Source organism: Aegilops tauschii, chromosome 5 (genome assembly GCF_002575655.3).
Source record: "Aegilops tauschii subsp. strangulata cultivar AL8/78 chromosome 5, Aet v6.0, whole genome shotgun sequence".
Lineage (NCBI taxonomy): Eukaryota > Viridiplantae > Streptophyta > Magnoliopsida > Poales > Poaceae > Aegilops > Aegilops tauschii.
In genome coordinates this window covers 18,163,549-18,235,637 of record NC_053039.3, presented here as the reverse complement: position 1 = coordinate 18,235,637, position 72,089 = coordinate 18,163,549, and the positions used below count along the sequence as shown (strand labels likewise).

Here is a 72,089-nt window from a genome sequence, read left to right as displayed (position 1 = left end):
GACATACCAAGTACCCATCACAAACTCATCTCCCTCGCATTACATTATTTGCCATTTGCCTCTCGTTTTCCTCTCCCCCACTTCACCCTTGCCGTTTTATTCGCCCTCTCTTTTCCGTTCGCCTCTTTTTCACTGGCTTCTTATTTGCTCGTGTGTTAGATTGCTTGTTTGTCACGATAGCTCAAGATAATACTAAATTGTGTGACTTCACCAATACCAACAACAATGATTTTCTTAGCACACCGATTGCTCCTCTTACCGATACTGAATCTTGTGAAATTAATGCTGCTTTGTTGAATCTTGTTATGAAAGATCAATTAGCCGGCCTTCCTAGTGAAGATGCCACTACCCATCTAAATAGCTTCGTTGATTTGTGTGATATGCAAAAGAAGAAAGATGTGGACAATGATATTGTTAAATTGAAGCTATTTCCTTTTTCGCTTAGAGAGCGTGCTAAAGTTTGGTTTTCGTCTTTGCCTAAAAATAGTATTGATTCATGGAATAAGTGCAAAGATGCTTTTATCTCTAAGTATTTTCCTCCCTCTAAAATCATCTCTCTTAGAAACGATATCATGAATTTTAAGCAACTTGATCATGAACATGTTGCACAAGCTTGGGAGAGGATGAAATTAATGATACCTAATTGCCCTACTCATGGTTTGAATTCGTGGATGACTATACAAAATTTTTATGCCGGATTGAATTTTGCTTCTAGAAATCTTTTAGATTCGGCCGCGGGAGGCACTTTTATGAAAATCATTTTAGGAGAAGCTACTAAACTCCTAGATAATATTATGGTTAATTATTCCCAATGGCACACCGAAAGATCTACTAATGAAAAAGTGCATGCGAAAGAAGAAATTAATGTTTTGAGTGGAAAGATGGATGAACTTATGAAATTATTTGCTACTAAGAGTGTTTCTTCTGATCCTAATGATATGCCTTTGTCTACTTTGATTGAGAATAATAATGAATCTATGGATGTGAATTTTGTTGGCAGGAATAATTTTGGTAACAACGCGTATAGAGGAAACTTTAATCCTAGGTCGTATCCTAGTAATTCCTCTAATAATTATGGTAATTCCTACAACAACCCTTATGGAAATTTTAATAAGATGCCCTCTGAATTTGAGACTAGTGTTAAGGAGTTTATGAATTCGCAAAAGAATTTCAATGCTTTGCTTGAAGAAAAATTGCTTAAGGTTGATGAATTGGCTAGGAACGTTGATAGAATTTCTCTTGATGTTGATTCTTTGAAACTTAGATCTATTCCACCTAAGCATGATATCAATGAGTCTCTCAAAGCCATGAGAATTTCCATTGATGAGTGTAAAGAAAGAACCGCTAGGATGCGTGCTAAGAAAGATTGCTTTCTGAAAGCGTGTTCTTCTAATTTTTATGAGAATAAAGATGAAGATCTAAAATTTATAGATGTGTCCCCTATTAAATCTTTGTTTTTCAATATGAATCTTGATAATGATGGGATTGATTATGAGCCACCTTTACCTAGAAGACGTTCCAAAAATTCGGAGTTTTTAGATCTTGGTGCTTAAATTGATAAAAATGAGATTGAAGGAGTTAAAACTTTAGATATCAATGAACGCACTATTTTGGATTTCAAGGAATTAAATTATGACAATTGCTCTTTGATAGATTGTATTTCCTTGTTGCAATCCGTGCTAAATTCTCCGCATGCTTATAGTCAACATAAAGCTTTTACCAAACATATCGTTGATGCTTTGATGCAATCTTATGAAGAAAAACTTGAGTTGGAAGTTTCTATCCCTAGAAAACTTTATGATGAGTGGGAACCTACTATTAAAATTAAAATTAAAGATCCTGAATGCTATGCTTTGTATTATTTGGGTGCTAGTGTTTCCACGATTCCAAAAACTTTGTGCGATTTGTTAGGTTTCCGCGAATTTGATGATTGCTCTTTAAACTTGCACCTTGGGGATTCCACTATTAAGAAACCTATGGGAAGAATTAATGATGTTCTTATTGTTGCAAATAGGAACTATGTGCCCGTAGATTTTATTGTTCTTGATATAGATTGCAATCCTTCATGTCCTATTATTCTTGGTAGACCTTTCCTTAGAACGATTGGTGCAATTATTGATATGAAGGAAGTGAATATTAGATTCCAATTTCCGTTAAGGAAAGGCATGGAACACTTCCCTAGAAAGAAAATAATATTACCTTATGAATCTATTATGAGAGCCACTTATGGATTGTCTACTAAAGATGGCAATACCTACATCTATCCTTGCTTTTATGCCTAGCTAGGGGCGTTAAACGATATCGCTTGTTGGAAGGCAACCCAATTTTATTTTTAGTTTTTTTGCTTTTTGCTTCTGTTTAGGAATAAATATTTCATCTAGCCTCTGGTTGGATGTGTTTTTATGTTTTAATTAGTGTTTGTGCCAAGTTAAACCTATAGGATCTTCTTGGATGATAGTTATTCGATCTTGCTGAAAATTCCAGAAACTTTCTGTTCACGAAAACAATTGTTAAAAATCACCAGAACGTGATAAAATACTGATTCCAATTGGTGCTAATCAATAAACAAATTGTGTAGGTCTTCCTATTTTCGTAGATTTTTTTGAGTTCAAGAAGTTTGCGTAAGTTACAGATTACTACAGACTGTTCTGTTTTTGACATATTCCGTTTTTCGTGTGTTGTTTGCTTATTTTGATGAATCTATGGCTAATAAAATAGTTTATAAACCATAGAGAAGTTGTAATACAGTAGGTTCAAAAACAATATAAATAAATAATGAGTTCATTACAGTACCTTGAAGTGGTGTTCTGTTTTCTTTCGCTAACGGAGCTCACGAGATTTTCTGTTAAGTTTTGTGTTGTGAAGTTTTCAAGTTTTGGGTAAAAGATTTGATGGATTATGGAACAAGGAGCGGCAAGAGCTTAAGCTTGGGGATGCCCATGGCACCCCAAGATAATCTAAGGACACCAAAAAGCCAAAGCTTGGGGATGCCCCGAAAGGCATCCCCTTTTTCGTCTACTTCCATCGGTAACTTTACTTGGAGCTATATTTTTATTCACCACATGATATGTGTTTTGCTTGGAGCGTCTTGTATTATTTGAGTATTTATTTGTTATTTTGCCACAATCATACTTGCTGTACACAACTTTTGAGAGAGACACACATGATTCGGAATTTATTAGAATACTCTATGTGCTTCACTTATATCTTTTGAGCTATATAGTTTTTGCTCTAGTGCTTCACTTATATCTTTTAGAGCACGGTGGTGGATTTGTTTTATAGAAACTATTGTTCTCTCATGCTTCACTTATATTATTTTGAGAGTCCTACAAAACAGCATGGTAATTTGCTTAAATTGAGAAATTAGTCCTAAAGTAATAGGCATCCAAGATTAGTAAAAATTATCTTATGAGTGTATTGAATACTATGAGAAGTTTGATGCTTGATAATTGTTTTGAGATATAAAAATGGTGATATCAGAGTCATGCTAGTTGAGCAGTTGTGGATTTGAGGAATACTTGTTTTAAAGTTTGTGATTCCCGTAGCATGCACGTATGGTGAACCGTTATGTGATGAAGTCAGAGCATGATTTATTTATTGATTGTCTTCCTTATGTGTGGCGGTCGGGTATGAGCGATGGTCTTTTCCTACCAATCTATCCCCCTAGTGGCATGCGCATAATACTTTGATTTGATAACTTGTAGATTTTTGGAACAAATATATGAGTTCTTTATGACTAATGTTGTGTCCATGGATTATACGCACACTCTTCCTTCCACCATTGCTAGCCTCTCTAATACCGCGCACTTTTCGCCGGTATCATACACCCACCACATACCTTCCTCAAAACAGCCACCATACCTACCTATCTTGGCATTTACATAGCCATTCCGAGATATATTGCCATGGAACTTACCACCGTTCGGTTTACTATGACACGCTCCATCATTGTCATATTGCTTCGCACGATCATGTAGTTGACATCGTATTTGCGGCAAAGCCACCGTTCATAATTCTTTCATACATGTCACTCTTGATTCATTGCATATCCCGATACACCGCCGGAGGCATTCACATAGAGTCATATTTTGTTCTATGTATTGAGTTGTAATTGTTGAGTTGTAAGTAAATAAAAGTGTGATGATCATCATTTTTAGAGCATTGTCCCAAGTGAGGAAAGGATGATGGAGACTATGATTCCCCCACAAGTCGGGATGAGACTCCGGACGAAAAAGAAAAAAAGGAAAAAAAAGGCCATAAAAAAAGAGAAAAGGCCCAAATAAAAAAATTGAGACAAAAGAGAGAAGGGACAATGTTACTATCCTTTTACCACACTTGTGCTTCAAAATAGCACCATGATCTTCATGATAGAGAGTCTCCTATGTTGTCACTTTCATATACTAGTGGGAATTCTTCATTATAGAACTTGGCTTGTATATTCCAATGATGGGCTTCCTCAAAATGCCCTAGGTCTTCGTGAGCAAGCGAGTTGGATGCACACCCACTTAGTTTCTTTTGTTGAGCTTTCATATACTTATAGCTCTAGTGCATCTGTTGCATGGCAATCCCTACTCACTCAAATTGATATCTATTAATGGGCATCTCCATAGCCCGTTGATACGCCTAGTTGATGTGAGACTATCTTCTCCTTTTTTTTGTCTTCTCCACAACCACCATTCTATTCCATATACTGCTATATCCATGGCTCACGCTCATGTATTGCGTGAAGATTGAAAAGGTTTGACAACACCAAAAGTATGAAACAATTGCTTGGCTTGTCATCGGGGTTGTGCATGATTTAAATACTTTGTGTGGTGAAGATAGAGCATAGCCAGGCTATATGATTTTGTAGGGATAACTTTCTTTGGCCATGTTATTTTGAGAAGACATAATTGCTTAGTTAGTATGCTTCAAGTATTATTATTTTTATGTCAATATTAAACTTTTGTGTTGAATCTTTCAGATCTGAATATTCATACCACAATTAAGAGAATTACATTGAAAATTATGCTAAGTAGCATTCCACATCAAAAATTCTGTTTTTATCATTTACCTACTCAGGGACGAGCAGGAATTAAGCTTGGGGATGCTTGATACGTCTCCAACGTATCTATAATTTTTGATTGTTCCATGCTATATTATATTCTGTTTTGGATGTTAATGGGCTTTATTATACAATTTTATATTATTTTTGGGACTAACCTATTAACCGGAGGCCCAGCCCAAATTGCTGGGTTTTTTTGCCTATTTCAGGGTTTCGCAGGAAAGGGATATCAAACGGAGTCCAAACAGAATGAAACCTTCAGGAACGTGATTTTCGGAACAAACGTGATCCAGAGGACTTGGAGTCCACGTCAAGAAATCAACCAGGAGAGCACGAGGCAGGGGGCGCGCCTACCCCCTGGGCGCGCCCTCCACCCTCGTGGGGCCCACGTTGCTCCACCGATGTACTTCTTCCTCCTATATATACCTACGTACCCCCAAACTATCAGATATGGAGCCAAAAACCTAATTCCACCGCCGCAACCTTCTGTACCCGTGAGATCCCATCTTGGGGCCTTTTTCGGCGCTCCGCCGGAGGGGGCATTGATCACGGAGGGCTTCTACATCAACACCATAGCTTCTCCGATGATGTGTGAGTAGTTTACCTCAGACCTTCGGGTCCATAGTTATTAGCTAGATGGCTTATTCTCTCTCTTTGGATCTCAATACAAAGTTCTCCACGGTTCTCGTGGAGATCTATTCGATGTAATCTTCTTTTGCGGTGTGTTTGTTGGGACCGATGAATTGTGGGTTTATGATCAAGTTTATCTATGAACAACATTTGAATCTCCTCTGAATTCTTTTATGTATGATTGGTTATCTTTGCAAGTCTCTTCGAATTATCAGTTTGGCTTGGCCTACTAGATTGATCTTTCTTGCAATGGGAGAAGTGCTTAGCTTTGGGTTCAATCTTGCGGTGTCCTTTCCCAGTGACAGCAGGGGCAGCAAGGCACGTATTGTATTGTTGCCATCGAGGATAACAAGATGGAGTTTATATCATATTGCATGAGTTTAACCCTCTACATCATGTCATCTTGCTTAAAGCGTTACTCTGTTCTTATGAACTTAATACTCTAGATGCATGCTGGATAGCGGTCGATGTGTGGAGTAATAGTAGTAGATGCAGGCAGGAGTCGGTCTACTTGTCACGGACGTGATGCCTATATACATGATCATACCTAGATATTCTCATAACTATGCTCAATTCTATCAATTGCTCAACAGTAATTTGTTCACCCACCGAAATACTTATGCTCTTGAGAGAAGCCACTAGTGAAACCTATGGCCCCGGTTTGTCATTGTCTAGTAACATAACCTCCAGAACAGGATTACCGTACCACTCTAGTGCGGATCTTACTCTGGTTTACCTACGAGGTTTGGTAGTAACTTGATCTGAAGTTACATGATCATCATCATTAACTTCCTCACTAATTGGTGTAGGAGTCACAGGAACAGATTTCTGTGATGAACTACTTTCCAATAAGGGAGCAGGTACAGTTACCTCATCAAGTTCTACTTTCCTCCCACTCACTTCTTTCGAGAGAAACTCCTTCTTTAGAAAGGATCCATACTAAGCAACGAATGTCTTGCCTTCGGATCTGTGATAGAAGGTGTACCCAACTGTCTCCTTTGGGTATCCTATGAAGACACATTTCTCCGATTTGGGTTTGAGCTTATCAAGATGACACTTTTTCACATAAGCATCGCAACCCCAAACTTTAAGAAACGACAACTTTGGTTTCTTGCCAAACCACAGTTCATAAGATGTCATCTCAACGGATTTAGATGGTAGCCTATTTAACGTGAATGCAGCTGTCTCTAATGCATAACCCCAAAACAATAGTGGTAGATCGGTAAGAGACATCATATATCGCACCATATCTAATAAAGTACGGTTACGATGTTTGGACACACCATTACACTGTGGTGTTCCAGGTGGCGTGAGTAGCGAAACTATTTCACATTGTTTTAACTGAAGGCCAAACTCGTAACTCAAATACTCTTCTCCACGATCAGATCGTAGAAACTTTATTTTCTTGTTACGATGATTTTCCGCTTCACTCTGAAATTATATGAACTTTTCAAATGTTTCAGACTTCTGTTTCATTAAGCAGATATACCCATATCTGCTCAAATCATCTGTGAAGGTCAGAAAATAATGATACCTGCTACGAGCCTCAATATTCATCGGACCACATACATCTGTATGTATGATATCCAACAAATCTGTTGCTCTCTCCATAGTTCCGAAGAACGGCGTTTCAATCATCTTGCCCATGAGGCACGGTTCGCAAGCATCAAGTGATTCATAATCAAGTGATTCCAAAATCCCATCAGTATGGAGTTTCTTCATGCGCTTTACACCAATATGACCTAAACGGCAGTGCCACAAATAAGTTGCACTATCATTATTAACTTTGCATCTTTTGGCTTCAATATTATGAATATGTGTATCACTACGATCGAGATCCAACAAACCATTTTCGTTGGTGTGTATGACCATAGAAGGTTTTATTCATGTAAACAGAACAACAATTGTTCTCTAACTTAAATGAATAACCGTATTGCAATAAACATGATCAAATCATATTCATGCTCAACGCAAACACCAAATAACACTTATTTAGTTTCAACACTAATCCCGAAAGTACAGGGAGTGTGCGATGATGATCATATCAATCTTGGAACTACTTCCAACACACATCGTCACCTCGCCTTTTACTAGTCTCTGTTTATTCTGCAACTCCCGTTTTCGAGTTACTACTCTTTTGCAACTGAACCAGTATCAATTACCGAGGGGTTGCTATAAACACTAGTAAAGTACACATCAATAATCTGTATATCAAATATACCTTTGTTCACTTTTACTAGTCTCTGTTTATTCTGCAACTCCCGTTTCGAGTTACTACTCTTAGCAACTGAACCAGTATCAATTACCGAGGGGTTGCTATAAACACTAGTAAAGTACACATCAATAATCTGTATATCAAATATACCTTTGTTCACTTTGCCATCCTTCTTATCCACCAAATAGTTGGGGTAGTTCCGCTTCCAGTGACCAGTCCCTTTGCAGTAGAAGCACTTAGTCTCAGGCTTAGGACCAGACTTAGGCTTCTTCACTTGAGCAGCAACTTGCTTGCCGTTCTTTTTGAAGTTCCCCTTCTTCCCTTTGCCCTTTTCTTGAAACTAGTGGTCTCGTCAACCATCAACACTTGAAGTGGTCTCGTCAACCATCAACACTTGATGTTTTTCTTGATTTCTACCTTCATCGATTTCAGCATCACGAAGAGCTCGGGAATTACTTTCGTCATCCCTTGCATACTATAGTTCATCACGAAGTTCTACTAACTTGGTGATGGTGACTAGAGAATTCTGTCAATCACTATTTTATCTGGAATATTAACTCCCACTTGATTCAAGCGATTGTAGTACCCAGACAATCTGAGCACATGCTCACTAGTTGAGCGATTCTCCTCCATCTTTTAGCTATAGAACTTGTTGGAGACTTCATATCTCTCAACTCGGGTATTTGCTTGAAATATTAACTTCAACTCCTGGAACATCTCATATGGTCCATGACGTTCAAAACGTCTTTGAAGTCCCGATTCTAAGCTGTTAAGCATGGTGCACTAAACTATTAAGTAGTCATCATATTGAGCTAGCCAAACGTTCATAACATCTGCATCTGCTCCTGCAATAGGTCTGTCACCTAGCGGTGCATCAAGGACATAATTTTTCTGTGCAGCAATGAGGATAATCCTCAGATCACGGATCCAATCCGCATCTTTGCTACTAACATCTTTCAACATAATTTTTCTCTAGGAACATATCAAAATAAAACAGGGAAGCAACAACGCGAGCTATTGATCTACAACATAATTTGCAAAATACTATCAGGACTAAGTTCATGATAAATTTAAGTTCAATTAATCATATTACTTAAGAACTCCCACTTAGATAGACATCCCTCTAATCCTCTAAGTGATCACGTGATCCATATCAACTAAACCATGTCCGATCATCACGTGAGATGGAGTAGTTTCAATGGTGAACATCACTATGTTGATCATATCTACTATATGATTCACGCTCGACCTTTCGGTCTCCGTGTTCCGAGGCCATATCTGTTATATGCTAGGCTCGTCAAGTTTAACCTGAGTATTCCGCATGTGCAACTGTTTTGCACCCATTGTATTTGAACGTAGAGCCTATCACACCCGATCATCACGTGGTGTCTCAGCACGAAGAACTTTCGCAACGGTGCATACTCAGGGAGAACACTTATACTTTGATAATTTAGTGAAGGATCATCTTATAATGCTACCGTCAAACAAAGCAAGATAAGATGCATAAAGGTTTAACATCACATGCAATCAATATAACTGATATGATATGGCCATCATCATCTTGTGCTTGTGATCTCCATCTCCGAAGCACCGTGCTTGTGATCTCCATCTCCGAAGCACCGTCATGATCACCATCGTCACCGGCGCGACACCTTGATCTCCATCGTAGCATCGTTGTCGTCTTGCCAACTTATTGCTTTTACGACTATCGCTACCGCTTAGTGATAAAGTAAAACTATTACATGGCGATTGCATCTCATACAATAAAGCGACAACCATATGGCTCCTGCCAGTTGCCGATAACTCGGTTACAAAACATGATCATCTCATACAACACATTATATCACATCATGTCTTGACCATATCACATCACAACATGCCCTGCAAAAACAAGTTAGACGTCCTCTACTTTGTTGTTGCATGTTTTACGTGGCTGCTACGGGCTTAGCAAGAACCGTTCTTACCTACGCATCAAAACCACAATGATAGTTTGTCAAGTTGGTGTTGTTTTAACCTTCGCAAGGACCGGGCGTAGCCACACTCGGTTCAACTAAAGTGAGAGAGACAGACACCCGCCGGTCACCTTTAAGCAACGAGTGCTCGCAACGGTGAAACCAGTCTCGCGTAAGCGTACGCGTAATGTCGGTCCGGGCCGCTTCATCTCACAATACCGCTGAACCAAAGTATGACATGCTGGTAAGCAGTATGACTTATATCGCCCACAACTCACTTGTGTTCTACTCGTGCATAGCATCAACGCATAAAACCTGGCTCTGATACCACGGGGAACGTAGTAATTTCAAAAAAATTCCTACGCACACGCAAGATCATGGTGATGCATAGCAACGAGAGGGGAGAGTGTTGTCCACGTACCCTCGTAGACCGACAGCGGAAGCGTTATCACAACGCGGTTGATGTAGTCGTACGTCTTCACGATCCGACCGATCAAGTACCGAACGCACGGCACCTCCGAGTTCTACACACGTTCAGCTCGATGACGTCCCTCGAACTCCGATCCAGCCGAGTGTTGAGGGAGAGTTTCGTCAGCACGACGGCGTGGTGACGATGATGATGTTCCACCGATGCAGGGCTTCGCCTAAGCTCCGCAACGGTATTATCGAGGTGTAATTTGGTGGAGGGGGGCACCGCACACGGCTAAGAGATCTCAAGGATCAATTGTTGTGTCTCTGGGGTGCCCCCCTGCCCCCGTATATAAAGGAGCAAGGGAGGAGGAGGCCGGCCCTAGGAGGGGGCGCACCAAGTGTGGAGTCCTACTAGGACTCCCTAGTCCTAGTAGGATTCCACCTCCCATATGGAATAGGAAAAGAGGAAGGGAAAAGAGAAGGAAGGAAGGGGGCGCCCGCTTCCCTAGTCCAATTCGGACCAGAACAAGGGGAGGGGTGCGGCCACCCTTGAGGCCCTTTTCCTTCTTTCCCGTATGGCCCAATAAGGCCCAATACGTATTCCCGTAACTCTCCGGTACTCCGAAAAATACCCGAATCACTCGGAACCTTTCCGAAGTCCGAATATAGTCGTCCAATATATCGATCTTTACGTCTCGACCATTTCGAAACTCCTCGTCATGTCCCCGATCTCATCCGGGACTCCGAACTCCTTCGGTACATCAACATACATAAACTCATAATAAAACTGTCATCGTAACTTTAAGCGTGCGGACCCTACGGGTTCGAGAACTATGTAGACATGACCGAGACACGTCTCCGGTCAATAACCAATAGCGGGACCTGGATGCCCATATTGGCTCCCACATATTCTACGAAGATCTTTATCGGTCAGACCGCATAACAACATACGTTGTTCCCTTTGTCATCGGTATGTTACTTGCCCGAGATTTGATCGTCGGTATCTCGATACCTAGTTCAATCTCGTTACCGGCAAGTCTCTTTACTCGTTCTGTAACACATCATCCCGCAACTAACTCATTAGTCACAATGCTTGCAAGGCTTATAGTGATGTGCATTACCGAGTGGGCCCAGAGATACCTCTCCGACAATTGGAGTGACAAATCCTAATCTCGAAATACGCCAACCCAACAAGTACCTTTGGAGACACCTGTAGAGCACCTTTATAATCACCCATTTACGTTGTGACGTTTGGTAGCACACAAAGTGTTCCGCCGGTAAACGGGAGTTGCATAATCTCATAGTCATAGGAACATGTATAAGTCATGAAGAAAGCAATAGCAACATACTAAACGATCGAGTGCTAAGCTAACGGAATGGGTCAAGTCAATCACGTCATTCTCTTAATGAGGTGATCTCGTTAATCAAATGACAACTTATGTCTATGGCTAGGAAACATAACCATCTTTGATTAACGAGCTAGTCAAGTAGAGGCATACTAGTGACACTCTGTTTGTCTATATATTCACACATGTATTATGTTTCCGGTTAATACAATTCTAGCATGAATAATAAACATTTATCATGATATAAGGAAATATATAATACTTTATTATTGCCTCTAGGGCATATTTCCTTCAGTCTCCCACTTGCACTAGACTCAATAATCTAGTTCACATCTCCATGTGATTTAACATCAATAATTCACATCACCATGTGATTTAACATCTATAATTCACATCACCATGTGATTAACACCCATAGTTCACATTTTTCATGTGACCAACACCCAAAGGGTTTACTAGAGTCAATAATCTAGTTCACATCGCTATGTGATTAACACCCAAAGAGTACTAAGGTGTGATCATGTTTTGCTTGTGAGATAATTTTAGTCAACGGGTCTGTCACATTTAGATCCGTAAGTATTTTGCAAATTTCTATGTCTACAATGCTCTGCACGGAGCTAGTCTAGCTAATTGCTCCCACTTTCAATATGTATCTAGACCGAGACTTAGAGTCATCTAGATTTAGTGTCAAAACTTGCATCGACGTAACCCTTTACGACGAATCTTTTGTCACTTCCATAATCGAGAAACATATCCTTATTCCACTAAGGATAATTTTGACCGCTGTCCAGTGATCTACTCCTAGATCACTATTGTACTCCCTTGCCAAAATCAGTGTAGGGTATACAATAGATCTGGTACACAGCATGGCATACTTTATAGAACCTATGGCCAAGGCATAGGGAATGACTTTCATTCTTTTTCTATCTTCTGGCGTGGTCGGGCTTTGAGTCTTACTCAATTTCACACCTTGTAACAAAGGTAAGAAACTCTTTCTTTGACTGTTCTATTTTGAACTACTTCAAAATCTTGTTAAGGTATGTGCTCATTGAAAACTTTATCAAGCGTCTTGATCTATCTCTATAGATCTTGATGCTCAATATGTAAGTAGCTTCACCGAAGTTTTTCTTTGAAAAACTCCTTTCAAACACTCCTTTATGCTTTGCAGAATAATTCTACATTATTTCCGATCAACAATATGTCATTCACATATACTTATCAGAAATGTTGTAGTGCTCCCACTCACTTTCTTGTAAATACAGGCTTCACCGCAAGTCTGTATAACACTATATCCTTTGATCAACTTATCAAAGTGTATATTCCAACTCCGAGATGCTTGCACCAGTCCATAGATGGATCGCTGGAGCTTGCATATTTTGTTAGCACCTTTAGGATTGACAAAACCTTCTGGTTGCATCATATACAACTCTTTTTTAATAAATCCTTTAAGGAATGCAGTTTTGTTTATCCATTTGCCATATTTCATAAAATGCGGCAATTGCTAACAAGATTCGGACAGACTTAAGTATAGATACGAGTGAGAAACTTTCATCGTAGTCAACACTTTGAACTTGTCGAAAACCTTTTTGCGACAATTCTAGCTTTGTAGATAGTAACACTACTATCAGCGTCCGTCTTCCTCTTGAAGATCCATTTATTCTCAATTGCTTGCCGATCATCGGGCAAGTCAACCAAAGTCCACACTTTGTTCTCATACATGGATCTCATCTCAGATTTCATGGCCTCAAGCCATTTTGCGGAATCTGGGCTCACCATCGCTTCTTCATAGTTCGTAGGTTTGTCATGGTCTAGTAACATAACCTCCAGAACAGGATTACCGTACCACTCTGGTGCGGATCTTACTCTGGTTTACCTACGAGGTTTGGTAGTAACTTGATCTGAAGTTACATGATCATCATCATTAACTTCCTCACTAATTGGTGTAGGAGTCACAGGAACAGATTTCTGTGATGAACTACTTTCCAATAAGGGAGCAGGTACAGTTACCTCATCAAGTTCTACTTTCCTCCCACTCACTTCTTTGGAGAGAAACTCCTTCTCTAGAAAGGATCCATACTAAGCAACGAATGTCTTGCCTTCGGATCTGTGATAGAAGGTGTACCCAACTGTCTCCTTTGGGTATCCTATGAAGACACATTTCTCCGATTTGGGTTTGAGCTTATCAAGATGAAACTTTTTCACATAAGCATCGCAACCCCAAACTTTAAGAAACGACAACTTTGGTTTCTTGCCAAACCACAGTTCATAAGATGTCGTCTCAACGGATTTAGATGGTAGCCTATTTAACGTGAATGCAGCTGTCTCTAATGCATAACCCCAAAACAATAGTGGTAGATCGGTAAGAGACATCATATATCGCACCATATCTAATAAAGTACGGTTACGATGTTTGGACACACCATTACACTGTGGTGTTCCAGGTGGCGTGAGTAGCGAAACTATTTCACATTGTTTTAACTGAAGGCCAAACTCGTAACTCGAATACTCTTCTCCACGATCAGATCGTAGAAACTTTATTTTCTTGTTATGATGATTTTCCGCTTCACTCTGAAATTATATGAACTTTTCAAATGTTTCAGACTTCTGTTTCATTAAGCAGATATACCCATATCTGCTCAAATCATCTGTGAAGGTCAGAAAATAATGATACCTGCTACGAGCCTCAATATTCATCGGACCACATACATCTGTATGTATGATATCCAACAAATCTGTTGCTCTCTCCATAGATCCGGAGAACGGCGTTTCAGTCATCTTGCCCATGAGGCACGGTTCGGAGCATCAAGTGATTCATAATCAAGTGATTCCAAAATCCCATCAGTATGGAGTTTCTTCATGCGCTTTACACCAATATGACCTAAACGGCAGTGCCACAAATAAGTTGCACTATCATTATTAACTTTGCATCTTTTGGCTTCAATATTATGAATATGTGTATCACTACGATCGAGATCCAACAAACCATTTTCGTTGGTGTGTATGACCATAGAAGGTTTTATTCATGTAAACAGAACAACAATTGTTCTCTAACTTAAATGAATAACCGTATTGCAATAAACATGATCAAATCATATTCATGCTCAACGCAAACACCAAATAACACTTACTTAGTTTCAACACTAATCCCGAAAGTACAGGGAGTGTGCGATGATGATCATATCAATCTTGGAACTACTTCCAACACACATCGTCACCTCGCCTTTTACTAGTCTCTGTTTATTCTGCAACTCTCGTTTTCGAGTTACTACTCTTTAGCAACTGAACCAGTATCAATTACCGAGGGGTTGCTATAAACACTAGTAAAGTACACATCAATAATCTGTATATCAAATATACCTTTGTTCACTTTTACTAGTCTCTGTTTATTCTGCAACTCCCGTTTCGAGTTTCTACTCTTAGTAACTGAACCAGTATCAATTACCGAGGGGTTGCTGTAAACACTAGTAAAGTACACATCAATAATCTGTATATCAAATATACCTTTGTTCACTTTGCCATCCTTCTTATCCACCAAATAGTTGGGGTAGTTCCGCTTCCAGTGACCAGGCCCTTTGCAGTAGAAGCACTTAGTCTCAGGCTTAGGACCAGACTTAGGCTTCTTCACTTGAGCAGCAACTTGCTTGCCATTCTTTTTGAAGTTCCCCTTCTTCCCTTTGCCCTTTTCTTGAAACTAGTGGTCTCGTCAACCATCAACACTTGAAGTGGTCTCGTCAACCATCAACACTTGATGTTTTTCTTGATTTCTACCTTCGTCGATTTCAGCATCACGAAGAGCTCGGGAATTACTTTCGTCATCCCTTGCATACTATAGTTCATCACGAAGTTCTACTAACTTGGTGATGGTGACTAGAGAATTCTGTCAATCACTATTTTATCTGGAAGATTAACTCCCACTTGATTCAAGCGATTGTAGTACCCAGACAATCTGAGCACATGCTCACTAGTTGAGCGATTCTCCTCCATCTCTTAGCTATAGAACTTGTTGGAGACTTCATATCTCTCAACTCGGGTATTTGCTTGAAATATTAACTTCAACTCCTGGAACATCTCATATGGTCCATGACGTTCAAAACGTCTTTGAAGTCCCGATTCTAAGCCGTTAAGCATGGTGCACTAAACTATTAAGTAGTCATCATATTGAGCTAGCCAAACGTTCATAACGTCTGCATCTGCTCCTGCAATAGGTCTGTCACCTAGCGGTGCATCAAGGACATAATTTTTCTGTGCAGCAATGAGGATAATCCTCAGATCACGGATCCAATCCGCATCTTTGCTACTAACATCTTTCAACATAATTTTTCTCTAGGAACATATCAAAATAAAACAGGGAAGCAACAACGCAAGCTATTGATCTACAACATAATTTGCAAAATACTATCAGGACTAAGTTCATGATAAATTTAAGTTCAATTAATCATATTACTTAAGAACTCCCACTTAGATAGACATCCCTCTAATCCTCTAAGTGATCACGTGATCCATATCAACTAAACCATGTCCGATCATCACGTGAGATGGAGTAGTTTCAATGGTGAACATCACTATGTTGATCATATCTACTATATGATTCACGCTCGACCTTTCGGTCTCCTTGTTCCGAGGCCATATCTGTTATATGCTAGGCTCGTCAAGTTTAACCTGAGTATTCCGCGTGTGCAACTGTTTTGCACCCGTTGTATTTGAACGTAGAGCCTATCACACCCGATCATCACGTGGTGTCTCAGCACGAAGAACTTTCGCAACGGTGCATACTCAGGGAGAACACTTATACTTTGATAATTTAGTGAAGGATCATCTTATAATGCTACCGTCAAACAAAGCAAGATAAGATGCATAAAGGATTAACATCACATGCAATCAATATAAGTGATATGATATGGCCATCATCATCTTGTGCTTGTGATCTCCATCTCCGAAGCACCGTGCTTGTGATCTCCATCTCCGAAGCACCGTCATGATCACCATCGTCACCGGCGCGACACCTTGATCTCCATCGTAGCATCGTTATCGTCTTGCCAACTTATTGTTTTTACGACTATCGCTACCGCTTAGTGATAAAGTAAAACTATTACATGGCGACTGCATCTCATACAATAAAGCGACAACCATATGGCTCCTGCCAGTTGCCGATAACTCGGTTACAAAACATGATCATCTCATACAACACATTATATCACATCATGTCTTGACCATATCACATCACAACATGCCCTGCAAAAACAAGTTAGACGTCCTCTACTTTGTTGTTGCATGTTTTACGTGGCTGCTACGGGCTTAGCAAGAACCGTTCTTACCTACGCATCAAAACCACAACGATAGTTTGTCAAGTTGGTGCTGTTTTAACCTTCGCAAGGACCGGGCGTAGCCACACTCGGTTCAACTAAAGTAAGAGAGACAGACACCCGCCGGTCACCTTTAAGCAACGAGTGCTCGCAACGGTGAAACCAGTCTCGCGTAAGCGTACGCGTAATGTCGGTCCGGGCCGCTTCATCTCACAATACCGCTGAACCAAAGTATGACATGCTGGTAAGCAGTATGACTTATATCGCCCACAACTCACTTGTGTTCTACTCGTGCATAGCATCAACGCATAAAACCTGGCTCTGATACCACGGGGAACGTAGTAATTTCAAAAAAATTCCTACGCACACGCAAGATCATGGTGATGCATAGCAACGAGAGGGGAGAGTGTTGTCCACGTACCCTCGTAGACCGACAGCGGAAGCGTTATCACAACGCGGTTGATGTAGTCGTACGTCTTCACGATCCGACCGATCAAGTACCGAACGCACGGCACCTCCGAGTTCTACACACGTTCAGCTCGATGACGTCCCTCGAACTCCGATCCAGCCGAGTGTTGAGGGAGAGCTTCGTCAGCACGACGGCGTGGTGACGATGATGATGTTCCACCGATGCAGGGCTTCGCCTAAGCTCCGCAACGGTATTATCGAGGTGTAATTTGGTGGAGGGGGGCACCGCACACGGCTAAGAGATCTCAAGGATCAATTGTTGTGTCTCTGGGGTGCCCCCCTGCCCCCGTATATAAAGGAGCAAGGGAGGAGGAGGCCGGCCCTAGGAGGGGGCGCACCAAGTGTGGAGTCCTACTAGGACTCCCTAGTCCTAGTAGGATTCCACCTCCCATATGGAATAGGAAAAGAGGAAGGGAAAAGAGAAGGAAGGAAGGGGGCGCCCCCTTCCCTAGTCCAATTCGGACCAGAACAAGGGGAGGGGTGCGGCCACCCTTGAGGCCCTTTTCCTTCTTTCCCGTATGGCCCAATAAGGCCCAATACGTATTCCCGTAACTCTCCGGTACTCCGAAAAATACCCGAATCACTCGGAACCTTTCCGAAGTCCGAATATAGTCGTCCAATATATCGATCTTTACGTCTTGACCATTTGGAGACTCCTCGTCATGTCCCCGATCTCATCCGGGACTCCGAACTCCTTCGGTACATCAACATACATAAACTCATAATAAAACTATCATCGTAACTTTAAGCGTGCGGACCCTACGGGTTCGAGAAATATGTAGACATGACCGAGACACGTCTCCGGTCAATAACCAATAGCGGGACCTGGATGCCCATATTGGCTCCCACATATTCTACGAAGATCTTTATCGGTCAGATCGCATAACAACATACGTTGTTCCCTTTGTCATCGGTATGTTACTTGCTCGAGATTTGATCGTCGGTATCTCGATACCTAGTTCAATCTCGTTACCGGCAAGTCTCTTTACTCGTTCCATAAAACATCATCCCACAACTAACTCATTAGTCACAATGCTTGCATGGCTTATAGTGATGTGCATTACCGAGTGGGCCCAGAGATACCTCTCCGACAATTGGAGTGACAAATCCTAATCTCGAAATACGCCAACCCAACAAGTACCTTTGGAGACACCTGTAGAGCACCTTTATAATCAACCATTTACGTTGTGACGTTTGGTAGCACACAAAGTGTTCCTCCGGTAAACGGGAGTTGCATAATCTCATAGTCATAGGAACATGTATAAGTCATGAAGAAAGCAATAGCAACATACTAAACGATCGAGTGCTAAGCTAACGGAATGGGTCAAGTCAATCACGTCATTCTCCTAATGAGGTGATCTCGTTAATCAAATGACAACTTATGTCTATGGCTAGGAAACATAACCATCTTTGATTAACGAGCTAGTCAAGTAGAGGCATACTAGTGACACTCTGTTTGTCTATATATTCACACATGTATTATGTTTCCGGTTAATACAATTCTAGCATGAATAATAAACATTTATCATGATATAAGGAAATATATAATACTTTATTATTGCCTCTAGGGCATATTTCCTTCACATTAAGGTAAAACCCAACCATAGCATTAAAGCATCAAGTCCTCTTTATTCCCATACGCAACAACCCCCTTACTCGGGTTTGTGTTTCAGTCACTCACCAACCCACTATAAGCGAATCATGAACGTATTCCAACACCCTACAGCGGGAATCCCTCACGCTTGCGTGACACGGAGGGCACCATAGGACAGCACCAAAATAAAAACATACAACTCGTACCAATCTAGATCATCAATCAACCCAAGGACAAAAGATATCTACTCAAAACATCATAGGATGGCAACACATCATTGGATCATAATATGTAGCATAAAGCACCATGTTCAAGTATGGATTACAGCGGGGTGCTGGAGAGTGGACCGCGTAAAAGAGATGAGGATGGTGATTATGATGGTGATGTTGATGAAGACGATCACCGTGGCGATGATTCCCCTCCCGATGGCACTCCGGCGCCACCGGAAGAGAGGAGGAGAGGTTCTCCCCTTGTGCTTCGTCCTCCATGCCTCCCCCCTAGATGGGGAAAGGTTCTCCCTCTAGTCCTTGGCCTTCATGGCGATGATGGCCTCTCCGGGATACTCCTCCATGGCCACCGGTGATGATGGCCCCCTCCGGCAGGGTGCCGGAGAGGGCCTAGATTGATTTCTCGTGGCTACAGAGGCTTCTGGCGGCGGAACTACCGATCTAGGTTTCTTTCTAAAAGTTTGGGTATATATGAGAGGTGTTGGCGTTGATTTCACGTCAGGGGGGTTCCGGGCTGTCCACGAGGCAGGGGGCGCGCCCCCACCCTCGTGGGCAGCCCGGGACTCTTCTGGCCTACTTCCGGTACTCCGTGGGCTTCTTCTAGTCCAAAAATGATCTCCGTCAAGTTGCACGTCAATTGGACTCCGTTTGGTTTTCCTTTTCTGCGATACTCTAAAACAAGGAGAAAACAGAAACTGGCACTAGGCTCTAGGTTAATAGGTTAGTCCCAAAAATCATTTAAAATAGCATATAAATGTGTATAAAACATCTAAGATTGATAATATAATAGCATGGAGACTTCATAAATTATAGATACGTTGGAGACGTATCAGATAGCACCAATAGTATAGCAATTATCATCATCACAATGAGTAATAGGAGCAACATCATTTGGGAGGGATACCTTTTTACCTTTGTTTCTCCGTCTTTTCTTTTTCTTCTTCACATTATGTGTGGGTTTAATCCTCTTTTTGGAGCTCCTTATTAATGAGATTGGTTGAATAGAAGGCTCCTCCTCGTTACCTGATTCATCATAAGAAATAATAGGAAGATATTGGGAAGTCTGTTCCCTTTCATTAGTATTCTCTTCATCTTCTATTTGTTTTCTTGTCTTTATGTAATTGGCAATATAAGTATTTTAAATGCAATTCACCGCACAATATATATAAATTTCCTCTAGATCAAAATCAAGAACTTTATCAAGGATAAATTCTGGAAGATCCTTAGTTATACGTTTCATTTCTTCATAACCCACAAGCAAACTAAGTTCATTATGATGTGCAAGGGAAATCAAGTCATCACAATTTTTGGACACGATACGATCATGAAACAATTTGCATTGGGTATTTAGATGATCACGTTCATTGCAAAGTTCACAAGGATGGCAAAGAAATTTTAAATTTTCAGCACAAGCATCTAGCCTTTCTTGCAACCATTTAGTTTCCAAATACTTATGCCTCTTGCAAAATCTATCTTCCCTATTTGATGTGCACTTGCAAACTCTATGCACTCCACAAAAATTGACATGCTTATAAGAGACATTTTCATCATGACTAGTGCAATCATCATTAGTACCATGGATATTCAAAGAGTTCATACTAACAACATTGCAATCATGCTCATCATTCAAAGATTTAGTGCCAAACATTTTATAGACTTCTTCTTCTAGCACTTGAGCACAATTTTCCTTTCCATCATTCTCACGAAAGATATTAAAAAGATGAAGCGTATGAGGCAAACTAAATTCCATTTTTTAGTTTTCTTTTATAAACTAAACTAGTGATAAAACAGGAAACAAAAAGATTCGATTGCAAGATCTAAAGATATACCTTCAAGCACTCACCTCCCCGGCAACGGCGCCAGAAATTGCTTGATGTCTACTACACAACCTTCTTCTTGTAGACGTTGTTGGGCCTCCAAGTGCAGAGGTTTGTAGGACAGTAGCAAATTTCCCTCAAGTGGATGACCTAAGGTTTATCAATCCGTGGGAGGCGTAGGATGAAGATGGTCTCTCTCAAGCAACCTTGCAACCAAATAACAAAGAGTCTCTTGTGTCCCCAACACACCCAATACAATGGTAAATTGTATAGGTGCACTAGTTCGGCGAAGAGATGGTGATACAAGTGAAATATGGATGGTAGATATAGGTTTTTGCAATCTGAAAATATAAAAACAGCAAGGTAACAAGTAATAAAAGTGAGCGTAAATGGTATTGCAATGCTAGGAAACAAGGCCTAGGGTTCATATTTACACTAGTGCAAGTTCTCTCAACAATAATAACATAATTGGATCATATAACCATCCCTCAACACGCAACAAAGAGTCACTCCAAAGTCGCTAATAGTGGAGAACAAACGAAGAGATTATTGTCGGGTACGAAACCACCTCAAAGTTATCCTTTCTGATCGATTTATTCAAGAGTTCGTAGTAAAATAACACGAAGCTATTCTTTCCGTTCGACCTATCATAGAGTTCGTACTAGAATAACACCTTAAGATACAAATCAACCAAAACCCTAATGTCACCTAGATACTCCAATGTCACCTCAAGTATCCGTGGGTATGATTATACGATATGCATCACACAATCTCAGATTCATCTATTCAACCAACACAAAGAACTTAAAAGAGTGCCCCAAAGTTTCTATCGGAGAGTCAAGACGAAAACGTGTGCCAACCCCTATGCATAAGTTCACAAGGTCACTGAACCCGCAAGTTGATCACCAAAACATACATCAAGTAGATCACATGAATATCCCATTGTCACCACAGATAAGCACATGCAAGACATACATCAAGTGTTCTCAAATCCTTAAAGACTCAATCCGTTAAGATAACTTCAAAGGGAAAACTCAATCCATTACAAGAGAGTAGAGGGGGAGAAACATCATAAGATCCAACTATAATAGCAAAGCTCGCGATACATCAAGATCGTGCTAAATCAAGAACACGAGAGAGATATCAAACACATAGCTACTGGTACATACCCTCAGCCCCGAGGGTGAACTACTCCCTCCTCGTCATGGAGAGCGCCGGGTTGATGAAGATGGCCACCGGTGAGGGATCCCTCCTCCGGCAGGGTGCCGGAACAGGGTCCCTATTGGTTTTTGGTGGCTACAGAGGCCTGCGGCGGCGGAACTCCCGATCTAGGTTATTTTCTGGAGGTTTCAGTATTTATAGGATTTTTTGGCGTAGGTCTCACGTCAGGGGGGTCTCCGGGTTGTCCACGAGGCAGGGGCCCATGCCCAGGGGGGCAGGCGCGCTTCCCTGCCTCGTGGCCACCTCGAAGCTTCCCTGACGTCTACTCCAAGTCTCCTGGATTGCTTCCATTCAAAAAATAACTCTTCCAAAGGTTTCATTCCGTTTGTACTCCGTTTGATATTCCTTTTCTTCGAAACACTGAAATATGCAAGAAAACAACAATTTGGGCTGGGCCTCCGGTTAATAGGTTAGTCCCAAAAATAATATAAAAGTGTATAATAAAGCCCATAAACATTCAAAACAGATAATATAATAGCATGGAACAATCAAAAATTATAGATACGTTGGAGACGTACCATGCGTCCATATTACGGGCAAAAAAAATGTTTCGCCCCCTGACTGCTGGGACCCACCAGCTACATCTTCGCACGCAAGGAAGTGCCTGACAGTCGGGACCCACCTGGTCGAAGCGTACGTAGCGTTGTCATTCTGGTCGCGAACGTGTACGTACATACTGGTCGATCGGTCTGTTTGCAGGCTGCAGCGATAAACCGTGGCCGTGCAAGGAAGGGCACGTGTGGTAGTAGAGGCGCGCACGTGTGGTAGTAGAGGCGCGCACGTAACATGTACACGTACGTACAACGGCCAGGGTGCAAGAAAGTAAATACAGCCACGTACGTACATACGGACGGGGTCTCGAACGCCTACTCGCGCATACGTACGGCCAGGGCTCGTGTACATGGCTGTGGCTGGGTCGGAACAAAGAAACTGTGTTGTCGTCGTGTTCATGGGGAGGCAACGGAATGCGTCGTGTTCATCGGGTGGCAACGGAACGCGTGCTATTCATCGGGAGCCAACCGGCTTGGACGGAACAGGCGATGGAAACGAGGCCTGGCGTACCGCAGAACGGAGGAAACGGCCTTGTGTTCGACCGGCCACGGTGGAAACGGGATCCTGTTCATCGGGAGGGGTCTGGCGTACCGCAAAACGGAGGAAACGACCTCCTACGGTCGAAACGGGGTCCTGTTGATCGGGAGGGGTGTGGCGTACCGCAAAACGGAGGAAACAGACTTGTGTTGGAGCGCTACGGTCGAAACGGGGGTCGTGTTCGTCGGGAGGGGTGTGGCGTCCCGCAAAACCGGACTCCACGGGATACTGTTCATCTCCACTGTCGACCTCCTCCAGCCTCCACGAGCTTCTGTTCATCCACCGTCGACCTCCTCCAGCCTCCACCTGCGACTGTTCATCCACGGGCTCCTGTTCATCCAGCCTCCACCGCGCGCTCCTCCACCGGCTACTGTTCAACCAGCCCTCTCCACGGGGGTCCTGTTCAACCACCCCTCCACGGGCTACTGTTCATCCAGCCCTCCACCGGCTACTGTTCAACCAGCCCTCCACGGGGTCCTGTTCATCCAGCCCTCCACGGGGTCATGTTCATCCACCGGCTCGATCGATCGGGGGTACTGTTCATCCAGCGGCAACGGCCTCTACTACCACGAGGTCCTGTTCATCCAACCCCCACCGGGAATTGTTCATCCAAATCCCCCAACAACGCTCACTGTTCATCCAGAGGTAGCATCGATCGGCTTCAGTTAGCAGCAGTAGCGAAGGAATCGCTCGATCGGGTTCAGTTAACAGCAAGGGATCGATCGATCGCTCGGGTTCAGTAACGCGTAGCCTGCAGTGCAATCGCTCGAGTTCAGTTAGAGCCCAACGCCTCCCTCGGGTTCAGTTAGAGCCCAACGCCTCGCACACGCGCGTGTACGTACGAGAGAAACGCGCATCGCTCGGCCCCCGACCAGCCACCGTAACCGGGAACTCCCCGATATTTTCCTCGCCCTCGCTTCTACCATGGTTTTTTCCGTCATGGACGGCCCAAAGAATGTCATGCAGCTGCGTCTCCGGCCCGCCCAGGACGAAAAGCCCATTTTCTGTCATGATTTTTTGTCATAGAAGTAGGAGCCCACCACATCTATGATGATACCGGGTTTTGTCACAATTATCATCGTAGAAGTGTCATAAGTATGACAGGAAAAAAAATTGTTCGGCCCTAAATGTCATGGATGTGTCTTTTTTTTGTAGTGCTCGCGGCCGGCTGGTCCAAGCGGCCGGCTGCAGGAGACGGCAAAGCCCAGCAGGCGGTCACGAGGTGGGCCGACTCCTAGCAGGCGGCCTCCAGAGAGGCCGGCTCCTAGCAGGCGGCCCTAGGCATCCTCAAAGTCTACACCCACATAAATACGATGAGACGGGGCGTGGCTATAGCACGCCCTGCCACCCCCGAATCCAGGGCCAAGCATGGCCACAGTGCGTTGTACCAGATGGAGATCTCCCGCCCGGCGCGACACTCTTACCACGCTGCCCATGACATCACCCCTGTTAGAGGGACCCATACTCCCACGACGGACTGTCGGTACGGCCCGCGGGCGGCGGGCCCTACCCATCAGCGAGGATCCAGAAGGCGGCGAACCCTGACCAGTCGGCTCGGGGAGAGGCCGACCCCTAACCAGGCGGCCCTCCTCTCCTTGGAGTTTGTGCGCCATTAAACCAGAAGAGACGGGGAGTGGCTACAGTGAACGTCCGCCAGGCGGCGATACTGTAGCCACGCCTCCCCCGATAAAGCATGCGTCATTAGCAGCACAGCTACAGTGTTGAGCAACCGGCAGGACCCGCAAGCGGTGGGTGCGGCCTGTCGACCAAGTATGAGATAGCCGCCAGGGCCCACCAGGCGGCGGGCCCCAGCGGACGACGGAGAAGCCGGCGATCGTAGACATTGACAGCTGGGTCCTACACCCGACTATATTACCTTTGTACCCCCAGGGGGTAGGCCTATATAAACCCCCTAGGGCACCCATGCAAAGTGTTCAGACCCCAGTTCATCCACACACACATATAGAGAGAGGAAGCTAGGGCTAGCCTTGTTCTTCTTCCCCCTCTAGAGAAACAGCTCATGGAGCAAGCTTGTAGCCACCATTGTTGCTTGAGTGATCATGCGGAGACCCTGCAGAGCAGGAGTAGGGGTGTTATCTCCTAGAAGAGCCCCGAACCTGGGTAAGATTCGCCGGCGTGCATGTTTGCGCCTTATCCCGTTTCCTGGCACTGGCGACGTATTATTAACCCCTCCATGATAAGCCATCCTTTGGCATATGTCGCATGACACCCCCGACAATGACTTTGTCTTATTCCACACAATGAAGTCTTCCAGTAAATTACCATTAAGTGGGATCATTAGTATTCTCTCAACATCAATGGGCCTAAAAACATCCCTGATTAGATACTCATCCCACCTTCCCATCATAGGGTTTATGAGTTCATCAACTGTTTTGAGAATGATTTGACCTCTTGGGGTGAGAACCTTTCTTGTAGGACTGTTGGGGATCCAATCCTCCCAGATGTTGATTTTTGTACCAGATCCTACCCTCCATACATGCCCCCTTTTAGAAACCTGCAAACCATCAACAATGCTCTACCAAGTGAAAGAGGAACCCTTTTTTGGGCCTGTTTTCAGTAAGTTCCCATCTGAAAAGTATTTTGTGCGTAGAACACACACCCATAAAGAATCTGGATTACTAATCAAGCGCCAACTTTGCTTAGCTAGCATGGCTAGGTTAAAAGCATGCAGGTCTCGAAAGCCCATGCCTCCCAACTTCTTTGGGACGCATAATCTCCACCATGCTGCCCAAGGCATGCACTTTTGCTCTTCAGTATCACTCCACCAGTATCCGGCCAACACATTGTTCATCTCCATAGCTTCTTCAGGTGTTTGTTTGATAGTCTGTCTGTAAGTTTGATATATATGGTTACCTCCACCATGGAGGCGGTGAGGATGCCACCAGAATTATGAGGTATGATGAAACAAAATTTTCCTACACGACTCTAACAAAGATTCTAGCACCGGAAAATCATTTAGGAAAGATTTCAGCCAAGTTTCCCAAATATTTGCACATAAATAATATGTTGCAACAAGAAATCTGAGATATACAAACATACCATGTGAGACATTCAAGCATTAAGATTATCAAGTTTTTTTTTTGAGATTATCAAGTTTTGTTTTTGAGAAAAAAGGCCAATGCTTTTTTTCAGGCATTTTTTTTCTGGGCCAGTGCTTATAGTTCCTAATAATAACCAATGTTCAAACAAATTCGGCCCAAAAGGCCACTGGACAATCCCATGCCCAAGCTCACCAAAGCCCACACCGGGTCTGTATAATCCCAAACCCTATAATACGCAGCAATCCAGCAACTGACCCCGCCCCCGCCCCTCGCTGCGCCGCCACTTCTCCTCCGGCCGCAACCGCCGTGGCCTCCACGACGAGCTCGGTAACGACCCCGTTCCCCGCCGCCTTCTCGCCTCAGGACCTCCAGGCGTTAGCAGCCGCCCCGCCCTGCCTAGTTCTATTGTCTTTCGGCTGTGCGAGTCGTATCGTAGTGTATGCTAGTTGTTCAGATTGTATTTCGGTCAGTTTGCTGTTGCTCCCCCTCGGACGGATGGATTGTTGATCTGTCCTCCCGCATCGCAAAAACTGATTACCGGCGGATCTCATCGCCGCCGTGTATGAGACGATGCCACACTGATCTGCGTCGCCGTCGCCGTTCTGTATTGGCTCACTTCCGTGGTCCAGTAGGTGATGGTGGTGCACATTGCACAGTGGTCTTACAATTCTGTAGATTTATCAGGGATTTGAAAGAACCTCACAGTAGTGGCATGCGAAAGTTGCCTACCTGTTTGCTAGCCCTCTGTTTTGATTAGGCGCTGGTGTTTGGTTAGTATCTCGAGAAAAGACGCTGCTATCTGGTTAGTATCTCCAGAAATACCGCATGCTTCTCAGATGTGGTACGAACTTGTAGTATCTCCAGAAATACCGCATGCTTCTCAGATGCCTAGTATTTGGTTAAACAATATTTTTTGTTTATCTTCTCTTCTGCTGTCTGTAGTTTCTCTAGAAATTTATGTTTCATTCTTGTTATTGCTGCTGTTTCTTGGAGGATCATTGTTGATGCAGATGACGAGACACAAGTTTTATGGGTATTTTGCGTCTGAGGCATCTCTGTGATGTCACACCCTTTTCACCTTGGAGATCTGATGCATGCTTGATAATATCCTTTTCCCTTGTTCATTTTTTTCTTATCTTTGACTCATTTGGGTGAGATGAGGATATAATTACATTGTTGATGGATGATATGATGTCCAATGAATCATGTATTAGCTCTATCTGATCATACCCCATACTTTTGTATTAAGAAAGAGAACTTTGCCAGTTTGTTGAGTTTCTCTTTTTTAATTTGCTGGTCAGTTTCTTTTTGTTGTTGAAAATGAGCTTTGTTGATGCAGATGAGGAGACACGAGTTTATGGGTAATTTGCGTCTGAGGCATTTCAGTGATGTCATACTCTTTTTCACCTTGGAGATCTGATGCATCCCCTCGCTCCTTTTTAATTCAAAAATCTTTTGTTTTGGGTTTTAAATGGCGAGAGATGAGATGATGAATGAGATTAATTTCCCTATTGGTTTGACTGGCTGACATGATGGCCTAAATACTGAACCGAATCTGATCATCCTGCCTTCTTTGACATGAAGAGAAATGAATTTGTTTTAAGCTTTTCCGGTTTCAAAGATATGGTGGTGTTTGTTGTAGAATGATACAAAAAATGATTTTAGTGCCGTTGAAAACACAAACAAGCAATGTTAGATCAATTCAGATATAAAAACTATGTTTTCTAAGTGGAATGGGCATAGTCGATGCAGATGAGGATACATGAGTTTATGGTTAATTTGCATCTGAGGCATTTCTGTGATGTCACACTCTTTCACCTTGGAGATCTGATGCATCTGCCCTCATTGTTGTATTTTTCTTTGCTGGTACTTTCCTTTTAAAAAATATATTTAATTTTGTGTTTAGCAGGCCAGAGATGATATGATGAATGAGATTAATTTCCCTATTGGTTTGATTGGCTGATATGATGGCCTAAAATACTGAACCGAGTCTGATCATTCTCTTGCTTCCAAGATTAAGTCCTTGCTTTATCATTGTATCCTTTGCTATGTTCCATGACGACTAATTTAATCTAATCATTTTCTAATTTAATCAGTGGAGGTGAGATGATGAAAGATTAATTTCCCTATTGGTTTGATTTGCCAACATGATGGCCTATATACTGAACCGAGTCTGAAACGAGATGATGAAAGATTAATCATTTTCTAGTTTTTGGGATTTACTTGTATTGTTGTTGGCGATTTGTTAACTGATTTTGTAAATTCAGTTTTGATTGCAAGAAAAAGTTTGAGGATGATGATTTCATATTTGTCGCCCCAGTCTTAGGTCTGCATTGTTGGATCTGTGCTGATTGACATACTTCTGAATCTGACTCGGTAGATGATGATTCAATATTTTGCTGCACACTTATCCCTCCCAAATTTGTTTCCGTCACGTCTTCCAGTTGGTTCTGTTTTGTTTACATACTTGGATCTTTTTCTTGGGCGATGGCAGTGACGATTTGCAAATATTCAAGCTCAACAGACCAAATCACAGGTTTTCTCTCAGGAGTTGATTTGTATGCCGATTATCCCGCTGAACCGAGCCATCCGATACCTAATTTTCTCTGCCGTTCATTGTTCTTTTCGTTGTCCTTTTGTGTTTGATTTTGTTTTGGGCAACGTAGTTGCGATGAGGATAACAAGCTCCCTCTTCTGAAAGCATTGACGACATCGCTGGCAGAATCGAACCAATTAAATATTGCCACCACTGAGCAACTTGATCTTAATCTCTTTTCGCTTTCATTGATTGTTTGCTTCTTCTTACCTTCCAGTCTAGTGATGAGGTATTGATGCATGATGCAACACTTGATCCAAGGGTGGCTAAACTGTCCATATGATGTCATCTTTGCATCTGAATCCACCAGTGATAATTTTGCTGCTGTTGATTTGGTCAGTATCAATGGATTCCTGTGAATGAGAAGGCATTTATATTCTGATGATAGAGCTTGTTTTCCAAATTAGATCCAGAATGCAATTGAATCCTATGATGATTAGCTTTTATGTTGGAATTACCGTCAGATTCCAAATGACGATATATTTGCGGCTTTCTGAGGTTTAATACTGCTTGGGTCTTTTACTTCTCATATTGTAAGCAACAGCTGCTTCTTCTCTGCAAGTGTCCTCATAACTGTTGTTAATTGGTCTGGCTGGAATCCCCATTTAAACGCCGTTTGGTTCAGCTGGTGTTTCTGGTTTCTTTCTCTTTAATCTTTGATTACTCTGTTTTTTCCTGCAAGTACCTAATTGTCTGTATGTAAATGGGACTGTTGCCATGTCTCTGTTAGCTATGAACATTTGCCATGCCTTCTGTGTTCCTGTGATAGTCAATTTTATTCAATCAACCGGGGAAATGGTATGGCAGTGATGACAAATTTAAGGCTGCTTGTTTCTTCGCTGCTTGTTTGATTGTATTGGCTTGTTTCTCAAACATTCGCAGTTGCTGCCTGGGTTTTGGCCCTGCCAGGTTTTATTCTCTGAAGCTGAAATCATCCATTCTTAATCCTTTTATGTGCTTCATTTAGATGTTGATTTTTTTTGAAGTCTTAATATGTGATTTGAAGGTCTTTAGTGATTGAAAAGCAATGGTGGAGCATGGAAGCCCCCTCAACAATGTTGAACAAGTGTTCATTGCTGCCTGAATGTACGGAAATGGACAGAGCACGAATATGGTGGTTGGTCTACCGCTTGATAACAGGCAGATAATAGTGTACATGCTTGCTAGAAAACTTTGATCCGGCATCCTAGATATTACGGCTTTTGCTTTTGTGTTGCATGGTTGGGTGATGGTACTCATGGAAGCATTGCTAGCTTGCCTATGCTTGTGCTTCGTATGCTGTTGCTGTTTTCTGTAGATGAACTGTGGTGCGTTGCATGATGACTGCCTCTGAGGGTTGGTAGATATAATTTTTTATTATGATTGAGGTCCTTTGTATTTTTTATGAACAAAAGAAGAATGTTTGTATGCTGTTTGGCTCATCATATTGGTCCTGGATCTGCAATCGTATCTTCTATTCCAATGCAAGAAGAAAATAAAAACTCTGTTTGATGCTTGCTTGGGTAAAACCTGTTTAACCATCAAACCATTTTATGAAAGCCTTGCATTTCATAGCTTGTATTTTCTGTGGTTGGGTGGATAGGTTTAAATTTAATACTCTGATGATTTTGAGTAGCTTGCATTCCAATGAAATGCTTTTTTTTTCTGTATGGATCGGCTCGGACAGCTTGCATTAATGCTTTTTTTATGTATGGATCTGCATCATAGCACCAATCACACCTACAACCTTCGTTAAAAAAAATTAAGTTTTTAGAGCAAACGGAGGGATTATGTGATTGGTGTTATGATGCCTTGGAGGCTTGGATGATGAATTAGTGGCATGGATGGGGTTGCTGCAATGGAGTACTGCACCAATAGCCATTGAGATGGACATAGCACCCGCCAAGATGGGTCGCGGTATGCTTAGCTGGTGGCATGGGTGCCACGCCTCACCAACAACACTGCATATTGCCTGGCGCAGCCGCCGGTGATCCACGAGCGCCCCAGCAACAGTGCGCTCCACCTGCAAACCACCAGAAGCAGGGGTCGCCGGTGTTACATGCCAACTCCGGTAGGTGCCATTGCCCTCCTGCTCAATGCTCGACTGCATCGAGAGTGGAGGCGCACATGCTCGGTGTCAAGGTAGAGGAAGGACGACAAGGCATCGAACGAGCCTACGAGTTGTGTCGTCCTCGCCCGAACTGCAAGCCGTGGTCGCGAGGCCCTCGCCGCAGATGGACCTCTTTCATGCCTACCGGTGGTGCTTCGTGGCGGAGCAGGAGAGGATGATGGGTAAGAGGATGTGGCTGCCGGATTCATCATTGGATGGAGGGGTGCAACGCAGCCGACCACTGTGCCAACACACAAGCCCGTGGAGACCATGGAGAGCAACGCCTTGGTAGGGCTAGCCGGCAGGCGGGCAGCGTGGGAGGAGCTTGGGGTGGGTCGGCCGTCAAAAGCTTGCGGCGGCATGGATCCATGGTTGTTGAGCTTCGGGGCAGCACGAAATAAGGCGTTGCCTCGCAGATTCGATGATTTTGTGAGAGGTGGTGCTCGTGGGGAGGCATACATAGCACGAGATCCACTGGTGAGGCGAGGTGTATCCGCGCTAGCCGTGCCACCTGGCTGGGCTAGCGGTGGGCTCCTCGAAATCGAGGATTTTTGGCCGTGGAAGGCGTGTTGTGATTAATTAGCACATGTAATTAGGGAAAAATCTCCACTTTCCCAAACGGCGTGCGGTTACACCCGCAATAGATGCCTCTCATTTCTCTCTCCGGAACCGACGCATCCTTTCCTAGCGTCGTGACTCTTCGGATAGTATAAATTGTAATCTGCAACTCCTGATCAATAGAAGTTTCCATTTCGCCTCAAAACGCGTTATCACACACGTAGAACTAGCAGCGAAGAGCGAGAGAGAACAGAGAAAGAAAGGGAGGGAAGGAGCACTCGCCGGTTTTTTGGGCTATCGGGGAACGCAGCAGAAAACAAAAATTTTCCGACCTACGCACCAGCCCAGGACCACTATGGAGACTGCATACATGGTTTGATCTTTTTCGTTACCGACTCGTAGCGCAGCGGGAAGTAGAGTCGATGATGATCGGCGGTGCAGATCCCCGCAGCTAGGATTTACAACCTCCCAACCGTGAGGATGTATACCCTCATCTGCTCCTCGGACAGCCCTCCGGGAGGCGGTCAAACAGTCCCCCGGACGGTGTCGCGGACAGCCCTTCGGGAGGACCTTCGAAACTCGAACGGTCACTCGGACAGCCCTTCGGGAGGACCTTCGAAACTCGGACGGTCACACGGACAGCCCTTCGGGAGGCACTCATGAACTAAGACCGAAACTACGATCTCTCTACAGAGTTGCACACATACGGTGTCATCTATCCGGCAGGGCTTCGCCGTCCAGAACTAGTTCCTGCCGGAACCTAGACAGCCTTACGGCTCTACGGAACTCTTTTCGTGGGAGGGAGAGAAGAAGCCAGATAATGCATGGCATGTGTATGAGAGCAAGGGATGAGTGTGGAGGGCTGCCCTTCCACCTCTATTTATAGGAAATCCCAAGGGGGTAGGGTAGTTTCACAAAAAACCCAAAATGCACATGAATGAAGTCCTTCCACAAGGACCTAGGAGTGAAACCAAGGAACAAGAGGGTCCCCAAGGGGGGATACCCCATGTGGCCGGCCACACCCCCATGAGGGGCCCAAAAAATGGCTCCTATCCATCCATGTCATCCCCAAGATCTTTTGGAGCAAAGCCCCAAAAGGTGGCTTTCCATAAAGTAACCATAAAGCTGATTTTCACTATTCACGACGACATTTTTCAGCGTCTGATCGAACTGAAAATATTTATGTGGGCTAAGAACATTTCTAGTACCCACTAAAATGATTTTCAACGCGTTCCGAAACAATTCCGGTTTTAGTGATTTTCATCTGCGAAACGCATCTGAAGTGGCTCCGGCAGCTCCGGAACATTTCCGGTTTTTATCTCAGAAAATTCCAAAAAGCTTCCAGAATGATTCTGGCATCCTCCAAGAATTATCAGGCATGTGCCGAAACCAATTTGACTTAATGGTGTATCCCGAAACAACTTTTCGGTATCATCGAAACTTATCCGATGACCTCTCTCTGCGGTACGATTCCGCTGTCCGAAACTTTTCCGGTGATTTTCTCTCAGACTCCCTGTCTAGTATTCAGCAGATAGATGACCCTTAAGCGTGTGACCCTATAGGTTCGGTGAAGTATAGAAATGACCCGGAACCCCTTCCGATCAATGATCAACATCGGAGCCGTGGACACCCATATTGACCCCTATACCCACACGAATAAATATTCGAGTGAACCTCCAGTTGCCGTGTGCTATTCCTGTTGCTTCGCGATATGTTACAAATACCCGAGGTGAGACATGTTGGCATTCCCGTGGATCAACAACTTGTCCACTATGCTAGTTACCTCGTTACCAGTATTGTTCTCTTTTCTCGTTATCGTGTTCCGGCATCCCCGTGATCAAATCACAAAGTGTCTGGCCAGACGATGATGGATACCGTAACACCGAGAGGGCCCAGAGATATCTCTCCATCGTTGGAGGAGCAAATCCATCTTGGAACTATACTAAGTTCATGAATGAACTATATGATTCAACATCTTCTTTGTCACTTCTAAAGCGTCAACATACTTAGCCCCTGTTATAGAATTCGCCACAGTAACTAGTTTGAACAAATTCCAACTAACTGTGCCACCACATTGTGTGTTACACAAAACCCTTAATTTAAATCGAAAATCGCATGGAGAAAAGATGAAGATTGTATCGACGTAACATTTTACAACGAACTCTTCATGATCTTTGCTTGCGAGAAAACCATGTCATCAGTACTTACTCTAGTACTGTGTGACATCTTTCACTGTTGTCCCATGATCAGTAATTTGATCACTTTGGTATCCATACTCGCAACACCTTGGGAGTATCGGACATATCTGGTTGTTTTACATACCATGGAATACATGATTAATCCAAACACAAAAGTGTGTGGAATCTGCATCATGTATTTTACTCATCAGTGTTTTGGGACACCGAGTCTTGCAAAAACTCTTTCCATGTGACTTTGGCAAGAATCACTCCTTGGCGTTTTAAATGCTAAAAGGTTTTAGCATCTTGTGAATATGTATTCATTGCTTAGCCCCATTAGGTAAATCTATCTCCATAGATCATCATGCCTAATATTGAGGCTATTTAGCCTAAGCACTTCATCGAAAAACTATTTTCAAATGAAGTCCTAATTTGTGTCAAGAAATTTATTTCCAATTACCAATGTGCCAAGCACATAAGGTTTTTAGAAATATTATTACGCTCCCACTTACTTTCTTGAATTACAAGCATCTTCGTTTACTCATTGATGAAGTCAAAACCCCTTTGACCATTTCATCAAAACACGAAGATTCCAACTCCATTTTGCTCTCTTCTGTCCATTGCTGGAACTCTGAAGTTTGCATACCTACTAGCATCCTCTGGATCGACAAATTACTTTGGACTGTATCATATACAAGTCCTAGCTTTCATTTCCATCAGATGGAAATCCTTTTATCATCCATGTTTCATATCTCATGATTGAAATATGTATTAATGGCTAGTTCAACCCGAACCGACTTTAAGCATCGCTACGATGAAAACAACCTCATCGTAGTCAACTCTTGAACTTGTTATTTCAACAAGTCGAGCTTTATGGATAAAACATTTTTATCCGTATCAGTTTTAAGTTCCATAAATATTCATTAGACTCTAAGTCTTCCGAAAGGTGTATCAAGGTTTTAATCTTGAATCACTTATATGGAAACTAACTCGGGTTGTATTGGCATTTAGCCAATTCTGGAGTCAGGGCCCATCAACGCTTCCTTGTGTATCGTAGGTATAATGTTGTCTAACAACAATATCTCGTTTGCGCACCTGAGAGGTTTGCACGAGCCTTGCCTACGTGGTTCAGATGCAAGTTCGACCGAAGTTCATACATTTTATTGTAGAGACTTCCATATCAGTCGCGGTAGGAAACTCTGGAATTACTTCCAAGGTCTCTTTCCTTTGATCTGATGAAGATACTGTTTATCTCGTCGAGTTGCACTATTCTCCCACTCACCTTTTAGAAAGAACCATTCTCTTTAAAAGCATACCGTTCTTTGTGGCAAACCTATTTGCCTCGGTATAGTGAGGGAGGAATACCCAATGACTTGGGATAACCTACAAAGTAGCACTTGTCTGATTTGGAATAGGTTTGTAACCTTTTACACAAGCCCCATATTCCAAATGTTAAGAAAAAGATACAACATGGTTGGGCGTACCATACCATGGCTTCATTTCAACAGACCCGATGTAGCTCTTTTCAGCGTAAAAGCCGCAATATCTAAAGCATCACTTTAAAAAGGATAATGGCAAATTTATTTATGTCATCTTTGACCTTACCATGTCATAAATGGTTAGATTACATCTCCACGGACTTTTCACTTGCAGTGGTGTTCCGGGAGGTGCAAGTTATGAAACCCCTTTCACAACTCATCAGACATTCGCTAAACATGTAACTCAAATATTCCTTTGTGCAATCAAATTGCAGAAAGATAATTTTCTTGTTACAATAACTTCTACTTCATTTTTGAAAACCTTTCGAATGATTTCAAAAGATCCAGACTTACGTCTCATCAAGTAAATACCCATATATCTACTTGAGTCATTTCTGAAGATAAATAAATCCACCACTAACAACACTTATCGGACTACACACATCAAATGTATGATCACTAATAAGTTTGTTGTTCGTTCCTTATGGCCTGTGAACGGTATTTTAGTCACTTCACTTTTCGGAGGAAAGTTGCAAGTGTCAGATGATTCAAAATCAAAAAGACTTCAAAATCCATCATAATGGAATTTTCCATGCGGGTTTCTCCAATGTGACCAAATGTAGTGCCACACTTGTGTGATATTCTTTTAGTCTTGCGACATTTAGCGTTAGTGTTATGGATGTATCATATTACCCTCAATATTCATAACATACGTCCCATCTTGGATGGAAGCATGGCCCTTCATGTTATTCATAATACTTAACAACAATTGTTGTTTTTATGAACAACTCTTTTGCAACAAACATTGTGCAATGGGCTAGAATGTATGAAACTCTAAAATGAATTATGAAAGTAAACCCAGAGGTATTGTATTATTATCAATATTCATAACATACATCTCATTCATAATGAAAGTATGGCCCTTGTGTTATTCATAACATCGAACATAAAAGGTTCTCTTATGAACAACCTTCTTGCAAGATACCTTATGCAATGGGCGAGAGTTTGTAAAACTCTAAATGAATTATGAAAATAAATACAGACGGCAATACACCGATGGAAGGTATAGTAATATTTACTATGTTCCCTGTGTATACCTTAACCTCATTTCTGGCTTGTCTTTTTAGGCCATAGTAGCTCTTACAGTGATTCGCAATTGAATGCAATCGAGCGGGTATCTTTGTGATTAACTCACAATACCCAATAATTAGTGATTAGGATGTTTAACCATAATTCCCAAGAACTATATCTTTGACCAGCCTACTATACATCAAAAACTTGTATGACATTCATACATGAGCTGGATATTCCAGTCATCTTTCTTTCTGCCTTTATACTTCTAATAGTTTAACTTTTAGTATTTCTCCTACTCCCAAAAGAAGCACCCAACTTAAGAGTGGCGTTAGCCCCGGACTTCCTAGGCGTGTAAGTCATACTAACACCCTTTGGACACTTCCTTTCTCTTTAAGTTGTTGTTTTATTCACCTTTCATTATATGACAGGCGTTCTTCTGGATCCCTTTCCCAACAGTCAAATGCATAGTAAACACTTTTACTAATACTTGCAAACAAACATTGCTTTGTTTGTATCTGAAAATAATTTCCAGTTCCATGAATATCATATAACTATCCCAACTTTTGAAGTTTGGTTTTCATGGAAGCAAACATATTGCACTTGACTGAAACGGAATTATAGCTTTTGGATCGAAGGACGAGAGTCACATGATCCATAGCATGAGCGGGAGGATACGGAAAGCATGCGATAGGACAAAGTCCTTCTCGGCACTTTTGAGGACAATCCTCATATTACGTTACCAATCGTAAAGTTTTAACCAGATATTTAACAGCTATTCAATTTTAATAGGGAAGGTGGAAACGCGAGCCATTATTCTACAACTATTTTGCAAGAAACACTTAGACAGTGTTCATAATTAATTGCACTGAGAATTAAACATGTTAATTCAACAGTGCGCTCCCACTCAAATCAATATCTCTCAAAATTGATTGTGAGTGATACAAGACCCACATTTCAATTGTTCGCCATTGGTGTAACACCACTGATGATGAAAAATCTCAACCGGTAGGCCAACTTGCCAATCACATCTCTATGTGACTCTTGTTCATCTTTCGATGCGTGTGTTCCGAGCTCATGACGGTCATGCCTGAACGTCAAGACAACCAAGTGATCTTGCTGCGAGGTCTCAACTCACCCGCCTCACACTTCTCTAATCGTTCGTACCCGTGTGACACGGCGCACCCCGAAAAGATAGGTGCCGTGACGGTGCTACACTTGGGAGAACACTAACTACTTGGTATTTTTGTGAGAGATCACCCTAATAAAAAGCGACTACCACGCAATCAAGAAGGGTGCAACATAAGGGATAAACATCTCAGGCAATTCATAATAGCATGATATGGTATAGCCCTTTCTGACGGAGAAGTATTTCATTTCTTCGTCTTCGGCATTCGTGTTGGTGTTCACCTTCGCGAAGATTGCCACCACCTTGTCGATGCACCAGATAATATTGCTATCTCCATAGCGTATAAAATTAATGCATTACTTAAGGTTGACACGCAGGTCATTAAAGTGCAATCATATGGCTCCAGCCATCATGCCGAACCATGACACGCAGGTCATGTTAATCAAATTACATCATATAGTCATCTCATACATAATCGAATTAGTATGAGCACTGCTATACCACATCACATGCACATCCTGCAAAACCAAGTTAGACACCTCTAATCGGTTTATGCAAAATTTTATTTTACGTGGCTTCTAAGGTTTTGACTTAAACCGCAGCTACCAACATTTTATCATCAAGTATGATTATTCAAGTTGCTAGATTAACATCTCGGGGTGTATGAAACACGAGATAATTAAATCTCGAGCCCCATACTAAACTTCGTCATACGCATGACCCCCGTGCAGATAATATCTGCAATGCCCTTTCATCTGCGAATTTCATCTTTCTTTTGACTACGGCAGAACCCAAAGAACTGATAGCACTTCCATGATCAATCAGGATCACGGATTGCCAGAACTTTGTCAAATTCCACCATGCTGTCTCGAGATTGAGCAATCGCAAATTCTAGGGAAGCAACAAGAACGTCGGGTAACAGATTTCATCTGTCACCCGCATAAATAATTTTCAGCAATAGATCTCATCTACTACCTAATTATATTATGCAATACCCATACATCTCCATGTATTCTAGATCGAAACCTGCATCTACGCATAGCACGGCTCTTGATGCCACTATCGGGGAACGCAGCAGAAAACAAAAATTTTCCGACCTACGCACCAGCCCAGGACCACTATGGAGACTGCATACATGGTTTGATCTTTTTCGTTACCGACTCGTAGCGCAGCGGGAAGTAGAGTCGATGATGATCGGCGGTGCAGATCCCCGCAGCTAGGATTTACAACCTCCCAACCGCGAGGATGTATACCCTCATCTGCTCCTCGGACAGCCCTCCGGGAGGCGGTCGAACAGTCCCCCGGACGGTGTCGCGGACAGCCCTTCGGGAGGACCTTCGAAACTCGAACGGTCACTCGGACAGCCCTTCGGGAGGACCTTCGAAACTCGGACGGTCACACGGACAGCCCTTCGGGAGGCACTCACGAACTAAGACCGAAACTACGATCTCTCTACAGAGTTGCACACATACAGTGTCATCTATCCGGCAGGGCTTCGCCGTCCAGAACTAGTTCCTGCCGGAACCTAGACAGCCTTACGGCTCTACGAAACTCTTTTCGTGGGAGGGAGAGAAGAAGCCAGATAATGCATGGCATGTGTATGAGAGCAAGGGATGAGTGTGGAGGGCTGCCCCTCCACCTCTATTTATAGGAAATCCCAAGGGGGTAGGGTAGTTTCACAAAAAACCCAAAATGCACATGAATGAAGTCCTTCCACAAGGACCTAGGAGTGAAACCAAGGAACAAGAGGGTCCCCAAGGGGGGATACCCCATGTGGCCGGCCACACCCCCATGAGGGGCCCAAAAAATGGCTCCTATCCATCCATGTCATCCCCAAGATCTTTTGGAGCAAAGCCCCAAAAGGTGGCTTTCCAGAAAGTAACCATAAAGCTGATTTTCACTATTCACGATGACATTTTTCAGCGTCTGATCGAACTGAAAATATTTATGTGGGCTAAGAACATTTCTAGTACCCACTAAAATGATTTTCAACGCGTTCCGAAACAATTCCGGTTTTAGTGATTTTCATCTGCGAAACGCATCTGAAGTGGCTCCGGCAGCTCCGGAACATTTCCGGTTTTTATCTCAGAAAATTCCAAAAAGCTTCCAGAATGATTCTGGCATCCTCCAAGAATTATCAGGCATGTGCCGAAACCAATTTGACTTAATGGTGTATCCCGAAACAACTTTTCGGTATCATCGAAACTTATCCGATGACCTCTCTCTGCGGTACGATTCCGCTGTCCGAAACTTTTTCGGTGATTTTCTCTCAGACTCCCTGTCTAGTATTCAGCAGATAGATGACCCTTAAGCGTGTGACCCTATAGGTTCGGTGAAGTATAGAAATGACCCGGAACCCCTTCCGATCAATGATCAACATCGGAGCCGTGGACACCCATATTGACCCCTATACCCACACGAATAAATATTCGAGTGAACCTCCAGTTGCCGTGTGCTATTCCTGTTGCTTCGCGATATGTTACAAATACCCGAGGTGAGACATGTTGGCATTCCCGTGGATCAACAACTTGTCCACTATGCTAGTTACCTCGTTACCAGTATTGTTCTCTTTTCTCGTTATCGTGTTCCGGCATCCCCGTGATCAAATCACAAAGTGTCTGGCCAGACGATGATGGATACCGTAACACCAAGAGGGCCCAGAGATATCTCTCCATCGTTGGAGGAGCAAATCCCAATCTTGAGCTATCAAGTTACTTGACACACTTTTCCATGAACCCGTAAGCCGCCGTAATAGCCACCCATTTACGGATGACGTTTAACAAACCCCAAAGTTCATGAAGCAAGCATGAAGAAACTCGATACTCTCATGGTCTAAGGAATCATGCAAACGTTAACCATCTCTGTGTTATGTACCAATAAACTTGTGACGAATGTATCTCATAGCATAACATCAATTCGGGTCGATTCAACACAAATGTCCTTCCTGACATTGTGCCCTCAAAGTTGCTTGGCATAGACATGCCCATGATTGGGAAAACATAATCATCATGCAACACTTGAGCTAGTCTTAGAGGCATGACTAGGAATACATTTTATCGTTTATTATTCCACACGTGCATATGGGTTCTCCCCAGAGCCTTTATGGATATACGGGCTCGGGAACCACAGCAGTTATAGCATGGAACATAAACATAATTATGAACAGGGAGATAATCAATAACATTTATTATTACCTCTAGGGCATATCTCCTACATGGGCTACCATAAATCATGAGACATCTCTTTCCTCCCGCGTCGCTCCCGTGGGCGACGGGGAGGAACCCGCCGCCGCCCCTAGTCTTCCCCGCGCCCTCCCTCCTCCCCCGCCGCTGCCATAGGACGCGGTCGGGCGAAGCCCTGCCATCGTCGGCGGCGGCGGGTCTTCTCGCCCCTCGCGTGCAGGGTCCTGGCGCGGGCCGGGGTCGTTGGTCCGAGGCGCGGCAAGCTCGCGGGTGGCGGTGGCGCGGCGGAGGACCCTTCGGCGGTGCTGCTCGGGCTCCTCTGGTGGCGTGGCTGGCTGCGTCTGGGGTGGGGCGTGCCCCCGGCGCCGGTGGTTGCAGATCGAGGTCCGCCTGGATCTGGTGACGGGCGGCTGTGGCGCGGTGGTGGCCGGTGGCGCTGGTGGCGGTGCGGCTGTCCGGGGCGCGGATCCAGGCGGGGCTCCCGCGGATCTGGTGTGTGGTGGACGGCAGAGGTGCGGCTCGAGGTGTTCCCAGCTTGCTGGTGCTCCTATGGCGGGTCCCGGCGGCGTCTGGGGCACGGATCCGGGCGAGGCTGCCTCGGATCTGGTGCGTGGTGGTCAGCCTCGAGTTCGGCGGGCTGCGGGCAGCGCTGTGGCGCGTTGGCTGCGGCAGCGAGGAGGGAGGATGGCGGCGTGGCGGCGCCGCTCTAGGCGGTGGGTGCTGGGCTGCCATGACGACCCGTGGTGCCGTGGTGGTTTTGCTTGCCGTGTAAGAGGTGGTTGGCGGTGGCAAGCGGTGTAGAGTGCTTGGCCACTGTCGGTGGTGATTGGCTGTGGTGAAGATGGGTTTGGTGAGCTCCGGGTGAAAGCCTAGCTCGACCTCAGTCGATTCCGGCGTCGACGGTGTCCTAGGACGTCGTTCCCTTGTTGGAGGCGGCGTCGTGGAGCCCCTTCACCTCCCTCGTCATCTCAGCCACGGGCTCTTCGAGTGAAAACCCAAACTTCGGCCTTGGCCGAAGTGGGCGTCGGCGGCGTTCCTCGTCGCTTCCCTCTTGGGGGCGACGCCTTTGGAGGTCTGGTCCTTCATTTGCTGGCGGTGGCCCTGTGGCTTTGCAACTTCGTCGTCGGCTAGGCGAGTGCGCGGCCTCGGGGCCGGCATGGAAGTTGGAGCGGTGGCTCCGGGTATCTCCCACATGTGGTGGTTGGCTTTGGTCGCCAGGGCGACATGGTCATCGACTAGGTGGTTCGCAGCCTCGGGGCCGAAGTGGAAGTCGGTGCGGCGGCGCCAGAGATCTCGTGTGCGTTGGGTGTTGGCTTTGGCCTCTAGGGTGGCGGAGCCATCGACTAGGCTGGTGCGTGGCCTCGGGGCCGGTGTGGATGTCGAAGCGGTGGCTCCGGAGCCCAGTGTTCTGTTGTAGGGTGTCGTCTCTGGTCACTTGGGTGACAGTGTCGTCGACTCGAGTGGTGCGCAGCCTCGGGGCTGGCATGTGCGTGTATCGCAGATGTATCGGTTTTCGGCCAGTTTTCCTTATAAACTGGTCAATTCTCTTCTTCTTAATGAAAAGGCAGAGCTCCTGCCGGTTGCTCAAAGAAAAAGGAGCACTCGCCGCCATTTTCTACGGGGACAATCCTATGCAAGAGGAATTATGCCTTGTGGATAGTGGTACCACTAACTTCATACCGAGGGAGATTAGATATTTTCAAACTCTGAAAAAGATGAATAGAGATATTCTAACTATCGTTGGACGCGATACAGTGATTGTTGGTACTGAACGTGCCATATCCATCCTCCCAAGTGGTAGACAAGTGACGATTGAGGATACTTTATTGTATCCCGACTCATCAAGTATCCTGATCAGTTATCAAGATACCTGTGGTTTTCATATTTAAACCCATGAAGACAACAAAGAGGAGTATGTACTCTTTACTAAAGATCACAGATATGGCAAAAAGGTACATGAGAAAATTCCTTCTATATCGTCTGGTTTGTACTATACGCAGGGGCGGAGCCAGAAAATTTGGCCAATGGGTTCACTCGTTAAGTCATTGTGACAATTTTGTATGAATTAACCAAGTGTAAAGCCAATTTCATATTATTTTACTACTAGAGTATAACGCTCATAGACAACATACTAAATTAAAAAAAGAAATACAATATCACATCTAGTGGTTGCATTAAAAACTGAAGAGTGCAAGACATACCTGTTGGACAAAGTTATAAAAGCACTTGTTTACATATTGTATATTGAGCAGTACCAAAATAGTTTTATAGATACAGGTCCAACTTCTAATCTTCCTGAAGGAAGCGAAAAAATGACAAGTCACTTTGAGATTTATAAAAAAAGTACCATAAAAATTAAAGAAGAATGTAAAGTCGCTCACATTTCAGAGAAAACATATCATCATTATCAATGGTAGCTAAAAACATACCTTTCTTCACATGGAAATTAAACGTTCACTCATGAATTAATTTTATTGTGCAATTGTTTCTTAATACCATTCATAATTGAAAAGCATATGTCCACATATGTTGTGGCAATGAGCAATATCAGTACTAGTTTCAGAGGTTGAACACCAAAGAAAAGTAATATGCTTATTTGTCTACATGAGTAATTGAGCAAGATCAGCAGTCTTGTGCAAAGTGGCGAACTTTTCATCTACTCACACATTGTTGATACAAGTGTGAAGTTCAAGACCAAGATCATCCATTTTTGTAAATTAAAATTATATAAAATAGTTTGTCTATGAATACAAAGTTTGGGAGACTACCTTCAACAACAACATTTGGTGGACTTTACATACAGTGCCCTTGAAGTCATTATCTGAATTTGGTGGTCTATTTCTCTTTTATGGAGTATCACTCCATACCTAGATTAAACAAAGTTCAGGAAAAGGCAATTGAAAAATTAGGGCAAAATCCATTGCCGAACTAAGCTACTAGATTAGATTAGATTAGACATGTGCAAAGAAGAGAGAAGCCATGGTGATCTAATCTTCCATACCTCAAATTTGGTTTGGGACATGCCATTGCCGGCGGCGACTCTGGCGATGGATCGGGGAGTGAACAAACAGGACGACAGAGGGGGCAGATCCTATTTGACGCTCGTTAGCGTCAAAAGGTCGTCCCTTCGTTGAGGGGAACATCTGGTTGGGCCGGCTCACGTACTGGTTTCATGTGTTCCTCGTTCGCTGTCTCTTCCTTGGCTGTTTTCTGCCGGTTTTTTTTTCGTTTTTCTGTGGTTTTTTGATTCCGTTTTTTCAATGTTTTGTCCGGTTTTCAGAGTGTTTTTTTTGTTTTGGTTCCATTTTCCTTTGGTTTTTCCTTTTTTTCTTCTCTTTTATGTGTGTCATAAAAAAAGTTCACTGTGTATTAAAAAAAATGTTCATTGTATATTAAGAAGATCTTCATTCTATTTATGAAATAGGCTCCACGCATTAGAAAATGTTCATTATGTATTACAAAAATGTTCATCGTACATTTAACAAAATGTTCACCATATATTAAGGAAATGTTCAACGTATTTTAAAAAATGTTCAACGTATATAATGAAAATGTTCAATGTGTATTTAAAATTTATTCATCATATATCATAAAACGTTCATTGTGTATATAAGACTATTCAGCGTATATCACAAAAAAGTTCAAAGTGTAGTTAAAAATTATTCAGCATAAATCAGAAAAATGTTCAATGGTGGATTTTTGTTTTGTTTTTGTGCCGCTGCCTTTATAGTTCTTAAAGTTTCGCGCGGCATCTAAAGGCAAACGGTTAGCTGCTGTAGTGGTAAAGATCAGGTACTCGCGATCGTGGGGTTGTCAGTTCGAATCCTCAATGGGACATCTTCTTTTGATATTTTTATGACGACACCGAATGGGCCGGCCCATTCAGAGCGCACGTCCTGCGCGAAACCTCGTCGATTTGACGCTAACGAGCGTCAGCTAGGAGGTCTCGGCAGAGGGACGAGAGATGAGATCGATGGGGGAGTTGCGGCGGCCTCCTGGATATGTACGTACAAACCGCACAAGTCATGTGAATCGACGAAATCACTATTGCAAAGAACACTCCACTTCCCCAGGGTGCGACAAGTGGCGCACTGCATGTGCACCTGGGAGTTTTCCTTTTTTTCATAGATCCATTTATTCAAAACGTTTTATCTCTTAAACCGTGCGTTCAAATCTCGAACGGTTTTCACCATTGGATTGCTCGCGTCGAGATTTTCAAAACTAGGTCCCATGTTAATAGGTTTTCACGAACTTTTTTTTCACAAAAAATCGGGTGAAAAAACCGAACAGGGAGCATGGTTTTTTTCCCTTTCAGAAAGAAGCACGCCCGTGCCTCTCGCGAAATCACAACCGTAACTCTCGTGGAAGCAAAACCGTGACTCTCGTGTAAGAAAAAAAACAGAAAACACATTTTTTTCGTTCCCGAGAGGCACGGCCGTGACTCTCGCGAAAGCAAAACCGTAACTCTCAAGAAAGAAAAAAAAACAGAAAACACGTATTTTTTCCCTTTCTGAGAGGCACGGCCGTGACTCTCGCGAAAGCACAACCGTGCCTCTCGCGGAAGCAAAACCGTGACTCTCGTGAAAGAAAAAGAAACAGAAAACGCGTTTTGTTTTTCCTTTCCGAGAGGCACGGCCGTGACTCTCGCGAAAGCACAACCGTGCCTCTCGCGGAACCAAAACCGTGACTCTCGCAAAAGAAAAAAAAACAGAAAACGCGTTTTTTTCGTTTCCAAAAGGCACGGCCGTGACTCTCGCTAAAGCACAACTGTGCCTTTCGCGGAAGAAAAACCATGACTTTCGCGAAAGGAAAAAAAAGAAACGCGTTTTTTGCGCAAATTTTTTTTGATCGAAAAACTAAGAAAGACCGGGGGAAAACCAAAAAAAAACCCGGTTAAAAGCCAAAAACGCGTGTGAAAAAAAAACAAAATCCGAAGGGAACGTCCAGAGCCCGACACGTGATGAATGGCTGAGAGTGCGCCAAGTGGCGCTGATCGTTGCGAGGCTCCGAAGAAGCGCTCGTTAACTAGTTGCTCTCGTGAATCGATCAATTAATCAAGGTAACTTTTGGGCTTCTGGGCTGGGCTAATTAAGTTAGAATATTTTAAATGGGCTAAAAGACTTTGCTTGTGGCGTTGTAGCTACTTTTCGATGGGTTCAGTCTTGAAAAGTTACTGGATTCATACTAGTGAGTACCCATGAACATGTACGTGGCAGGGAAGACTCATTGGGTTCAGTTGAACCCAACGGCTGTACGCGGGCTCCGCCCCTGACTATACGTATATCAAATACATGGAACATGTTACATACAATGTAATTTTTCATAATGTTAACACATTTCAAACCTGGCATGATCGCCTAGGCCATCTCGGAATCGTGATGATGAGAAAAATTACTAGCAATTCTATTGGTCATAATTTGTTTGATCAAAATTTCCTCAATCTTTAGACTTTATGTGCACATCTTGTGCCACGGGAAATCTAATTTTGAGGCCCTCGCACCTAAAAATATAAGCTGAACCACTTAGTTCCTTGAACGTATTTAAGGAGACATTTATGGTCCGATAAAACCATTATTTGGACCTTTCAGGTATTTCATGATTCTCATTGACGCATCTACACGATGGTCACATGTGTGTCTTCTATCCGCTGGAACCATGCATTTGCCAAGATAATGAGGCATGTCAATAAGTTACAAGCCCATTATCCAGAAAGTCGAATTAAGTCAATTCGAATGGACAATGCTGCAGAATTCTCCTCCCGTGCTTTCAATGATTATTGCATGGCTTTAGGGATTGAAGTTCAGCATTCTATTCCATATGTCCATACACAAAATGGTTTGGCTGAATAATTGATTAAGAAGATCAAACTCATTGCAAGACCTTTGTTGACGAATTGCAACTTGCCAACCTCTTGTTGGGTCACGCTGTTTTACACAATGCTGACTTGATACAATTGAGGCCAACTGCATATCACAATACTTCCCTTCTGCAATTGGTACGTGCAAATCCTCCTAGTATTTCCCACCTGCGTAAGTTTGGATGTGCTGCATAAATCCCGATCTCACCACCACAGCGGACATCTATGGGCCCATAGAGGAAGTTGGGCATCTATGTGGGGTACAAATCACCAGCGATTATCAAGTACCTAGATGTAACACCCTGAGAATCATGCTACAGTAACCCCCTGTGATTAAGCTAATCATGTTGCTAAATAGGGCTTGATCACAATTGAACCACACCCTTGTCAAACTCCTAGTTCAAACTTCAAATATAATTAAAGTGGAAAATAAAAGTTTTCAAAAATTCAAACAAAAATGTTCAGTGGGTGCTAAATAATACACTGGTAATTATGGTGGAGAAAACACATTTTTATAAAATGTCTAAATACTTTTAAATGAAATAAAACAGAAAAGGAGATAAATAAATAAAAAGAAAACAGAAAACAGAAACAGTCAGAGAAAAAGAAAAGAAGGAGCAGGCCTCCCCCCCACTGGACCCGTGGCCCATCTGCATCGAACCCCGGCCCAAGCTGGGCCGCCACCCGCAGCCGCGACCCCGGCCCAGCCCACCTCCCCCCCGCGTCCCCTTCCTGTTCCCCCGACCGGGTCGGAACAGTGGCGCGCTGCCGCCCGACCCCCTCGCCGGCACCGACGCCGGAGGGGATAAGGTCGCCAGCCCCGCGCCTCCTCGGGCCTCTCTCCCACTCACCCCGCTCTCCCTCTCGGCCCCCGCGCCTCTCTCTTCCCTCCCCCGGATCCGCGCCGCTCTCCTCTGCCCCACGCCCGACGCGCTCGCCGCCGTTCCCGTCGTTCACGCGGCCCGTGCCCCACTCGCCACCTCGCCATGTCGTACGACGTCGCCGCCCTCGACTACACCCCCTCCGCCTCTCCGTCGGAGCTCGGAGCCACTACAACGACCTCTCCGAGCTCGCCTTCATCTTCGGACGCCGGCGACCCCCTTCTTCCCCGGCGACGACCTGCTGCTACTAAGCCACCCACGGGCCTTTCTTGCGCCACGCGGTGAGCTCCTCTACCTCCTCCCCCTCTCCACTAGCTCGCCCGTGCTCCCTAGCTTCTTCCCCACGCGCGCCCGAACGCCGCGCCGCGGAGCTCGCCGCCGGCGGGTCTCCGGTGACCAAATGGTCACGGGGTCAAGCCCATTGCACTCCTCGCCATTTGTAGATGCCCCCCAGCCCCTCCGCTTTCTCGTTAGCTCGCCGTAGATATGTTTCCGTCGGGCACCCGTAGCTCCTCGCCGCCGGCGAGTTCGTAGCGTTCGTCTCCGGCCGTTCCAGCCCCTCCGACCACCGCCGTTGGACGCGCGACGTCGAGCCGCGTCGAACGCGCCCAGCCACGCCCCCGGAGACCCCCTGTACGCGGAACCCGTACTCCTCCCGAGCCGTGCCGCCGTGCGTTCGGTCGCCGGCGTTACTCCGGCGCCGGCCGCCGACGTGGCACACCTGGGGCCACCCCCTGGGTCACTGCCAGTGGCCCCCACGGGCCCCGTTGACTGGGTCCACCCAGTCAACGTGCTGACTGGGCAGGCCCAGTCACTGACATGCGGGCCCCGCCGCAAAAATTAAAAAAAGAAAAGAAAAAGAAAATGTTTTATAAATAAAAATAATTAGTTTAATTAATCTCTCACTGACAGGTGGGCCTAGTAGTTAGTTAGCTAAAAACTAATTATTTTAATCCTCTGTTAACCCACTGTCTATGACAGGTGGGTCCCCCGTGTCAGTTTGACCAGTCAACCCGGACTGTTGACCGCTGACGTCACTCCTACGTCATGCTGACGTCATATCCCTTTTTCTGTTAATTAAATAATTCCAGAAATTCAAATAAACTTTGAAAATTCATATCTTTTAAATCGTAACTCGGATGAAAATGTTTTCTATATGAAAGTTGCTCAGAACGACGAGACGAATCCGAATACGCAGTCCGTTCGTCCACCACACCTCCCTAACCTATCGAACTAGCAACTTTCCCCCCCGGTCCGTCTGTCCGAAAACGCGAAACATCGGGCATACCTCCCGGATGTCCCCCCCCTTCACCGGTACCACCTACTGTCGCGTTAGGACACCCCTAGCACCGCTCATTGACATGTCATGCATCGTCATGCTTATGTTTGCATTGTATTTACTGTTTCTTCCCCCCTCTTCTCTCCGGTAGACTACGAGACCGACACTGCTGCTGCCCAGTCCGACTACGGAGTCGACGACCCCTCCTACTTGCCAGAGCAACCAGGCAAGCCCCCCCCTTGATCACCAGATATCGCCTACTCTACTCTCTACTACTTGCATTAGAGTAGTGTAGCATGTTACTACTTTCGATATCCTATTCTGATGCATAGCCTATCCTTGCTACTATTGTTGCTACCTTTACCTGCAATCCTACATGCTTAGTCTAGGATGCTAGATTTCCATCAGTGGCCCTACATTCTTGTCCGTCTGTTGTGCTATACTATCGGGCCGTGATCACCTGGGCGGTGAACACGGGCATATACTTAAATACTATATACATGACACATGTGATGACTAAAGTCGGGTCGGCTCGTAGGAGTACCCGCAAGTGGATCTTTGTGGCGGAGCGACATGGCAGGTTGAGACCGCCTAGGGGAGAGGTGGGCCTGGCTCTGGTCGGCGTTCGCGGATACTTAACACGCTTAACGAGATCTTGGTATTTGATCTGAGTCTGGCCATTTGGTCTATACGCACTAACCATCTACGTGGGAGTAGTTATGGGTATCCCGACGTCGTAGTATCAGCCGAAGCTCTTTTGACGTCAGCGACTGAGTGGCGCGCGCCGGATTGGACTGGAACGCCACTAGGCTAGGTCTGCTTCCGGCCGCGTACGCAACGTGCAGGTGTGCATAGGGCGATGGGCCCAGACCCCTGCGCGCATAGGGTTAGACCGGCGTGCTGACCTCTCTGTTGAGCCTAGGTGGGGCTGCGACGTGTTGATCTTACGAGGCCGGGCATGACCCAGAAAAGTGTGTCCGGCCAGATGGGATCGAGCGTGTTGGGTTATGTGGTGCACCCCTGCAGGGAAGTTTATCTATTCGAATAGTCGTGTCCCTCGGTAAAAGGACGACCCGGAGTTGTACCTTGCCCTTATGACAACTAGAACCGGATACTGAATAAAATACACCCTTCCAAGTGCCAGTTACAACCCGGTGATCGCTCTCTAACAGGGCGACGAGGAGGGGATCGCCGGGTAGGATTATGCTATGCGATGCTACTTGGAGGACTTCAATCTACTCTCTTCTACCTGCTGCAAGATGGAGATGACCAGAAGCGTAGTCTTCGACAGGACTAGCTATCCCCCTTTTATTCTGGCATTCTGCAGTTCAGTCCACTGATATGCCCCTGTACACATATACCCATGCATATGTAGTGTAGCTCCTTGCTTGCGAGTACTTTGGATGAGTACTCACGGTTGCTTTTCTCCCTCTTTTCCCCTTTCTATACCGGATTGTCGCAATCAGATGTTGGAGTTCAGGAGCCAGACGCCACCGTCGACGACGACACCTACGACACTGGAGGTGCCTACTACTACGTGCAGGCCGCTGACGACGACCAGGAGTAGTTAGGAGGTCCCAGGCAGGAGGCCTTGCCTTTTCGATCGTTGCTACCTTTGTGCTAGCCTTCTTAAGGCAAACTTGTTTAAATTATGTCTGTACTCAGATATTGTTGCTTCCGCTGACTCGTCTATGATCGAGCACTTGTATTCGAGCCCTCGAGGCCCCTGGCTTGTATTATGATGCTTGTATGACTTATTTATGTTTTAGAGTTGTGTTGTGATATCTTCCCGTGAGTCCCTGATCTTGGTCGTACACATTGCGTGCATGATTAGTGTACGGTCAAATCGGGGGCGTCACACTAGAACCCCTGACTGGGGATCTGTTCACAACCCGTCACGCTGGTTGCATATTTAATGAGGAACATTTTTCGGCATTAGGGGGAGAATTCAAGTACCAGAAAGAATGCCCTGAAATTGATTGGAATGCTCATGCCATTTCATCCTCTAATCCATGTACCCAAGAGACCGAACTTCAAGTTCGGAAGATCATTAATTTGCAACATCTTGCAAATAATCTGCCAGATTCATTTACTGATCTGAAGTGTTACAAAATCCTTAAATCCGGCCAGAAATGTGCCCAACAGAGTGGAGGTACCAATAAAAACCACTCAACTCTCTGTTCCTAAAAAGAGGGGGAGTAGTACAACCTCTGACCTGGAGCAAACTTCTAGCAAGCAGCAAAGGAAATTGAGGAGAAAAACCTCAGAGTCAGTAAATGTAGGTCAACTCAACGTTGACAAACACCTGATGGGTAGTATACACCCAGTGGAAGGGAAATCTCCACAACCCAGCTCGGTGCACAAACTGACTGGGACATCAGAACACCCTGACTCAATCGTATTGGGAAATCATGGGTGCAGGAAATTTCCGTCAACTATGTTGATTCTGGAGAATCATTTGACCGTAAGACTACGACTGTCGACATATATTTTGCTGAAAAGATTGCAGATATCCTTCTCACTAATCATGATCCAAGGACTATCGTTGAGTGCCAAAAGCACTCCGACTGGCCTAAATGGAAGAATGCAATCCAAGCAGAAATTGCCTCGCTTAACAATAGAAAGGTATTCACTGAAGCAATACCGACACCTCCCAGTGTTTTCCCTGTGGGATTCTCCGGAAACAGAATGAAAACAATGAGGTGGTGAGATATAAAGCGAGTCTCGTAGCACAAGGTTTCACGCAGAAACCCGACATTGATTTCAATGAAACATACTCCCCACTAATGAGTGGAACCACTTTCTGATATCTTATATCTTTGGTAGTGCAAAATCGTCTATCTATGCAGTTGATGGTCGTCGTGACCACATATCTTTACGGGTCATTAGATTTAGACATATATATGAAGGTTCCCGAATAAAAGTGCAAATCGCAACATGTATTGTGTAAAGCTGAATAAGTCATTATATGGCTTAAGGCAGTCGAAATGGATGTGGTACAACCGACTCAGTGAGTTCCTTCTTCAGAAAGGTTACTCCAATAGTAGTGATTGCCCATGTATTTTCATCAAGAAGCCCTCTACAGGATTTTGCATCATTTCTATGTACGTTGATGATCTCAACATCATTGGCAGCACACCAGACATTCATGAAGCACACAATCACCTAAAGATGGAATTTGAGATGAAGGATTTAGGTAAAACCAAATTTTGCTTAGGTATTCAACTTGGGCACCTTCCCTCAGGAATCATGGTACACCAAGCTGCCTATATCCATAAAATATTGAAGAAATTCAATATGGACAAATCCTATCTGTCTAAAACTCCTGTGGTGGTTCGACCTCTAGACATAGAGAAAGATCCGTCCAGGCCAAGGGGTGATGGAGAAGAGGTGTTGGGACCTGAAGTTCCATACCTCAGTGCCGTTGGAGCGCTTATGTATCTTGCAAATTGCACGAGACCTGATATTGCATTTGCAGTAAATCTACTTGCTAGACATAGCGCAACTCCCACCAAACGTCATTGGTCTGGAGTGAAGAATATCTTTCGATATCTCCAAGGCACAAAGGATCTTGGCCTATTTTTCTAGTTCCAGAGAAATCATGACTCTGATATGATTGGATATGCAGATGCCGGCCATTTGTTTGATCCCGATAATGCCATATCACAGACCGGCTTTGTGTTCCTACATGGTGGTACTGCTATATCATGGAAGTCTTTTAAGTAGACTCTGGTGGCAACATCTACCAATCATTATGAAATAATTCATTATTTGAAGCAACATGTGAATGTGTATGGCTTCGCAGAATGATAAACCACATACAACAGTCATGTGGAATTGGTTCGATAGAATCACTTACCATTATCTATGAGGCATACATGAGAGCATTATCACCCATTAATTCAAGAGCACCCCCTAAGCGCAAATCCAAGGATCGGTATTGGCAAGAAGAGAATTTGAATGCAACATGTTCATATCCTTATTTTGGGCCGTCAATGCCAATGTCGTGGATGCCTCCCTATGCTCACATAAATTCATATCCATCATATGGCAGGTATGATACAAGGGCACATTCTCCATATTATTATAAACCATCCGACCAATATTATGCAGCTTCAAGAAGACCAACGTTCAGTGAGCAGTCATATGTTCGAGACCGTTTCAATAAAAAAGAATCGGTCCGGAGCACAAGGAAGAATAAGGAGGTGTTTGAGCAAGTCTACCGCGTCAAAAGAGATGGTCATAAGAGTGCCACTTCAGATATGATCTCAAATGAAAAAGAGCCAATTAAAGTGTCGACATTGGCTACAAAAGGCAATGAGGCAAGTCAATCAAGTGCCGAATCTGAAGAGAGGAAATTGAGAGTGCACAAGATAAAACAAGAATTGCCATTACCTCAAACAAAATCGCAGCCGGGGTGCTCACTCGGCTTACCGTATTGGCAACAGAAGAAAGTGCAAAAGTTTAGTGCACAAGAACTTGAAAAGATGAACATGGCATGGGTTCCCAAAGGTAGTACTAAAAACAAGAATAATATGCAAGATTCCATTGCAATAAGTGCGGCAAAGGTGAAAAAAGAGAAGAGTGCAAGCTTCGAACAACCAAGCCAAAGGTTTGCGCATCAGAATCTTCGATTCAAACAACCTCCATATTCTTCAACTATGTCATTAATGCATATGCCATGGAATTCATCCTCAGGTATGACTGGTTACCCTCCGTGGACTTATTTTGATCCATGGACGCAATATAACTTATTACATCATGCAAGGGTTTTACCTCACCACCATATATTCGATTAGCTGTATTTTGTTGCTAATCAAAGTGGCCGATATATAACTATCGTCCTAAGCAAAAACATAGCCGATATAGAAATTATCGCCCTAAGCGCATATAAATGGCCGATGGAGTGTTGACATCGTCCTTAGACCAACGTATTGCAAGTTATTTTTCGGCACGCAAGCTTTGCCGAAAAACAGGGGGCATGTGTTGACGCTCGAAAATGGCATGATCGCAAAGAGTGGCTTGAGGCTATAATGAGATGAGGTTAAAACTATGAGTTCATGTCACCAACTGACGGCTCTCTTCAAGATGATCGAAATAGATATGAAGATGGTTCAAAACCAAAAGATATGACAATTTTGGAAATACCCGTGTTGACGTCAGATTAAAGAATGGCATGAAACATAATTAAGATGGTCTCAGATGGAAAAAGCTACAACTGCAAAGTTCTTCGCCTCGTTGAAGCCGGACGATTTTGATATAAAAATCGTCTTAATCCGAGGTCGTATGCAAAAGTTACAGCCGAAACTGTACGCTGCAGCAATGTTTGGCCGGATCATCCGGGCCGAGGCCCAGATCATCCGGGAAATCGAGGCACCATAACAACAGAAGCTAAAAGTTGAAGCCGGATGATCTGGGTCAAGTCCCGGATGATCTAGGTAAAGGCCGGACAATCCGGGCAATCGTCCGGACGTCCGGACGAGTTTTTCTGCTGCAGATTTGAGAAAACGGCCCGAAACACCCTCAAGATGCCCTCAGATCGAAAAGTGTTCAACATGAAAGTTGTGTGTCTGGTCGAGACGGTTGATTTGATATAAAAATTGTCCAAATCCGAGGTCGTATGTGGACTCTAGAGTCAAAACAGTGAGCTGCTGTCATAAAACTGGTCTAGGCCGGATTATCCGGGCCTAGAGCCGGACATCCGGGCCGGAAGTCGTGAGAAGTCCGAATTTGGCTAGATTTTGCTGATTTGAACGACAAGGCAACTCCTTTTGTTGTACGGGAAGTCCATCCGCCTCTTATATAGACAAGAGGTAACGGCCGATTAAACAACACACAATCGATCTATCATCTACCACTTTCATCTCTCTCCTTTGTTCTTCTTCTTTCTCGTTCTTCGTTCGTTCTTCTTCATTGCAGGGCGGCGAACCTCGAGTCCCTAGGGGCGATCAGGTCGACCTAGGGCAGCCCATAGCCGCCGCGCGCCCTGACGGGATCCCTCCCGGGCGTGTGGGGTTTCGGGTCCTTAAAAGCACCTGCTGAATTGCTTGCGTACCGCGCTTCCGGACGGGTCTCTTTCGACGTGAGCTGCGGTGCATCACCCTCGGCGTTGGAGATACATGGTGACGTGTTGATGTGCGAACACTCATCAGCCGCAATGGCACGAAGCAACAAACTCTAGCCCCCTTTCCTATGATCCCACGGGCCACGGCTATTGCGCCCCTCCCTCCTCCCTCTCTCCCCTCGCCGATCCCCACGGTCGCCGTGCCTCTCACTCCTCCTGCCTCAACAAGACAGTCGCCACACCCATCCCTCCTTAGGCACCATGCCGGCCGTGTCGGGCCTGAGCGGGGGCGGAAAGCCGTGGGGAGTCCACCGGCAGGAGGAAGCAGTAGGGGCCGATGGAGCGCGGATGCGATACACTGCCTCCCGAGGTGCTCATCCGCCCCAGCTCGCGCGGAAGCCGCGGGAGGAGGGATGAGCTCGACTGGACGTCGTCGATCCGAGAAAGAGGGAAGGAGCGGAATCCAGCCAGGAGGCGGCTCGGCTCAGCCCAGATCAACTCCCCGCTGGTCTCCTTCATCTTCATGTATAATAATGTGGCATTCTAGATGTTGCATCCCCGATGGCAGCAGCCAGATTTGGCGTTCGTGATGCACGTAGGTACTTTTGTCCTCCTTGCCTTTCATTCTTCCCCTCTCTTCATGTATTCTGTCTTATCCCATCGCTCTTCTTTGTAGTGGCTGGATGTTGCCCCTGCTTGATGGTGCTGGATATGTCAAGAAACTAATCGATGGATGTGGAGTTCCCTCTCTCGCTCTCAATGGCGACGCAGATCTCCTTTTGACCGATTGGCCATTGTTTCATGCAGCCAGTTGAGGTTTGTCTCTGAGCTTCCCTCTTTTGTTTTTTTGTTGGTCCTTTTTCGTTTGGTAATTGAGAGGATTGCATGCTCCTTCCTTGAGGTGTGTAGAATTTGCTATATTACATAGACATCGTATTCCAAAACTGAAATATGTTGAACAATCCTCCGATGATTGAGAACCAAAATGAGACCTGAATTTTTATTTTACGTGCCTTTCAACTTTTTACAGGTATATAATACACAGTTCAGTGGCATAATTATGATTGAGCACCAAAACGAGGCCTGAATCCAACTTCTTACAGATATATTAAGTGGGCATTTTTATGCATATTAGTTCAGAAAAATCAACTATTTGTTCCGAGGGAAGCTAATATGAGCTCCATTACTCCAATGTAGGTTGGGGTGTGCTTGTGCAGATAGTCGATGAGGCGCTTGGCCTTGTAGCTATAGGCTGATTGATAAGCATGGTTCATTGTTATTTCCTTCCTTTATAATAGTTAATGGCACTACACCTATCTCAGTTCTCTATAGACATCACTCTTGTTTCTAGCCATCAGTTTTGTTTCAGCAGCAAATAACCATAATGAATTGATATTATTTTCTGTAGTACTGTAAGGGAAGTAGGTTCTCCAAATAAGTGCGGAAGATTGCAGCAGCAAGGGTATCACTTCACTAGATTTTTCTACTTGGTGGGCAGCTAAATTAGTTTCCTTGGTCCGATTCTCGACTTATCACAAAACTCTCTATCTCTATAATTTTCTCTTTATTGGTGTTGAAGGCATAGATCAAGTGCTACATGGCTATGCTCTTAGGAGCTTAGAGCATCAATGGCTGACCTCCTTTCTATTTGTTCTTTTTCCTAGGATTTGCGTGTGTTAATCAGTTGAATATATGAAAGGATACAGAGAGGTCACAGGTATATATTCTTCAACAAATAGAAATTATTCTGTTATTTTCTTCATTCGATTAAAATAATAGCAAAAGTGCCCGTGCGTTGCAACGGGAGAAAAAAAACCATAATCTCAAATGGCCATGACCATATTTTGCTTCATCACTGAGATACACTATCACTCTCAATTTCCTGAAATCATGGGCAATTTTTGAAACCGTGAAATTTTTTTAAACTCATGAACATTTTTCAAATTCATGAACACTTTTACAAATTTTCAAACGTTTTCTAAAAATCAAGAACTTTTTTGAATTCATGAACATTTTATACTATTTGCAAACATCAAGAATTTTTTTAAATTTTCTGAACAATTTTCTTGAATCGGCGAACATTTCTAGAATTGAAGAACAATTGTTTGGAAATTGGTGGAACCATTTTTAAAATTGAAAAACATTTTTTTGATTTAACGAACATTTTTTGAAATGCATGATCATTTTTTAAATCAGTAAATGTTTCATAAAATAATAAACTATTTTGTATGTCGAGAACATTTTATCAATTTTTAGGATATATTTTCATTCATGAACATTTTTTGAATTGTCGAAATTTGTTCAATTTCATGAACATTTATTAGTACGTGAACTTTTTAGAAAATCATGAATTTGTGATTTCCCGAACATTTGTTCTCAAAATTGCTAATTTGTTATTACAAAATCACTAACATTTTTTTGAATCCACAAACATTTTATGATTTATTAAAACATTTATTTCGTAATTCTCATTTTTATTTTTTCAGAACTTTTTTGAAGTCCCAGATTATTTAAAGTAGAAAAAATAAAAAGAAAGTAAAATAAAAAATAAGAACGGAAATATATAAAATAGGCAGCCCGTCATGGGCCGGCCCAAACTGGCGCGCTACATCTTCTCCCAGCCCGCAGCATGCAGTATAGAAGGTCGCTACTGCATGGACGGCCCAGGCAGAGGATTACTCTGTCTGAAACGTTTCTTTATCACTTATAGATAGCATTGATGGGTAATATTTTGCAACTTTGAGGTCAATTTTCTTGACGTACTGCCGGAAGCAATAGCCCCTTTATTATTAGTTAGTTATAGATTATAGATAGATTTGGTTTATCATAGGAAGTTCCTCTGTTTATGTGTACTGCTCTCAATAAAACATAGGCTAGAAAAGTTCCCTTTGGTATGGATTCTCATGTTATTAAAACATTTGTGGTGCAGCCTGTTAGAAAACTCCGTTTTCCAGTCAACAGTTCACTTGCTTTCTAATGCATGTAATATTGCTGACTTTTCTTCAAGTGCTATCTGGTTTGTGTGCAGTTTATGGTTCAGTGTATCAATGCAAGTAGTTTATGGCTCAGTATATCACTGCAAGTTCCTAACACCGTCAAATTTTAGTGTTTTTGTATTTTTTGTCGATGCAAACATGTTCTTCGACTATAAGACAATAGAGGTTTGTTTTCTTACCAGGTGTAATATTTTTTTGATGCATTGCAGAGTTTGCTATCAAACTCTCAAGCAGCAAGAAGATAGCCAACCTAAATGAATCAAAACATGAACAAGTGTCGAGAAGTTAAGGATGCCGAAGTGCAGCTGGTATCGCCTCTATTTTTTTGTCTCAAATCAACCGCAGAAAAAACTAATGGATAATGATCTTTTTGCCAATTTATAGTTGGCTTCCTGCTATGATTCACTTATCGGGAAGTGAAGTTTCTGTTTCTCCCGTCGTGCGAGAGCATGTGCGTCTGCTGCCTGGCGCTACACCCGAGTTCGCGCCGCACCATCAAGCATTTAAATGCGGCCTCCTCTCTTTCTACTTCTCAGGCCTGCGTGGGGCGCAAGGAGCAGTAGGGGCAGACGCGGGCGCCTCAAACGGCGGCTGCTCTTCTCTGGCTTGGACCAGAACCCAGCTGGGTAAGTGCAGAGGAGCGAGTAGACCAAATGGTGCAGCCGCCCTCCTCCCCTCTCTCCCTCCCATTCCTCTCACTCTCTTTCGGCACCCTCCTCACCGTTGGCCGCGTGCCCTGGTTCATCTATCTCTTTCTCTGCCCCTTTGTCTCTTATTTATTTGATTTGATTTGATTTGAGAACAGAATCACTAGCGATATGTATTTTAGATTTAGGTCTTCGAAAAGAGTATGAGATGTCTGAGGCAAGCTTTTTATCCATGCATTTTTTCCTATTGCAATATTTAGTGATTTCGGAATAGAAGGTTTGGAAGTATTCCTCACAAAATAATTAAAATCCTTGCAGATTTAGGCCTCTAATTTACGTGTTTGTTACTCTTCAACATTCAGATCATTTTTCTACATATAATATTTTGCAAAAATTGATTCAGATGGTTTGTGTATAAGTTTTTTATCCAGAGGACATGAAATATATTCAGAAAGCGTCAGTTTTGTATTCTCTGTCTGCTTTCAGTTAATCATTCAAAATTTCATGATACATCGGGTTTATAAAGGGCTATCTCACAAGCACTTGACAGCAAGAGAATTACACCATGACATTGCCTCAACTGCATGTAATGGCTGATAAACAAGCTATTCTCCAAAATAAAATTGTTGCTTACTCTGCTTACCACCTTCTCATTTCAGGGCCTCTAGCTATAGTCCTGGAAAAGATGGTGTTTAGAGCTATATCTTGGAAAATACTTCTTGGCATTCCATTAAATTTCTGAGGTAACAATTTTCCATCGCTTCTACACCATAGTGTGTGTTCCATAAATAGCCTGTGTATGGTATTATAATTGTACTCTTTTCCTTTAGATAAGGTATTTTAATGTTTCATTGTTCTCCATATGCAGTTAGTGTATAGCTACTGCTAATTTTTTGCCTTCTGTACTTCTTTAGAAAATGCTGCTGAACGTAAGAGTAGGACAATGCTAGATATAAATGATGCTAATATGCTGTGGAAGGCAGGAATATAATGGCATGCACATAATGTCAGGATGATTAAGAGGCTGGTTAAGTCCAGAAATAAATTGACTGGGTAACTAAATTAAGCAGTGCTATCAACCTATCCTCCTTTAGGCTATCCTCTTTCTCCTGTTGGAAATTATCGTCTCCTATTTATTCTGTGAACTTCCGCACAAATGACACTCAGTTTTCAAGTTGTTCTTTCCATTTTCTTTAAGGAGCTCCTTCAGTTAGTATGCTTGAATATTACAAATTTGTAAATTTGGCCGACATGCCTTAAAGTTCTTGCTAGGAGGTTAGAAATGGAGGAGCTGGACATGGAAGGCGAGAAGGCGGTCAGACCGAGTTCGCCTACCCTACTGCTACAAGGACCACGAGGTCGCATCCTTGTGCGCGCACGTAGAAGAGGAGCACCCACTGGTGTGGAGATATAGTTTGCACAATGTTCTGGTCCGGCAAAGGATTTTAGATGTGCAAAAGAGTAGTAATGTTTTTGGCATGGTCTTGGGGTAGAAAATATTGATCGTGAAACCTGGAGATAGAAAAAGGAGCTTTTCACATTTGTTGCTCTTGAATCCTGACTAGCAATTATAGCACCCTCAGGCCTCACTAGCAATTATGTCACCGTATTTGGTTGTAGGTTACTTGCCTTCTTCTTTCAACCCATCTCTCTAAGAATTATAGTGCAGGTTTTGTGGGGCAGGTTAAAGAACCCAATACAATGCTCTTTGAGTCGAGTTTTTGTATATACCGAGGCATGATTCTTGTGTGCACTTCTTACTGGAGATGATCGTGGTGTTATTTGCTTTGAGAAAAGAAAGAGACGATTCGATCGTGCACTTCATATCATCACATCAAATAGAATAATCGAATAGACTTATATATCATCATATCTGCACACATAATCTCTTCTATGATTGTTTACCTCTTTAGTATACTGTTGTTAGATGATGAACTTACGCTATTTTATGCCAAGTAGTTAAAATTGGGTGCACCTTCTCATGGATCATACTTAGATTTTGCAACTGTCGCCCATAGGGCCATGATCAGGAGTAAATTTATACAGATTTTGATTTGCATGTTATTTTGTCCAGCACGAAAGGCACCAATGGTGCTATTGTTATGCTTATTTTCACCTGATAAAAAAATGTAGTTACAAAATCTGCTTGAAGTTGCAACTGTAACTGCATCTCTGCATTGGATAATTTCTTGGACTCGTGTACAGTAGTTTTCATGATCTTTTCTTGGCATGCCAAAAATTTTCTTTTCAAAAGAAGCCCATAGGAAGTATAATTAGGCATCTTCAGCTGCAGAAGTTTCTTTCAGCAGGCTTTTCCATGTTGATATATCTGGATGGTCCGAGTTTCAAAAGATTTTCTTAGAAACCTTATGTAAATTTGGCTATAATGGTCCTCCATATCGTACGAATGATCCTGCAAAATTCTTATGTATGCTTTCCTATGTCTCAGTTTCACATGAATTTTTACATACTGCCTAGCTCATTTTCATGCCTTTTTTTTGAATTCCTGTGCATTTCTGACCTATGTGGGTTTTCTCTTATAATCTGAAGAGTCCTTGAAATTGTCGATATATTATAATGACTAATTGATAATAGAAGAGTTCAATGGTTTATCACGTTCTACAATTAGCATTCATTAGGAACCAAGACGACAATCCTACAAACTATTCAGCAACTTCCTATGTTTTTTCACACATAGGCACAATAAAAAGTTGATAGAAACACTACTTAAAAAAAATTAAAGGCCTCCTTAACTGGTTTACACATGCTGTAGGTATACGTATATTCTTAGTAGCAGAATATGTATTTGCTCAAACAAGGGATTACTAAACAAATACACGTATTTTCAAGGTGACATAATTTTGAATGGGGCTCTATGCTACCAAATTAAAATGTGTATATACATCTCATGTAGATAACAAGCCACCATTTTTCTATTAAAGAAAATTAAATTTTCTGCCATATGTGCTTGCCCACAACTAATAAACCAACTAATAATGGATTTTGTTTTGAACGCACTCTATCCTACCAAATTAAAATGTGTATAATCTCATTGTAGAGAACAAGCCATGTTTTTTCTTAAAGGAGATTAAATTTGTTGCCATATTTGCTTGCCCACTACTAAACCAACTAAACCATTGATTTTCTTTTCATGTGCACATGGATTCAGCAGGTCTCTGTGCCATTTGGTACTTTATACAACCAAATAAGAATGTGTATATATTATCTCATTGTACCCAACAACACAACATTTTTTTTGGCTAAATGATATTTCATTTATTATCACACGTGCTTGCCCAGACATATTTTGTTTTAAATGAGACTCTATACTATCAAGTTAAAATGTGTATATTCATCTCATTGTACATACCAATCCACCATGTTTCCTATTAGAGGGGATTAAACCATGGAAATATTTTCATCGTGGACATAGCTTTAGCGTGCCTCTGCGCCATTTGGCTCAACGGGTCCACTAGTTAACAGAAGTCCTTTCATGTTTTGCAATGCCGTGGAACTGGACCCTCGGGAAGCACGACCACGATCTGGCTCCTCGAGGCAGTGCCACACGGCCACGTTCACCTTGACACCGCCGAGGGCCTGTGCTGCCGAGGCGGGACTGCAAGTACGTCCCCGTTGAGACATACCAGAGGTACTAGGAGGCGGCCATCCCGGTGTCCTAGCCCGATGTGCACTTGCTGAACGGCTGGCACTTACCAGGAAAGGGTTCCTGTACTGGCCTTCGGTCGCACCCGGGCGGTGGAGATCGGCCGCCGTCGGGCACTACTTGCGGATGACCTCCACGATCCGACTTAGGGGTCTCCCTACTGGGACACGTGGTTCAGCAACGAGCACAACTAGCACTGCCGCTTGTGCTTCGCGCATGCTCCAGCGCAATTGCACTCATGCTCCAGCCCCTCCAGCCTCCGAGCTGCCACTGGGTCCCATGGTGAAGGAGGAGCTTGACGGTGATGAGCTCAAGCATGCCCTCGTGGCCTTCAAGCTGGCCGAGCTCACCTGACCTGCCCTGGCGCTCAACACATCGGCGATGGAGGCCACCATGCCCGCCACCGCGCCGGAGCCGGGGCCACTACATAGACTAGTGAGGCAGACGTGGACCTGGACTTCCACGTTCCCAGCGACACCCGAGCCGAGGAACGCTAGGAGGAGCAGCAGGAGGCACCATCTACGCGACCGCGCGCGTCGGCGGTAGGGCCACCACAACCACCGGCATCGGTGTGGCCATAGTCGCCTCCAACCTTCATCGGCCTCGTCGGCGACGAGGACGAGGAGTAGGCTCCTGCGCCATCACGCGCATGCTCCGACCCCACCCTAGTTAGTGTTAGGAATAAGCAACTTGTATTCCCATGAGACCATAGGCCGATATATATACATGTACAGGTGTGGAACATATGCAGGAAACCCCTTATACAACGGGATAAATACAAAGGGGTACATGACCTATATTATAACTCTAACACCCCCCCTCAAACTCATGGTGGAGGAACAACACTGAGTTTGGAGAGATAAAAGCCATGTTGTGCTCTAGTCTGGGCCTTCGTCAGGAAATCCGCCAACTGTAACTCGGAAGGCACATACTGAAGAGCAATAACCTGATCCTGCACAGCAGCGCGCACATAGAAAGCATCAACACCAATATGCTTGGTGAGCTCATGCTTCACAGGATCGCGCGCAATGCTAATAGCACCTGTACTGTCAAATAAGAGCAGAGTCGGTGTAGTGACAGAAACACCAAAATCCTGAAGTAACCACCGTAACCAAGTCACCTCTGCCGTCAAAAGAGCCATGGCTCGCAACTCAGCCTCAGCACTCGAACGGGAAACTGCAATCTGTTTCTTCGTCTTCCAGGCAATGAGAGAACCGCCAAGAAAAACACAGTAAGCAGAAAGTGAACGGCGATCAGAAGGATCACTAGCCCACGTAGCATCCGCATAGGCCTGAAGCTGTAAAGAACTGGAGCTAGGAAAGAATAGACGGTGAGAGATCATGCCCCGAAGATATCGGAGAACACGAAGGAGATGACTATAGTGAACCGATGTGGGAGCAGAGACAAACTGACTCAAAATATGAACCGGATAAGAGATGTCCGGACGAGTGACAACTAGATAGACAAGACTGCCAACGAGATGACGATAACGCGTCGGATCAGGGAGAGGATCACCATCAGTAGCACGGAGGTGAACATTGAGCTCCATAGGAGTCTCAACAATGCGCTCGTCAGTAAGAGCAGCACGAGCAAGAAGATCCTGTATATACTTTCCCTGAGATATAAAAAAGCCATCAGAGGTAGAAGAGACTTCAATCCCAAGAAAGTAGCGAAGAGGTCCAAGATCAGACATAAGAAACTGCTCACTAAGATGGGCCTTTACAAAGGCAATATACTCGGGGTCATCCCCAGTGATGACCATATCATCAACATAGAGAAGAAGAAGAGTCCGGCCACGAGGAGAAAGGTGAATAAACAATGCTGGATCATGAGCACTTGCTGAAAAACCAGCAGTAGTGACCACAGAGGCAAAACGCTCAAACCAGGCACGAGGGGCTTGCTTAAGGCCATAGAGAGAGCGACGAAGACGACACACCATGCCAGCAGGAACAGAATACCCAGGTGGTGGCTGCATGTACACCTCCTCACGCAGCTCACCATTAAGAAAGGCATTCTTAACATCAAGCTGAGATATAGACCAGTGGCGTGCAGAGGCAACGGCAAGAAGTGTACGAATAGTGGTCATATGGGCCACAGGAGCAAAAGTCTCGTCATAATCACGACCATGCTCCTGCTGAAAACCACGAGCCACGAGACGAGCTTTGTGACGCTCAAGAGAACCATCGGAGCGAGTCTTAACCTTGTAGACCCACTTACAAGTGATGGGACGGACTCCGGGAGGAGGAGAAACAAGATCCCAGGTACCAGTGCGTTCAAGAGCAGCAATCTCCTCTGCCATCGCAAACTGCCATTCAGGATGAACAACAGCCTGACGGTAAGAAGTCGGCTCAAGAACAGCAACACCAGTGGAGGGAAATCCAAAGCGATCAACAGGCGGACGAGGACGAGAACGCAAGCCATAAGTAGGCTGAGAGGAAGAGGACGACTCATCCAAGGAAGCATCCACAGGTCGTGAACGACGAGTGTAATGCTGAGGAAAAGATGGAACAAGAGAAGGAGGAATCGCCAAGGTAGAATCGGGGGGTGGCGACGAAGAAGTCACCGGAGAGGAAGGTGGAGAATCCGGTGACATGCTAGGTGAGGAGACCGGGGAAGATGGTGGCGGCGAATCGACGAGGGGTGGAGAAGCAGAGGGAGTGGAACGAATAGGCACAGGCGCGACGGGGGTGATAGGTTAGTCAGGAAAAGTGAGGAAAGAGATATCCTCCACTGAAAAAAACGAGGAAGATGGGCGTGGGTAGAAAGGACGAGACTCATCAAAGGTCACGTCTTGAGAGATACGCATCCGACGACCGATAGGATCCCAACAACGATAACCCTTATGCTCATCACTGTATCCTAAGAAGACACACTCAACAGACTGAGCGGTCAGTTTGGTGCGTTCGCGAGGGGCAAGAAGAACATAGCAAACACAACCAAACAAGCGAAGCATCGAATAATCAGGAGAACGATCAAAAAGACGCTCAAAAGGAACACCACCCTGCAAAGCAGCGGACGGCTGAAGGTTGATGAGATAGGCGGAAGTGGAGATAGCCTCGGCCCAAAAATGAGGCGGAAGAGAGGCGGCGATCATCATTGCACGAGCCGTCTCAAGAAGGTGACGATGCTTGCGCTCAGACACGCCATTCTGAGCATGAGCACCAGGACAAGAGAACTGGGCAAGAGTACCCTGCTCAGCAAGGACACCACGCAACATCTTAGAGATATACTCGCCAGCGGAGTCAGCACGAAAAACACGAATGGGTGAAGAGAACTGAGTATGAACCATGGCAGCAAAACGCTTATAAATAGACAACACCTCACTACGTGAAGTCATGAAATAAAGCCATGTGTAACGAGAAAAATCATCGATGAAAATAATATAGTATTTATGACCATCTTTCGAAGCGAAAGGAGCCGGACCCCATACATCAGAATGGACTAAATCGAAAGGACGCTTAGACACTGACTCACTATGTGGATATGGTAACTGAATCTGCTTGCCAAGACGACAACCCTGACACTCTAAAGAGACATCTCCTGAGACAGACCCCAGAAGACCTCGACGAACTAAAGACGATAACCGAGAACCACACAGATGACCAAGTCGATGATGCCACTGCTTGAAGGAACCAGTAACAGAGGCGACAACAGCGGAGGGACTGGCGATGGTGGTGGCAGCGGAAGGAACATGAAGCCAGTCCAACTCCCAAAGACCCTGAGAATCACGGCGGCGAGGGCCAGCCCCAACCAGAGTGTGCGTGTGACGATCCTGGACAGAACAAGAGTCAACGTCAAGGATGACACGACAACCAGAATCAGTAAGTTGACCGGCAGAAAACAGATTCATGGTAAGTCGAGGAACATGAGCAACATCAGGAACAGAATAAGAAGGAGTGGAAAGATGGCCTCTACTAGCAACAGAAAGTGGAGTACCATCAGCAGTGAAGACATGAACAGGAGAATCCAGCGATCGAAGAGAGGACAAAGCGGAAGAATGAGAAGACATATGAAAAGAAGCTCCAGAGTCCAGAACCCATGGGGATGTACCTGACTGTGTAGAGGGCGGTTGCTCAGTGCGGGAAGCATCAGTCACAGAACCAGCAGTACCCGTCGAGGAAGAACCTGAAGCCGCGAGCAGGCGCTTAAGTCTCAGAATATCCTACTCAGTCAAAGCAATGGCTGAAGCTGGCGAGGGAGATGACGAAGTCCCTGAGGAGGATGATCGCGCCTTGCGCAGGTGTTTCCGCTTTGTGTAGCACTGGGACTCAATATGACCATCATTGTTGCAGTAGTCGGTGACCTGAGCCTCCAGAAGGAGTGGGCAAGAGCGGCGGAGCACTCGAGCGAGAATGGGGCGGTGCAGCAGGTGGAGTGGAAGAAGCCCGAGTAGCGAGCACAGAGGGAACCTCCAGCAAACCAGCACCACGTAGGCGAGTCTCCTCAGCACGAATCTCTGAAAGTGCCTCCATGAGAGAAATACGGCCACGAGCAAACAACTGAGCACGCCGGGGCTCAAACTCCTTACGGAGCCGAGACAGGAACTCGTAGACGCGATGAAACTCCAAATCGGCCTGGACAGCCTGGCAGCAGGGGCAAGTACGACAACCAGCACTGCGAAGAGAATCAAGCTGGCGCCAGATAGCAGAACTCTGTGCATAAAAGTCATCAACAGTAGAGTCACCCTGCTGAAGAGCATGCTCCTGACGAACCACAGAAAGGTATAAGGCATCACCAGAGGGCTCATAGCGCTGACGAAGATAGGTCCACATCTGGAAGAAAGTAGGAAGACCCAGAAACTCAGAAGCAAACTGAGGCAGAACACTAGCAGTGAGAACAGCTGCAGCACGAGCATCATCATCAAGCCACTGGGTGTAAACAGACAAAGCACCATGACACGTCTGAAGAGCCTCCTCATAAGCCAAAACCCTCTCATCATAGGCACGATCAGCAGCCTCATCAGCAAGCTTAGCCGCATCCTCGGTGTAGTTAGTACCATCGAAGATCACCGGACAGCGAGGGACAGCAACATAGCCCGATGCAGCAGACATTTTTTTTTGCACGAGGTAAAGCGGAGACGAGAAGGAGTCGCACGGCGGTCCACGAACGGCGGCCGCGGGAAGTGAAGCTGGGGCTCACGAGTAGCCACGCACGGAGCCGATGCCTCCGCTGCCCTCGCGTGGCTGGGAGCAGGAGGCGCAACCGAGAGGAAACGGCGCGACCGCGAGCCGCCCTGCCAGCGCCGGGCGGGAGGAGGCGGGAGGGGCGGACGGCGGGAGGGGCCGGGCGGGAGGGGCGGACGGCGCGACCGCGAGCTGAGGGGCCGGGCGGGAGGGGCGGACGGCGCGACCGCGAGCTGCCCTGGCAGCGCCGGGCGGGAGGAGGCGGGAGGAGCGGACGAGACGCAACAGCAGCGCCGAGGCGAGATTGGATCGTAGCACGAATTGCGCGTGCGAAAAAGAGACCTAAAGCTCTAATACCATGTTAGGAATAAGCAACTTGTATTCCCATGAGGCCATAGGCCGATATATATACATGTACAGGTGTGGAACATATGCAGGAAACCCCTTATACAACGGGATAAATACAAAGGGGTACATGACCTATATTATAACTCTAACAGTTAGATCTAGGGTTTTATTTAATTTCTTGTTATTTCTTATTTTAATTAATGTAAAGGGCTTTTGGCGGCCAAATTTATATACTTTAAATTGATTTTTTTTAGAATGGACCACATGCGCGGGGTGCACTAGCGAACATGGCAGTCCGCCTGACCACCCAAACGGACAAAAAGCGGACTCATTTTGTGTCTATTTTTGTCGGCCCGTTGGATTTCCCCCTAGCCACCTAATCTTACGTGGGATTGAGAATGAAAAAGGTATTTTCTGTGTTGCATTGTGGTTGTGTCACTTAGCAGCTAGCTAACTGGAGTCCTTTCATGTTTGGCAAACAAAAAAATAAATCATTGTTGAGACATGTGTATAAACAAGTAGCAATAGTTGTATTGGTTAACTGGTAATTCGGCAGCTTTTTCCTTTATGTTCAAGGAATGCTTGAGAATTTGTCAATGGAAGAACATTAATAGTATGGTTTATTTAGTTCTAATCAAAATCAGTGGCCCTATGCTGTATTCATGTTATGGAAATAGTTCCTTACACTTTCTTGAAGAAAATCCTTTTTTCCAACATCTTTCCTATGACAATAATTGTTGTGTTTTTCCTTCTCTTTTCAAGTGTTACAGAAAACATTGGCATATGATTATGGAAGATGAGTGAAATGTGGTACAGACTCACCAGCAGGAAAAACAATAACAATGTACTGGCTACTTGTTGTTAAATAGAGCACTCATTCCCAGATCAAACAGCAGCAATAGATGACAATGTCGATTCCTATTCTGTGAAGGAACACTTGCCATCTCCCATGGCTTTCCTGGATGGAAGATCTTTTGGCCACTAAGATTGACACCGGATTCATGGGAATCACAAACGAGAACACTAGCAATAATCTATATGTAGAACTGTGGAATTCTCTGTGCTTCTTTTGAAAGAGTAATGGAAGGAAGAAAATTCTGTTGTGACAACTGATATCATGCTACAATATTTCAGATCTAGATCTTGAATCCTGTATTGAGAATAATCTTTAGATGAAATTCGTGCTTTATGTGTCTTCTGCTCAAGAGTTTCTGTACTAAGAAAATTTGTTTGAAGTATTGATTGTACCAATTGGCTAGAATTTCTGTACTAAGATAAATACACCATGTGGTTCATGCGTATTCGCTTGAAGTATTGATTTTACCAAATTGCAAGAATTTCTGTACTAATTAAGAAATAGAGTATACACCAACCATGTGGTTCGTCTCTTAGCTATACATGATGCTTTCATGAGCCTGCAAACAGCTGAAATCTGGACTTAATGCTTGATATGACATGTAGGACATTTCTGATATGCTAATTCTCTATTGTCAAGTGTCATGATATAATTAACAAACAAAAAAGAAATATATTTTATCCACCTATTACTTATATTTTCCGTATCAGGAATTGCCCAGCCATGCATGCCTACGTGGAAATCATTTGGACATCGAATCATATACTGAGCACATATGCATGTTTTCCGGTTCAGGCAATAAGATCGTCTTCCTGTTGGCCAAAACAATTAATAAAGGGTATTAAAAAAAAGTACGCACATATACATGCAACGAAATGTCGAGCAGGTGGACACATGTGGACTGCTAAATAAAAGTACTGCGAAATCATTTGGACATCGAATCATATATTGAGCACATCTGCATGATTTCCGGTTCAGGCGAGAAGATCATCCTATTGGCCCCAACAATTAATAAATAGGGGGTATTACCTGCAACGAATGTCGAGCAGGTGGACAAAAAAAAAATCAAATCAAATTGTGGACTGCTAAATAAAAGTACTGATGATTCTTGTTCTGGAACAATCTCGTACAAAGCAGAAGAAAATAAACTCATACAAGTAAAGGAAAAACAGACCAAATCCGGAGTATTACTGACCATGGAAGAAATGGGAAAGAAAGCTACTATTGTTTATTGGGAAACGAAAAAAGACCGGATTGAACTTGACTGTGGTCTACTTATTAGCAGGGCAGGCACGGGACTCTTCGACAATATCTGGCCACGCCTTCCTGCAGCAGGCGTAGAACTTGCCTTCTTGATCCGTGCGCCGCCTGCGGAAGTAGCGCGTGGGATCCGACTTGCAGAAGGCACGGAATTTTTTCCTCAACTGGTACCTCTTGTATGAAATATTTCTCGAGGTCAGCCCGGCACGGCGGATCGGCCGTGGGTCCTCCATAAACGCTTCATAGAGCACTGATGATGGTACTCTCGCGCCTTCAAAATCCTTGACGAGCTGCCCGTCTATTTCCACGAGCGTGCAGAGGTCAATGGGATGCCACTTATTATATGGGGCTCGCTGCGACTTACTTGCGGTGGCCGATGAAAAATCGGTGGTGTCGTCACCGCTCTCTCCAGAGTGGTGGTCGTCGTCGTTGTCGTCGAAGTAGCCTCCAGCGTCTTCATTAGAATTGCCGCCGTTGGGGCTGCGGTCGCCGTAGTCGTGGGAGCTCGCCGCACCCAAAGACGAGGCAGCCGCGGACGCGGCTGTGCTGTTGGCGTAGGAGGCGCCGTCATCAGCGTACACCGCATCGTCCTCCTCGTCAGAGCTGAGGTAGATGTGTGTGTCGCCGCCGCCGTCTGAATCTTCAACGTTGATCACCTCTTGTTCTCCCTCATCATCCGAGAGGAAGACCAAATCGGGAGGGCAGACAAAGAAAGGCAGCTCTGGCGCCATATGGAGAGTTTGGGCTGCGTGCGGTGATGGTTGCTTGGGCATGGACGCATGACCATATATATAGTGTGCGTGGTGGTCACTGGCGGGAAGAAGTAAAAGTTCTGGCGCCATATTCTTATTTCGTTGCCCGCCACAGTTTTGAAAGCAAACAAAAAGGGAAATAATCAGGAAATAATTGTCAATCGAGCATGGAATGGAAGGAAAATATTGCCTTTTGATCACGACATCAAAAATCATTCTGCTTTTGATTCCTTGGCATTTCACTTAAAAACTGACGCCTAACAAATAAGGAAATGCTGTAAAACGAGATTCTATCACAACCTTTATTCAGCAAAGCTTTCAGAGTTAACACAAGGACAAGGCCCTTCGTGAATTCAGGTTTTCTGTGTCTAGTTACGTACACTATCTGGGCAAAGCCGCGGCGCCCGTCAAAATGCACGCGAGGGTGCCCATTGTTTGCTTGGTTATGAAAGAGAGCTTTTTTACTGTATCCTGGTACTCCCAAATGACACCTGGGAGTACTATGCAGATCTGGCCGTCCGCACTGAGGGGTAAGGAAGTCATTTCCCAAAATGCACCGAGGGGCAGTTTTCACGCACTGGGCAGTCCATAGCTCAGCACACTCCATACGTGAAGAAAAAAAACAGCACACTCAATCTAAATCCCATTTCACTTCTGTGGTGGCGGCGTGACCCTCGCAATAAGGCCGTGCGGCGCCGACATGCCGCCGTCGGACACCCTCGCTTGGGGCCGGCGTGCGCCGTTCCACACCCTCGTCCGGCCCGGTGATTGCCGCCGTCCGACATCCCCGAGCTCCGCCGTCCGACACCGTCGCGCGGCACCGTCGTTCACCGTCTCAAGGTCGACGTTCTTCCACCCCGCCACCCGAGTCCTGCCCTCGCCGTCCCTCCATCGGTTCCTGGCGCCGCCACCTGCCGACACGCCCGCACGCCGCCATCCCGGTGCAGACTTTTAGGCTGGGCCGCCACCTACGGCCGCCGTGGCTGCCGCATCCGCCACCGGAGAGGCTCTCACCGGAGTTGGACAAGGCGGAGGCATTCGCCGCCCTCCACCTGAGATGGAGAAGGAGAAGGAGAAGGAGGAGGCGTGCGCCTCACCAACTACGACCGCCGTGGCTGCCGCATCCGCCGCCGGAGAGGGTATCGCTGGAGTTGGAGAAGGCGGAGGCATCCGCCGCCCTCCGCCTGAGATGTAGAAGGCGTACATGAAGAAGGCGGAGGCGTATGCCGCCGCAGAAGGTGTCACCGGAGTTGGACAACGCGCCGCCGCCGGTGGAGACGAGGGGGCGAGCGGGCAGGCTATGAACGGATTAGGTTTGGTCATACTGAAATGCCCCTCACGAGTTCCCTAAAAAAATGCCCCTCGAGAGAAAATTATAACATGGATGGGGATTACCCTTTTACCCCTGTAACTGAGGTACTCCACCTGTTCCTTGTTAGTACTCCGTTGGATTGCTGCTGGAGTACCAGATCACACATACCGTTGGATTAAGAGAAATGAACGGTGCCTGTTCGTTTCGGGGTACAGTAAAGGAGCTCTGGCCGGCGGGTACTCCGGTGGGTTCCCTGGCTCTGTGATGGGTGGCGACGACGGCCGTGGATCTGACATCCCGGCCAGATCCATCGTCGATCCTTCATGTGGATGGTCGGCGACACAATGTGGGTTGTGGGGATGGAGGATGTCCCCTGGAGTACCAGCGGCGA

The 72,089-nt window shown here is 44.6% G+C and overlaps 1 long non-coding RNA gene and 11 other non-coding genes across 12 annotated transcripts; all 12 read left to right on the top strand.

Moving 5' to 3' along the window:
* Nucleotides 1-26,628: 26,628 nt before the first annotated feature.
* Nucleotides 26,629-30,424, top strand: LOC120964251 (uncharacterized). The gene is made up of 2 exons (XR_005755952.3): nucleotides 26,629-26,706; nucleotides 29,982-30,424. It is a non-coding gene; the product is annotated as an uncharacterized lncRNA (long non-coding RNA).
* LOC120965724 (small nucleolar RNA Z101) lies at nucleotides 27,381-27,478 on the top strand. The gene has a single exon (XR_005758748.1). It is a non-coding gene; the product is annotated as a small nucleolar RNA Z101 (small nucleolar RNA).
* On the top strand, nucleotides 27,529-27,609 carry LOC120965733 (small nucleolar RNA Z102/R77). The gene has a single exon (XR_005758757.1). It is a non-coding gene; the product is annotated as a small nucleolar RNA Z102/R77 (small nucleolar RNA).
* Nucleotides 27,710-27,807, top strand: LOC120965721 (small nucleolar RNA Z101). The gene has a single exon (XR_005758745.1). It is a non-coding gene; the product is annotated as a small nucleolar RNA Z101 (small nucleolar RNA).
* Nucleotides 27,859-27,944, top strand: LOC120965729 (small nucleolar RNA Z102/R77). Its single transcript, XR_005758753.1, has one exon. It is a non-coding gene; the product is annotated as a small nucleolar RNA Z102/R77 (small nucleolar RNA).
* On the top strand, nucleotides 28,123-28,218 carry LOC120965723 (small nucleolar RNA Z101). The gene has a single exon (XR_005758747.1). It is a non-coding gene; the product is annotated as a small nucleolar RNA Z101 (small nucleolar RNA).
* On the top strand, nucleotides 28,294-28,380 carry LOC120965728 (small nucleolar RNA Z102/R77). The gene has a single exon (XR_005758752.1). It is a non-coding gene; the product is annotated as a small nucleolar RNA Z102/R77 (small nucleolar RNA).
* On the top strand, nucleotides 28,669-28,754 carry LOC120965756 (small nucleolar RNA U31b). The gene has a single exon (XR_005758780.1). It is a non-coding gene; the product is annotated as a small nucleolar RNA U31b (small nucleolar RNA).
* Nucleotides 28,866-28,969, top strand: LOC120965735 (small nucleolar RNA Z107/R87). Its single transcript, XR_005758759.1, has one exon. It is a non-coding gene; the product is annotated as a small nucleolar RNA Z107/R87 (small nucleolar RNA).
* Nucleotides 29,041-29,136, top strand: LOC120965608 (small nucleolar RNA R30/Z108). The gene has a single exon (XR_005758651.1). It is a non-coding gene; the product is annotated as a small nucleolar RNA R30/Z108 (small nucleolar RNA).
* Nucleotides 29,191-29,282, top strand: LOC120965764 (small nucleolar RNA snoR31). Its single transcript, XR_005758787.1, has one exon. It is a non-coding gene; the product is annotated as a small nucleolar RNA snoR31 (small nucleolar RNA).
* On the top strand, nucleotides 29,399-29,480 carry LOC120965741 (small nucleolar RNA snoR77Y). The gene has a single exon (XR_005758765.1). It is a non-coding gene; the product is annotated as a small nucleolar RNA snoR77Y (small nucleolar RNA).
* Nucleotides 30,425-72,089: the final 41,665 nt, after the last annotated feature.